Consider the following 71,301-nt stretch of genomic DNA (forward strand, 5'->3'; position numbering starts at 1 on the left):
TCATATGTGACAGATCTGTGGCTTGACCTCTTTCAGTCCCACCAGGGAACTGGCCATCAGTAGCACTTCATAAAGTCTAGACCAGGGGTAATGAAGCTGCTCTTGATGCTTGCTTTTTCTAAATGTCATGAGGACCCAAGTCTCCCTCTTCACATGGGATCAGTTGGACCGTCTGTGTAGGCCCCTATGCAAGAAAGACAACTGGCAAGGTCTGTGTCCAAGCCAAAGTGGCTTCCAGACAAACGGAAGTGTATCTGTTTTTAAGAGTATCTGTTTTTCACTGTGAAAAAAGTGTGCAAATTAATCAACTTAGAAGATGAAAGGTTTTATTTTGGAGATAAATTTCAGATATCTTAGCCCCTTATTGTCAGGAACTGCTGCTTTGGGCCTGTAGCTAGCAGCACACTATGTCACAGCAGAAGTGTGTGGGAGAGGGGACCTGTTCACTTCATGATGACCAGAAAACAAAAAGACAGGGACAGGTAAACGTCCCAACATCTCCTTTTAAATAACTAAATTCCTATGGCCTCACCTCCTTCCACTAGGCCCCACTCAGAAGGTTCTTGTCACACTGGAAGCTGGCAACCAAGGTGTCAACTCACAGGTCTTTAAACCCAAACAGAGATTGTGACTCATCTCTTGCCAGTGGATTGAAGTCACCAAGAAGCATGTAATTCCTGATGGAACCCTGAGCCACCAAATGCTTCTTGACTTCATTTTTGCCACAAAGGCTCCACCATTACCACTTTGACACAGTCTGGACTGTGTATGGTTTTTAAAGTTTCAGAAACCCTTATAGACTGACAGAACAAAGCTTTTACCCAACCATAGCATCCACAAATACTATTAAGTACATAAAATCACCAATGGCTCTGGGCCAAATATATAGCTCACCAGCTAAGAACATTACCATTCTTCTGAAGCTCCTGAGTTTAGTTCCCAGAGGTCATGTACAAGAAAAGGAGCAAGTAGAAGTTCAATAGCATTTTTAATATGTTGTTTCAGTGGCTATGGCCTCAAACTTGCAATTCTCAGTGTGGCATAAATGTAAATGTTTATGTGGTCTTCCTTTTTCTCCCATCCCATTTGCTCATGTCTTAAAAGGTTTCTTTAGTTTGTCTCAGCTTAGAGGCACAAGTCTGTTCAGGTCGTTGTAAGATGTTCATTCATCTGGATCAGGGGGCACTCTGACATAATTTTCAGTAAATCTCATTCCAGCAGTTGCACAGTGCATGCAGCACCTGTGGGAAATGTTTTTGTTTTTTTTTTTTTTTAAGATTTATTTATTTATTATTATGTATACAGCGCTCTGCCTGCACATACACCTATAGGCCAGAAGAGGGCATCACATCACATTAGAGACGGTTGTGAGCCACCATGTGGTTGCTGGGAATTAAACTCAGGACCCCTGGAAGAGCAGCCAGTGCTCTTAACCTCTGAGCTATCTCTCCAGCCCGAGAAATGATTCTTTTAGTGTGATTTCTCCTTTGTCAGTCTAAGAAATAAGAGAACAATTTTTGTGTGTGTGTGTGTGTGTAGTTTTCCCTGAATCGCTCTGTCTCTCCAGAAATCTTGGGACGCTTATGCTCAAAATTCAGTAGTTGACCTTATGTCTGTGAGAAAATCCAACAGGGTCTCTCATCATCCTGGTCACCAGGGCTGCAAGAAGGACGCTCTGACCGGAACAATGGGGTAGGAGTAAGCTCCAGAACCCATTCTTGATTACTAAAATTAACCCCCACATTTGGACACTCATTCATTGTCCACCCTCTTCACGAATCCTACCTAGGGCCAGATATATAGCTCACCAGCTAAGAACACTTACCACTCTTCTGGAGCTCCTGAGTTTAGTTCCCAGAGCTACCACATCAGGTGGCTCCCCAACACCTGTAACCCCAGCTCCAGGGGATCAGATGCCCTCTTCTGACCTCCACAGGCATATACACTCATGTGTACAGACATACAACTACGTGTACACATAACATGATTAAAAGTAAAATGAAATAACTTTTTTTTTTTTTAAAAAAAGAGGTTTATGTATTTAAGGACATCCTTTTTCCCCCCTTTTTCTTTAATAGTTTTTGTGCTTCCTAAAGGTGCACTGGAAGGTGCACTGTGGATGTAGGGTGCCACATCCAATTTTGGAAATTAGAGCGGGGCTTCCTATCTTAGGTCTGGCTGTGGCAAGTCAAAGAATGGTGTTTGAAGCCACGTACCTGTTAATTTCCTCGGTTGATGTTCCTTTCTTTCTTAGAAAGCCCTTGCTACTGAAAATGTTACAGGGCAATTTTTGCCAGTAGAGGCACTCCCAGGCTTCCACCTACCTCTTGCTTCTTCTTTTGTCTATTTGGGGTACTCTGGTCAATTGCAGCTAACTTTGGTTGTCAACATGACACAACTGAGAAGAGGAACCCTCAGCTGAAGAGCTGCCTCCATCAAGCTGGCCGCTGGATGTGCCTGTGGAGTGTTGTCTTGATTTCTGATTGATGGGGAAGGACCCAGAGCATTGTGGGAGGTACCATCCCTTGGGCAGGTGGGCCTGGCTTGTTAAAAGAAAGTTAGTTGAGCAAGCCAGGAAGAGGTGCTCACCACGGTCTCTGAGTCAGCGCCCAGGTGCCTGCTTTCAGCTCCTCACTTGGCTGCCCTTGCTGAGGGACTACAGCCTGCAACCCAAAGTTGTTTTGGATTCACGTTCATCACAGTAACAAAAACAATGAAAGGCAGCTTTGTCATGTCAACATTTCTGTTGTCTCTGAATCAATAACCATGTATGCTCTCTTGGTTTCAAAAGTTCAAAGAATTCTATGGAGTCCCCACTATGTTTTTATTTAGATCTCTTTGTTTGTTTAAGTTGCTTTGCCTTGCGATCTGTATTAGTTGCTTTTCTGGTGCTGTAATAAAAAGCCATAACTATCAGATGTAGTGTTGCACGCCTTTAATCCCAGTCCTGGGGTGACAGGGGCAAGCGGATCTTTGTGAGTTCGAGGCCAGCTTCGTCTACATAGTGAATTCCAGGACAGCAAAAAACTACATAGTGAGACCCTGTCTGAAAAATAAATAAATAAGTAAGCAAACAAAAAACCAGGACAAAGGCAAATTATTAAAGGGGGTGGGTTATTTGGGCTTACAATTCCCAAGGGAAAAGAGTCCACAATGGCAGAGTAGAAGCATGGCAACAGGAGTTTAGGCAGCGGGCATAGCAGCAGGAACAGAAAGTGAGAATTCACATCTTGAACCACAAGCAGGAAGGAGAGAAAACCTCAGTTGAGAAAAACTTGAGTAATACCTTCCAGTATTAAAGCTGTTTATTCTTTAGAGTCTGTATTTCTGTGTCCTGGAAAGTGGCTGACAGATGTAGGTGACATATGTGGGGAATGCACACTAATAAGGAAATTCATTGTAGTATTATTTATAGCAGTGAGACACCCGGAAGAAATTAAATTGCTTCTTTTCAGAGTCTGGCAATGGGGCCATTACATGCAAATTATAGTGGTCAAGGGAACTGGAGAGTAAACTGTCCTTATATACACACTGCTGACCTCGTGGAAAACCATAAGAACCAAGAAGGCCAATGATTTCTTTTTTTACCCCCAAGACAAAATAACAGAGTGGATTCCAAAACAATATTTCCTATTTCTTTGGAGCAATTAGAGATAAGCATGCAAGCTCCTACCCTTCTCACCCACACTGTGCAGCCATCTTCTCACCAGTTCCAATTGCATTCTGATCCTGGGAAAGGAGGGGTTTTTATGTTTAAAATATGATAAGGAAAACATTCCAGCCAAAACAACGAAGACCGTATTGAATTTTCTATGTAACTTGAAACAACTCATTATTAGGTACTAACGAAGCATTTGACTTTTGAATCTAATTAGAAGAGTTGCTTGGTACGAAGCTGTTTGGTATCTGGACCATCAGTTTCCCTCAGGATGGGGCAAGCTGAATGGACTCGTCAAGCCAGTGAGAAAACTTACAATTGAAGAGCACAATGACAGGTGTTGAATGATTTTTAATATTTAATAATTATTTTAGTGAAATTGGTGATTACTCCTTTAACCAGCTTTATACCTAAATAACCACGTAGAGAGAGCAGGATCTATTTAGCAGCCGACAGCACAATGCTGCACAAGCATTACTCCATCCTGAGCCTCCGTGCTAGTCTAGTTTCCTCCCATTGTGATTTCCCACTTTATACTTGCTCTTAAATCATCTCCTACGTGCAGCTCGTTCCTTTTGGTGTCTCCCGGTCTTCTCCTTATGGCTCCAACTTCCCTTCCATCCCTTTCTCCTCCCCTCACTGGATCAGGATCTTCCACCCTAATCTCTGTTATTGCTCAGCATTGGCTAGCTTATTTTTATTGGCAACACGGAGAGCCAATGATGACGTGTTTACACAAACTTGAAACAGGAGAAGTTTAGAATACGCATCACAATCTAATGTCTGGATTGATCCAGAGAGTGGGGTGGAGAAATCAATATTTGAACGAACAAGGGTAAACTGCACACAGTCCACATGAGCATTATGCCAACAGACAGGAATTACATTATAGTGGACCTAACATTCTTACATTGGGAAGGATTCTGATATGGATGTTTATTCTTGGGATCCGAGTCACTTACTCACTTCAGAAAAAGAGACAAAGCCTTTTCTATGCAATTTTCTTAGTGTTTCCCAAGGAAATCATTGTGGATAATAGCATAGTAATCAAGCCATCTCAGCATCCCATTGGTATACAGCTTTATTTCATACACAAATCTGTAGTTTGGACAAGGACTGGCCGATTTATAATGGGCTCAGCTGGGAAGGGCCTCTCTTGCAATTGGTGGTCAACTTCCCATGGCTAAGCAAAGTCTCCCGGCCAGACTCAAGAGTCCTAGTGTAGGGAGTTGCATCTTGCCCCCAGAGAGAGGCATGATTAAGGACTGAATGAAAATTAAGGCTGTATATGCCCTAAATCACAGTTGATATCGTGTCACTATTTGCACAAGACCTGAAATATTCATGACTTCTCCTGTACATTTTCCAATTTCTTGCCTACTGTTCTTCTGTGCTCTGTTTCTCCATTGAGTAAAGGCTTTGACGCCCAGAAGTTTGCAGACCACAACATTGAATTCAGCAAAGATAGCACATAAGCACACATAGCTACCAAAGTCAGAACTTCTTACATAAGGGGCAGGGGCCTCAGAGAGGAGCAACATCTGCCCCCTTCCTAGGAGTCTGGATAGGTGTGTATATATCCTGGGCATATGTCCATATATATATTCATATTCATAGCATTTCTGCTTCTTGGACCTGGCACAATGCGTTTAGCCTGTTTGGTCATTTTAAATGACATCAGGATGAGACTAGAGTAGGGATCTGTGAAATGTTTGAGGAGAAAGCCTGCCCAGTTTTCCTTAAGGGTTATCCAGCTGCCTTCCAGAGAGGTAAAAAGGATAGGAGGAGTTTCTTTGGGGTTAGGGAGTAAATCGTAGCAAATCTACATTGGAAAAAGTCAGGTTAGTTCAATCTGACCCAGGACCTCCCTGACTACCTGTTTACCAATTTAATAATTAGCTATCTCCTATCTTCTCTTAATTTGATCCTCAGTAACTGAGAGCATCATTTTTATTTAGCAAAAACAGGATGAGAAGGGAAAAGCTACTTAACAAAGATTGCATAGCTCACAAATAATTGATGCAGAGACCTGTTAGATTTATTCAACAAGTTTTAAGTGCTATAACTGGGAAGATATCCATCTGTTCTAACCTGTCTACACTGGCCATGGCCTACTTCTCAGCCACATGTCCCATCACCTGCCATCTTAGTCTTGCCCTGGCTGCTTCTGCTCTCTCTTTGTCCTCATGGAGACTCCTTCATGCTGACCTCCTTATGGCTGTCTCTCTCTCTCTCTCTCTCTCTCTCTCTCTCTCTCTCTCTCTCTCTCTCTCTTTCTCACCTGGGACCCCCATCTTCTATAGGCTGTTCAGCTTCTTTATTAACCAATCAGGGATAATGGAGAACAGTTTCTACACAACATTGAGACAGGAGATTCTTTATAGAAATGCCAGTGCCCATGCCAGGGCTGCACCCAGATCTCAGGGCACAGAAATCAGCATCTGAATACACAGTGCATAAGACCCTCCCCCAACAGCTCGCTCAATTGGACTTTGGTGGTATGCTCACTTTGGTCTCTTCTTGGTTCCCTGTCTGAGGGTGAATAAATATTTGTTCATGTCTTCCCAGGAATAATGGCACACAACACAAAGTTATGTTAATAATTGCTTAAAATGTTAAAGAATGTCCTTCCAAGATACATGAATTTATTTATTTACAAATAATAATCACACTGCTATACAAATAAACACATTTTGAATTAAAAGTTCCAACACATAAATATTTAAACAATTCAAAAATTAATCTACTTAAAATTTTTTATTATTAATTTGTTCACTTTGTATGCCAATAGTAGCCCCAGCTCTTGTCACCTCCCAGTCCCATCCTCCCTTTCTCATGCCCTCCTTCCTCCTACACTAGACCTCAGAAAAGGGGAGCCCTTTTCCCTTATCATTTGACCTCAGCCTATCAAGTCTCATCTGGACTGCGTGCATCCTCTTCCTCTGTGTCCTGGCAAGGCTGTCCCACCAGGGAAAAGTGATCACCAAGTGGGCACCAGAGTCCATGTCCGAAGTAGCCCCTAGTCCCCATATTATGGGACCCACATGGAGACTGAGCTGCCTATCTACTGCATCTGAGCAGAGGGTCTAGGTCCTCACCATGCACAGTCTTTGGTTGGTGCATCTGTCTCTGAAGCAATTAATCTTTTAATGATGTCACCCATCACTTTATTTGTGAAAATAATTTTATTTTAATGGCATTTTAAGAAAAAGGATTCATCACACAGAAACATAGAGAATAAATTCATAGGGAGAAAATGGTCATTAACCAAAAAAAATTTTTTTGAGAAAGGGTTTCTCTGTGTAGCCTTGGCTGTCCTGGAACTCACTCTGTAGACCAGGCTGGCCTCAAACTCACATAGATCTGCCCACTTCTGCTTCTTGAGTGCTGAGATTAATGGCATGTGCCGGCACCACCCAGACATGAATAGAATTTGATACATGTATTTCAAATGGTCCTTGGTAGTGCTGACTGGAAGAAAAGCATCATTCGTTCCCTCCCCATGCAACCCACCTTCAACTCCCACCTGGATTAAATTGTTGAATCCTATTGTTTCCCTTTGACAAATACTTTTCTAAGACATTATCATGCTGTACTCTGGCTGCCTCTGTTCCCCCTGGCTCATTACCAGTGCCTACCCATCTGCAGCACTCAGCGTTAGGACTGCTTGCTATACCAAATATATATTGTGCAATGTCCCTTCTTCTAGCACAAGCCCTGTTCATCCTGGCCTTGCTCATGTGCTGCTTCCTCTAAGAGACCCAGGAAGACATGCCCCCAACTTGATTCACCCAACCACGGTGCCATATTTGTAGCACTTTTATCCCCACACACCCTCTGCCTTGTATTGCACTAATATGTTATACGCTGCATGTTTCTGTCTCATTATCATCAAGCAACCAAGCCCTTAAAAGACAGAGACTGTCACACTCATCTTAGCATGACTTTACATGCAGTGGTAGTTCATTAAATGGTTTTGCATTTAATAACAGAACTAATATATGACAAGCGTCAAACCCATTCTTTGCAACTGTATTCAGCATCAAGTTTGTTACTCCTTACCAAGGCACTGGGATCCATTGATTTCTTCCAAGGCACATTTTTTATCCCAGCATCCTTATAATAGCTCAACTGATTGTGTTTCCAGAACCTGTCATCCATTAGTGACACTGCTTCTAGTCCTTCGAATGAAGCTGCAAATAGTAGGACATAATACCGTCACCATGCAGATGGAGACGTTCATGCTTCGTGAGGGTAACTTGCCCAAAGTACCCAAAACTGGGGTTAAAGGTCAGATTTGTCTGACTCATTCAACTGCCAGCCCATGCCCTCGCCTGGCTGTGGTCTGGTCTTGTCCTTCACTTGCTGACAAATGCTTTCATTTGTTATTCCCTGTTCACAGCGCATGCCTGCATCAGATCAGCCTAAGGAGGATCTGATAGAGCAGAAATGCTTACTGGAAAAATACACACACCGCTCTTGTAACAAAGTCTTCTGCCAGCCGTGGCAGAAGTGTATCGATGGAACCTGTGTCTGCAAACTCCCTTACCAGTGCCCAAGGAAGGGTGCCCCAGTGTGCGCCACTAACGGAAGGAGCTACCCGACGTACTGTCACCAGAAGAGTTTTGAATGTCTTAACCCAGGGACAAAGTTTTCAAACAATGGAACGTGCACATCGGAAGGTAGGAAATATGTGTGTAACCAATCTGTTCTAATAAGAGGGCAGTGATATGTCATCCTTTCAGTCACAAAATGCTTTTGCTGGGAAATATTCTAATGACAACTTAACATTTGTTAGGCTCGGGCTTCTTAAGCTTTTTTCCATTCACGATCCCCTTTTCACTCAGGAATTTTTAAAGTGACTCTGAGTATATAAATATATGAAATGGCTGTGTAAACCAAATATTAGATGATGATTATAAGAAGTTGATTTAAAATAATTATTTGATATGTGTATAATTTTATCAATTATTAAACATGAAAGAAAATTTGCATTCTAATGCGATGGATGTGCATATTTTTACATGGGTTGAATCTTGCCTAAATATTTGACACCGTAGGACTTAATCTTTAACGTTTTTCAGAGTTGATCAATATTTTGATTTTTTTTTATCTATCAATGCCGACAACCTTGCTTCATATAAATACAAAGCGGCAGGAGGATGTTTAGGGCCACTTCAGAAATTGTTGGAAATTCTGTCTAGATCCCAAGCGAAAATACAGTTAATTGTGTTTAAAAACAACAACAACAAAAACTACTGAAGTTAGCAACTCAAACAGTAATTAAAAAAAAAAGCAAACATTCTGTTCCAATCCAATCCTAAGCTGTACACTAATATGAGGCCCGTGTGCTGAGGAATGATGGTAGGAAAATATTAGAAATCTTTGTTTTCTGTAATTAAGCCATTATACTTCTATATGAGCAAAAGGCTTTGTATGAACAGTTTTTTTAAAACTACAACAGTCTTCAGCCTGAGCCAAGGCATTTCTGACAACATTCATCGCATTGTGTGACATGATGCATGCTCAGTGAAAAGTGTGTTCGGAACCCACGCTGCAGTGAAATCACGTGAAGCAACATGATCATGCACTGCCAGGAACAGCTCAGATTCAGCACAGTTTTGATTTCTTTCTTTCTTTCTTTCTTTCTTTCTTTCTTTCTTTCTTTCTTTCTTCCTTCCTTCCTTTCTTCCCTTCTTCCCTCCCTTCCTTCCTTTTCTTCCTTCTTTTCTTTCCTTCCTTCCTTCTTTTGTTCACTCTTTCTTCTTTTGAGACAGAGTCTCTCTGTGTAGCCCTGGCTGCCCTGGAACTTGCTCTGTAGACCAGGCTGGCCTGGAACAAACTGAGATCCGCCTGCCTCTGCCTCCTGAGTGCTGGGATTAAAGGCGTGCATCACCACCGGCCAGCTACACGTTTGATTTTTAATTAACGTTTGGTTTGAGCTTTCAGGAACCTTTTGCCAACATTTGCCACCTGCACTCAATTAAGCAGCCCCACATGGGGCCATGGCCCACCATCTATAAGCTGTTTTAGAGAAAAGCGATAACTAGAAAAACAGAGGTCTCAGAAGACAGCCTTTCCTTGAGTCCCCATGGCTTTGAGATGGCACTCTTTGCTGGCCAGCCTTTCAGGATCTCCAAACTTTGCCCTCTGCTTGGTTCAAGAGATGAGTCATGGAGCCATCCAATTATTTGAGAATTCAGTGAGAAGGTCTTCCTAGGAGGAGGCTGAAGTCATGGCTCAGCAGTTAGGAGAGCTCCTTGTTTTTCTAGAGCACCATAATTTGGACCCCAGCATCCATGTTGGGTGGCTTACAATTGTCTGTAATTCCAGCTGCAGGAGATCCAAAGCCTTCCTCTGGCCTCGGCGCTCTTTCTCTCTCTCTCTCTCTCTCTCTCTCTCTCTCTCTCTCTCTCTCTCTCTCTCTCTCTCTCTCTCTCCTGGAACCCCACACACACCTAGCATAATCAAACACATAAACAATAAATCCTTAGGCCGTCTTAGCGTAGGATTGGTACTGATACAGCTTGCTCTGGTCTCAGACATCTACCTTCAGTAATGTCTCCTAATATGTCACCTCAACACTGTCATCTCCCTTCTCCAGACCGAACCCATTGAGACACTGCTGCCCTGGAACAATTCAGCACTTCAGGCAGGAGCTTGTCTTCACTCAGTCCAGGGGCCTGATGGGATGAGGGAACTAGACCCATAGTATGCAGGTTAGAAACGATACAATTCAAAAGATTAGTGTAGCACATATATTTTTTTAAATCTATTTTAATGTTGGTTTCTTATATCTCTTTCTCCCTTCTCTACTCCAATCCCTTCCAACACCCCAACACTAGTAGGAAAGAAAGAAGTTTAGTAGGGAGATGGGGTAGAGTTGTCCTTAGCTGCTTTCTGCTGTTTAGGGTCGTTGAGTTCTTTGCGGCAATACCAATCTCTGTTTGAGGATATTTCCAACGTCTTCTCGTCAAACTATATCAATGGCAACCAGGAACAGCAGCATTTTTCTTCCTTCTTTGAGTGCCAGACCCTATAACCCCCCCTACCCCCACCACCACCCCCGTGCCTGTCTCTCTCTGGGCTCTGGCATTTATCCCCTCTGCAGAGTCTTCAGAATTAAACTAACTGCAGCTGTCAAAGACCATGCCCTTCACAGAGCTGCATGAGTAAATATTCTGCTGCTGTGGACAATCCCAATTCCCAAACCTGAGATTAAAACAAAACATGTTTTTATAACAGAACTCAGAAACCAAAACTTCCATAACAGATTAGGGACCCCATTGCCAGTCAAGTTTAACTTCAAGTTCCTGTAAGTTTACCCAGCTGTTAAGTGACCTTTGGGACCACTCCAGGCCCCAGTTCCATCACTGGCAAAGTATGGATAGTACAAGTTTGTAAGCTGTAAGACTCTTGTGGGAACTAGATAAAACACAAGGCTCTTTGCAAAGTCTGCACAGGGGAAGACTCAGTATAGTTTAGCTGTCAGAGCAAAACCCAGACTTTGTCTTCAGATACAAAGTTATCTCTCTCTCACACACACACACACACACACACTGCATTCTACAGGAATGCTTAAGACATCCCTCTTAAAGGTACAATGACACTGGCCAGCTCACGTAGTTTAGTGGTTCAGTGGTACTAGGTGAAAAAGGTGAGGAACTGTGCAAAAGACGAACGAGGCTCCCCGTTTGGTCAGAGTCTACTACCTGCTCACAGGCAGACAGGAAGGCAGCACTGACACGCTCAGCATCACTTTTCTTCTCCTGAAGCACTAAATACTTTACTCTTGTAGGAGCCCTCATCTGCTTTCTTTCATTGTTTGGTTTACTTCAAAGAGAGTGGCTGTTGGAGCGAGGTTAGGGAAGGACAGTGTCTTAGTTACTTTTCTATTGCTGTAAAGAGACACCATGACCAAGGCAACTTATAAAGAAAACATTTCATTGAAGACTTGCTTACAGTTTCAGAGGGTGAGTCCATGACCATCATGGCAGCATGGTGCTGGAGCAGTAGCTGAGAGCACACATCTTATCTGCAAGTTGGAGGTAGAGGGGGGGGTGGGCAACTCATCCCTTCAGTGGCACACTTCCTTCAACAAGGTCAAGGTCACACATCCTTCCTAAACAGTTCTACCAACTAGGGATCAGCCATTCTCATGCATGAGCCTATGGGCGTGGGAGGGCCTTCACATTCAAACCACCACAGCAAATCCCAATTCCCAGCTTCACCACTTGGGTGAGTAAGTGCTATCTTCAGTTTAAGATAAGTGAAACAATCTTTAAGGGTTGGTATGAGAATTTAGTACTTTTGCCACTGACCAGCATGGCCACTAGCACGTGATTAACACAAAATAATTAGATTATCATTTGTTAAAATCATTGTGATGCTCAAAGTTAGTTTGAAATTAGGTATTTTAATAGACAAGTTAAAGAGGGAGAAAAACAAATACTGAAATATTGTCCACCCTTTTGGGGGTTTGTTTGTTTTTGTTTGTTTGTTTTTAAGGAAATTTTAATGTTTCCTTACATTATGGAAGCACAACTACAGAGGGAATTGTTCAAGTCAAACTTGTGGACCAAGACAAGAATATGTTCATATGTAAAAACAGCTGGGGAATAACAGAAGCCAACGTGGTCTGCTTTGACCTTGGAGTTCCACAGTGAGTTACCTCACAATTCATTTCGTTGTTCCAATTGTTTTCTTTCTGGCTGCTTCATCTCTCCGTGCTGCCACAGCCTTGCATGTAACCCAGCAAGGTAACTAGCATCTCACAGCACTGTGACTGAAGGGTTCAGCTTTGCCCAGCACTCAGAGCCATGCTGAGCACAGCGCAGCTGTCAGTCTGAGCTTCTGGGACGGCATCCGGAGGAGATGTTTACACCCTCACATACCTTTCTGACGGTCTGGTTTTATGCATCTAGAATGACGTCCACTTTTTTCAGCTCTCGCATCACTCATTTCTGCCCTTTCTCTTTTTTATCCTTTGTCGGCCTTGCAGAGATGTGTTTGGGTACCCTCATTGTTGTACTCGTAAACGCTCTTATTTATTTCTGCATTCTTACTCTTTGCTGTTATCTTTAAGCTGTGCCCTTTCCTTCTGCTTACCTTCCCTCTTTTGTGATTATTATCCTCCACTGAAGAGGACAGTCCTGGGGATCTAGGCTAAGGCTTCATGCCCGTGAAGCAATACAGCCCCAGCCCTCCTCTTGATTTGTTTTCTAGTCCCTTGGGGGTGAATACTTAACTAAACCATTTGCAGATTCTCTTAGTTCACTAACAGACGTATTTAAGGTACATTTCCCTCTGGGAATGCTTTGTCTGTACTCTATGCGTGTCCATAAGTGACATTCACTGGAGCGTGAACAACTTACTAGTGGCCACACCTTCAAAGAAAAATGACTCTCCCTTACCCAGTACCTCCTCAGCTCGGGGCCAGGCCACCATGAGTCCCTCCTCCAAGCAGTCTGGATTTTTTGTACTGCCTTGATCTTGCATAGGTGTTGTGCAGAAACCGAGCAGTAGCACCTCAGGGTGAGCTCATGAGCGGGCCTTTTATGATTCAAGTGAGCCACAGCATATTTCTGATTTTTTGTAGCTATGACCTGCAACCTATCATTTCCACCTAGTAGTGAACTCTTGGTCTTTAAACTTCTTGGCATTTTTATTTTTTTCCACAAATTACCTAAGTTCATCTGACTCAAGACTTCTCGGATTTCAGCCAGTGAGTTGTTGGCATTTACTATATCTCCTTTGCTTTGTTTTGGAGGCGGAGCCTCATGTAGCCCAGGCTAGCTTCAGGTTTACCATGGAGCCAGGGATGATCTGCAACTTCTCTGCCTCCTGCCTCCACTTCCAAAGATGCTAGGATTCTAGGCTTGCACCAGAACACCCAGTTACTATAGTGTTGGAAATGAAACCCAGTGCTCTGTGCATTTGGCTCTGTTTCTGTTTGTTTGCTATGGCTTTTCTGTATCTTCACTATGGACTCAGAGAAACTAGAAATACCCTCTTTGTTCTCTTTTTTTGCCTTTCATTCTGATTAATCTGTTACTTATATTGCAATTAGCATTTTATTTACATTTCCATTTCTGATGCATCTTTGCTCAGCTTTCAATTTTAACCCATTTTCCCCTAACAAGAAGCTGGAAAAAACTGCGTAGCCAAGAACATCAGCAGTTCGCCGTGAGTCATCATCGCTGGGCTGCTGGGTAATGAGAAAAGTTCTCTTCACATATTTTGAGCAAACGGAGAAGTCAAAGAATAGAATTATATTGGTTACTTTTTGCATTGCATTGACAAAAACATGTAAGAGAGAAACTTAACAACAGAAAATACCTATTTTGTCTCTCAGTCAGAGCGTTCCGTCCATCATGCCCAGATTCCTTGTTTCTAGGTCTGTGGTGAGGCAGATTATGATGGTGGTAGAAATGTGTAGCAAAGGTTTCTCATGGCAGACAGGAAACAACCAGTCCAGACGGGGCCACAGACAAGATATGGCCCCCAAGTATATGTCCCCACTGATCTTCTTCCTCTAGTGAGACTCCACCCATTTTTCACCACAAATACGGTTACGAACACAGCAAGGGCTTAATCATCCACTAAGTCAGAGCCTTCATGAACTTGTTCTCTCTGGGATCATTTCTTCTCACAGACACAGCCAGCAGTGCGCTTTCCTAAAGCGAATGTCAAAATCAACAACCAAAATTCATCTCCAAAGAGACGCCAAAACACCACCTTCCTACTATCAAGGGTCAATCAAAGGTTTAGTTTATTGTGAAAAAATAAATGAAACTTATTGTTCAAGTAAGTTGATCTCCCAAGTATTAAGCAATAAATAATGAGATCAGCCAGGCAAGGCTTCCGAAACGGGGGCAGATGTGAAGACTCCTCCAAAGAAAAGATGAAAATATCTGTGCTGACATTTACAATGTATGCTTCCAGATTCCTCTCATCAAGGCAACTTTCTGTCTTTTATGAAGAAAACATAACAAGATGACTAGGAGAAGTCACGAATGACCTCCTCCAATCAGAAGGAACCATCAAATGAAAACTTCCTCCTTAACAAACTCGGAAAACTGAGTGTTTGCTGAGTTTCCAAGCCTGACTGCTGGTTGAAATTGATGATTTTAGTTAATCTTTACAAACCCCAAGAGACCTAATGGCTAGTGTGAAGGCTTTAAGGCAAAGAGAAGGCGAGTGTTAGTGTCTTCGACAAGCTGTAAATCATTCTGGGGAAAACTTTGCTGTAGCGTCTCACTTCCTACTATAAGGTTAGACACACAAAGTTGGATTGTTCCCCGACCAGATTTCATGTCTTGTACTCACAGGGGTGCTCTTGGCATACAAAGAAGGTTTATCATACCCGGAGACCTCCGTATAAACACCACCGAGTGCCTGCACGTACGTTGCCGAGGAGACGAGACCAGCTTGGCAGAGTGTACCTTTACCAAAGGAAGAACTACCAGTTACCGGGCCTTAGCAGGTGTGGTGTGTTACACAGAGGACGCAGGTTAGTTCATAAATGGATGAGCAGTTGTCAGCCAAGGAGACATGGATACCATTAAGTTTGGGGTTTAGAACTTATATTTGTGACCTCCATTCTTTTTGCTACTCAAATCCTGCCATTGAAGTTCCTGTGTAGAAGCAAAATTATCTGCCTTCTCTTTGCTGCCTTGAATATGAAGACTCAAATAAACAAGTTGATGAAACAAATACACCTTGACACCTCTTTTGAGCATTAAATCCTACATAAATTAGATATGTTTCTTGAAAATGCTTAAGTGACCATCTTGTTGCCTCAGTTTCCCCAGAAATCAAAGCCACATTGCTCCTCTACCCTAACTTAGGAATATTTTTGCATATGTATAGGGCCAATGGCCAGAGCCACACCCTTTCCTGGGTTAATAAAAACAAAATACTAGAACCTGTAAATGTCTGGCCCATGTATGTCCAAAGCCTGGAGGCTGGGTTAGTGCCAGAGTAAAACAGTAAAGGGTGAAGGGTGAACAGTAGTTTCCCCACGTCAGGTGATGCTCTGGGTTCCTGAGTCCTGTCCTAGCAACGTATACATTTAATGATTTGTTCTATTTTTTTTTATTTTTAGATTATTTCTGTTAGTTTTTGGTTTTAATAATCATACAACACATATATTACAATATATTGCGATTAAATTCCCCCCTAATATTCTCTCTTATTCCCTCTTTCCCTATGAGCCCTTTCTTCTTGCCCCATTGCTTTTGTTACTTTTTTTTTTTTTTTTTTTTTGAGAGAGAGAGAGAGAGACAGAGAGAGAGAAGAGAGAGACAGGGTCTCACTATGCAGCCCTAGCCGTCCTAGAGCTCTCTTTGTAGGCCTTAGGGCTGGGCTTTAACACACAGACACCTGCCTGCCTCTGCCTCTGCCTTCCGAGTGCTGGGGTTAAAGACAAGTACATACCTACCACCACACCCAGCTGTGCGCCACACCCAGCTGTGCGCCACACCCAGCTGTACTTCACCCCAGTGACTTTGGTTAGGGTTGCTTGTATAATACAAGTAAGGAGCTATTTTTTGAAGCATGAGCAACTCACCAGTGCCCATACCACATAAGAAACACACACACACACACACACACACACACACACACACACACACACTCATGCACACACAGAGCCAGTAGTTCCTCAGAGAGGGAGTGGGGTCTGTGGACACCTCCCTGACCTGGATGAACTGCAGAAGGACGCAGCCGTGTTCAGGCCTTGCGCAGGGATGCGTAGCTGCTGTGTTTTGAAGACGGTAGTGTTTCACAACACTCCTCCTCACTCTCCATCTCTAAGACTCTTCCCATCGCTTCTTCTGCAATGGTCCCTGGGCCTTCAGCGGAATGATGTAGATGTCCTGTTTATGGCTGAGCACTCAGTAGTCACTTTTGTTCTCAACACCCTGACCAGATATAGCTGTGTGCATCAACCTTCATCCTCTCAAAAAGAAGCATCTCTGCCCCAAGGCAGACTCACACTAGTCTATGGATATAAACACAAATATTTTGAAGACAGTTGGACAATATGACCATTTAGCAAACAACGGCAGTAATGTCTTAGTCACTGGTTTTATTGCTCTGAAGAGACACCATGACCAAGGAAACTCTTATTTTAAAATTTTGCTTACAGTTCAGGGGTTTAGTCCATTATCATGACAGCAGGGAACACGGCAGTGTGCAGGCATGGTACTAGAGAAGTAGCTGAGAGAAATATTCTGATCTGCAGAGAGAGAGGGAGAGACAGACAGACAGACAGACAGACAGACAGACGGATGGATGTGGACCGACAGACACAGAGACACAGAGACAGACAAACAGGCAAGCAGACAGAGAGACACTGGGCTGCCTTGAGCTTTTGAAACCTTAAAGTCTACCCCCGCTGGGCAGGGTGGTGCATGCTTTTGATCCCAGAACTCAGGAGGCAGAGGCAGGGGGATTTCTGTGGGTTTGAGGCCAGCCTGATCTACACATGAAGTCCAGGACAGCCAAGGCTACACAGAGAAACCCTGTCTTGAAAAACAAAAGAAGCAAAGCCTACCCCCAATGACAGACACTTCCTTCAACAAGGCCACACCCAATCCTTCTAATTCTTTCAAACAGCTCTATTCCCTGTTGACCAAGCATTCAAATGTACGAGCCTAGAAGGGACATTCTTATTCAAGCCATCGTAAGTAGGTTTTCCCCTAGGGTCCATGGCTGCCCTAGTCATAGAAATTTCACTGGGCTTACAATACCAGGCATACAGCCCCTCCCACAATGTAGGCCTCAAATCCAATCAGAAAATTGTTCGATTATCCCCAAAACAGCCAGGCTACTATTACATCAGTGTCACATCTGGCCTGGAAGATTGGTACTGCGGCGTGCAGGGCCCCTACTAGGTAAGACACTGATAAGTTGTCTCCCCCGGCAGCATACACAGCACCTTCTGGTACGATGCAAGCTAACCATCAAGGAGGAAGCTTACAGCTGCCTTCCAGCTTGATTTCTCTGTCCTGCAAACAAAGTATCTTTAGCAGTAGGGTCTTACAATCTAGTTATGATAGACAGCCAAGAATAATGGCAGTAGCAGTTACTATTTTGGGAGTTCATTGGGACTAACTAAAAAAACTCACAGGGAAGCATCCCACACCCAGTATGGGTATTTTCATGAAAAAAAAAAAATCTCACCAATCTGGGAGCAGCACTATCCACGTACGTATGATATCTTCTTTCAACTTCTTAAAATTATTATAATTAGCTTATAAGTAGGTTTCTACATGGCTTTTTCACAATCCTTTGAATTTTCAATCCTCACCCCATCCTCATGCCTCCTTATGTTCCTATCCCCATGCATGTATAACCCTGTCCATTCCCCTGCAGCCCCTCCTCTCTCCCATATCCCACGTGGTCTACAATCGTTTCCTCTTATTGCCTTCACCCTCCCATGGGGCCTTTCTTGCTTCTTGGCTCTCACTGCCACCCACTCCAATCTAAACACAGAAACCCTATAGACTCAAAGCTAAAACCCACACCGGAGAAAGGAAATATAGTATTTGTCTTTCTGAGCCTAGATCACCTCATTTAGCATAAAAATGTCCAGTTCCATTCATTTACCTGCAAATGTTATTTCTATGATTGAGTAAAATTCCACTGTGTGTGTGTGTGTGCACCACTTCATCCACCATCAGCACACGGACAACTAAACTGATTTCACTTCCTAACTGTTGTGAATACACCAGCAAAGAACATAGCTGTCATGAGGTATAGAGCTGTTTTAGATATATGTGTGGGAGTGACATTAGCAGGGTCATATGAAAATTCTACTTTTAGCTTTTTTAAAAGAACCTCCACACTGATTTTCGTAAGGGCGGCGCCAGCTTACATTCCCACCAGTAGTGAGCAGGGGCTGCTGCTCTTTCCTCATATCGTCCCCAGCACTTGTTGTCACCTGGCTTTGCTCTAATAGCCATCCTGCTGGGGTGCGATAGAATCTCAAGAGTTTTAGTTTGCATCTGCCATGGCTAGTGAGGTTTAACCATCTCTAAAGTGACTATTAGCCATTTGCATTTCTTCTCCTGAGAATGCTCTATTCATTCCATAACCAATTTTCTGATTGTGTTGCTTTCTTTCTTGATTCTTGACACAGTCCTTGCATATTAATCTCTTGTCATATGTATGGCTGGCAAACATTTTTTCCATTCTTTAGGCTGCTTCTTCATTTGGTTGATTTAATTTTCATTAATATATTAGCTTATTTTCGTTTCAGGGATGAGATCTTAGTGTCTTGTTCAGGTTGACCTCAGGTGTGCAGTGACCCCTCTGATTCAGCCTCTGGGATGCTGGGATTAGAGGAATGCACACCACGCCCACTTGAAGTGACATCATTCTTGAAGTCATATTTTTATCTTAGTTACCCCTGTATCCATATGTTAAGGATGCTATACCACAAATCCATAAATAAATTTCACAAAGATGATTCCCGCTTTGCAGATTCTCCAACCAGCCAGTCTTTCCAGTGCGTGAATGGGAAGCACATTCCTCAGGGGAAAGCCTGCAATGGCGTCAATGATTGTGGAGATCAAAGTGACGAGCTGTGTTGCAAAGGTCCGGTGAATCCACCTTCCAAATCCCCTCCACTCATTATCATGGCCAACAATGTCAAAACAGCTCCATTACTAAACATAAGGTCTCGTTTCATATGTGTGCATGCATGTGGTGTGTGTGTGTGTGTGTGTGAGTGTTGTGTGTGTATACAGGTGTGCTGGGGATTGAACCCAGGACCCTTCCCATGCTATACAGACACAGTACCACTGAGCTGCTGACTCAGCCCCCATCTCTCTCAATGGTGAAGAGTAGAAATAACTTCTATTTGTGTTTACGCAGGTTGCCAAGGTAAAGCTTTCTTTTGTAAGTCCGGAGTTTGTATTCCAAACCAATATAAGTGCAATGGTGAAGTGGACTGCATTACCGGAGAAGATGAGAGTGGCTGCGGAGGTAATCCCAAATTCTGTGTCATTCTGTCTCCTTATTGAAGCCTGAAGTGTGAAGCTTCTCTTTAGGTGATTCATAACCTTAAGTGGCCATAGGTAAGAGCATCAGGAGGACTGTTGCTGGGCAGGCGTTTGAAGAACGTGGTTCTCTCTTCATACCAACTTGTTATCACAGCACAGATTATCATATATAAAAAAGATGAACTATTAGCACAATCCCTTGGGAAACGTCTTCCAAAAGTGACAGCATCATGCTTGCTAGCCATCCTTATTCTGTCTTCCAGCTTGTTTGTTGGCAGTATTTATAAAGCTTCAGATATCATGTCACTTAATTTATATACCTCTCATGATAAGAACAATAGCTTTTAAACTACTCTCTCATACGTATTCCTGAAAATAATAATATTTCTTAGCATCATTTAATAACAGCCATGCTCAAATTTTCCTAACTCAAAAAAACATTTGAGTTAGTATGTTCAAACCAAGGCACCCAGGAACATGCATGCTATATTTGATTATTAACTTTTAAGAATAGCTTTTATTATTTGTACCCCAGCCTTTTCACTCCGTTTTTATATTGTTATATCATTAAGCTTTGTTGTTTTCCGATAGAATGGCTCCTTAATCTAGATTCATAGACTTGGTTAGATGCATGGCTGGATATTTCAGGCATGAATTCTTGATGAGGTGCTAGAGTAAAGTCTTTTTGCTTCATCATCTCACTTCTGCTAATGTTAAGATTCGTCTCTGGGTAAGTTTGATGTCTGCATTGAAAACTCCACCACCATAATTCATCTATCGTTTTACCAGACTTGAAATTGTTGTCTTCATCTGTTATTTCAGCAAGAGGCTATACAATGTTGATTTCTCATTGTATCATTGTTTCTGTATGTATGAGCTAAAATCATACAGGAATAAACTTTCTTTCATTGCTTTGTTTTCATGGAATATAATTCACAGTAGAAATACACAATAATGTGTAACGCTTTCTTGTTTTTCTTGTTATTTACCAAGTCTCAATGGATCAATGTTCTGGACAACTCCAAATGGTTTTTCTTTTCTTTCTTTACTTTTTCTTTCTTTTTTTTTTTTTTTTTTAAGATTTATTTATTATGTATACAGTGCGCATTAGATCACATTATAGATGGTTGTAAGCCACCATGTGGTTGCTGGGGATTGAACTCAGGGCCCCTGGAAGAGCAGACAGTGCTCTTATCCACTGAGCCATCTCTCCAGCCCCTCCAAATGGTTTTTAAAAAGTTAATATATACATATTCTGTTCCACACTGACTTTTTGTTCTCATTCATGAAGTTCTGAAGGGAAAATATAAGTATTACATTTCTTCCTTCCTAAGTGAGTATGTGTTGTTTATGTCCCTGGCCCTGTTCTAGATATCGGGGTCCCAACTGTGTATACCATTTAAAAATCCCTAGATGACCAGGCATAAAATCTCAGCAACCAGGAAGCAGAGGCCGGAGGATGGCTGTAAATTTGAGGTCAGTGTGTCTATTTAGCAAGCTCTTGAACAGTAATGGCTACACAGCAAAACCTTGTCTCAAAAATAAATAATTATGTCTATTTTTTTTTAGATTTTAAGTCTCAGTAGGGGAAGAAAAACAGCAAATAAGATAAAAAAAATAAACATTAAGTGAAATCAAAAGGTAGGAGAGGGCCAGTGAGATTGCACAGTGGGTAAAGGTATTGGCTTCTGAGCCTGATGACCTGAGTTCAGCGCACAGGTTGTCCTCTCTAAACATCCACTGTGGCACGTGCCTCTCCTGTCTTAGTCAATGTTCCATTGCTGTAAAGAGCCACAGCAACTCTTCTAAAGGAAAACATTTAACTGAGGCTGGCTTACAGCTCAGAGGTTCAGTCCATTGTCATCATGTCAGGAAGCGTGGCAGCACACGGGAAGACATGGTGCTGGAGAGGTAGCTGAGAGTTCTACATCCAGATCCACAGGCAACAGGCAGAGAGAGACACTGAGCCTGGCTGGAGCATTTGAAACCCCAAAGCCCACACCCAGTGACACAGTTCCTCCAACAAGGCCACACCCACTTCCTGATCCCGGTCAAGCAGCTCCACTCCCCAATGACCAAGCATTCAAATGGGGGGTTTTCCTATTTCAACCAGCACATCTATATCACACACACACACACACACACACACACACACACACACACACACACACACACACACTAAATAAATAGCAACTTTTAAGTGTTGTGAAGAAAAGTAAAGCAAGGACGGGGAACTAACTGTAAGTGGATATAAGTGTTGGAACTTTAGATGTGGTGACCCTGGGATTCCTTCCAGATGATGACCTGAGGCAGCCAGTGTCCCAGGCCACCAGCCAGTGTCTCAGGCCACCAGCCAGTGTCCCAGGCCACCAGCCAGTGCAGCATCCCTGGCACAGGAACGTTCCAACATGCTTGGGGAACAAGCAGCCGGGCAGGCTAGGCGGAAGCAGTGAGGACTGCTCAAACAAAGCCTGTTAGTAAAATAAGAAGCCACCGCATGACTTTGAGAAAAGACACGTGACCTGACTGACATTCTAAATCCGTGAATGCGTTTGCTATTAGGTGAGGAATATGCTTTATTGAGGTGAGAGGAGATACAGGGACCCAGCTCGGAACCCATCGCAGTAATCTAGGGAAGAGATTGAGGAGCCTGGGACAGGTTGCTAGGAAAGGAAGTGATGAGAGCAATCGTGTCTATGTGTGTATTTAGTTTGACTTAAAAATTAAATGTATGGAACAGTGAGATAGCTCAGTGGGTAAAAGGTGCTTGTTGCCAAGCACGGTGACCTGAACTCAAACTCCAAGACCCACATGATGCGAGAGGAGACCTGTTAAGCTGTCCATTGGCTTTCACATGTACATCACATGTATGTCATAACACAACCTTTCATGTAAATAAATACGTGTAGTGCATTTAAAAAGTTAAATTCAATTAATTGTATTAGTTAGAATCCAAAATGCTAAGTTTCACAGTGACATTTTCAAACATAAATACCATGGTATTTTGTAGTGAGAATTCTGGAATTTTGGTTTCTTTTAAAAAAGTACCACAGAAATATTATAAGAATATGTTTTCATTTTAGTCCCAGGTGTGGGAATATGGGGCTGCTTCACAGCGGCTGACTATGGTTTGCCTCGTGCTCTAGCAGAGGCGTGGTTTTGTGAGCTACAGATAGTTTCTGCAATTGTGTGATATTTGGAATCCTGGGAACTTTTCAGAGGGTACATAAATGCTAGAGCCCCCAACAGGTAGGGCTGAAGGTTGTTGGTCATTTGCGGGGGGGGGGGGGGGATTGTGGTTTATTAGTAGCTGTGCTCAAAGAAGAAACAAAAACAAAAACAAAGACATTAGATTCAAGGATCTCTGTCTCTTTCCCCCTCTAACCTTCTTTCTCTCCTTTCTAGTGAAAGGGGGGTGAAGCAGGGGGATAAAGAAGAACCCACAAAGTAGCTAGGTCCAGCTTACACTTACCCCTCCCCCCGATAGATTCTGGATATATTTCAAGGGCACAACCAGCAAGGTTTGACACAGGTTGGAAAGATTGGAAGCAAATGAGCAGTGAGAGGTGACTTGCAAGAGTGCTACATGAGAGGTGAAGGATGGCAGGGTGAGGAAAGCCATGGGAGGAACAGGACACCCTCCCTATTTAGAGAACTTCTCCAGCACTGAGCTTGTAAATGTTTACCATGGGCTTTAGGGAGGAAGAAGGAAAACATGATGTGTGGCTTTTCCCATGTTTATGCTCACCAGGGGGATTCCAGGCTGTTGCCATGTTGTCATGGTACATGAGCTAGGAAACCAGTAGAAAACTCTAAAATGGAGCCAGGCAGCTTCAGCATCCTCTGAAGTACTTAAAACAGTTTCCCATAGTTTTTATGCTTAGGTTTATGTTTTCAGTATAATCAATCTGTTTTCATATTCCAATGTCCTAGGACAAGTTTCTTGTGAGTAAGGAGTAAACAAATGTTGAACATATGTGAGTGGACTGACATTAAATTTGCTTGGACATTATTTGATCCAGTACTGGACTTCCTGGACTTCTAACTTTCCATTAATGTCAGTGTGACAGTTTTATTTGTCAGCATGACATAGTCTAGAATCACTTGGGGAAAAACTCTCAGGGAAGAATTGTCTAGATAGGGTTGGTTTGTGGACATGTCTGTGGGGGGTTATCATGGCCACAGTGAATGGGAGGGGGTAACCTGTCCACCGTGGGTGGCAGCATTCCTTAGGCAGGCAGTGGTGAACTGTGTAAGAGTTCCTGATTGTAGATCAGAGGTGGCCAGTTCCTTCAAGTCACCAGCAACTGTGAGCTAAAATTAACCCTTTCAGCCACAACTTGCTTTTGTCTGGGATTTATCACTACAAGCAGGAAGGAAACTGAGACAAACATTTCTTAAATCATATTCTCTCTCTCTCTCTCTCTCTCTCTCTCTCTCTCTCTCTCTCTCTCTCTCTCTCTCGCGCGCGCGCGCGCGCGCGTGCGCTGTGTGTGTGTGTGTGTGTGTGTGTGTGTGTGTGTGTGTATTTAAATTCAGGTTTGGTTTTTTTTTTTTTTTTTTTTTTTTTCTGGTTTTTTCCTGAAGAGAGAGAGAAAAAAAATGGGGATGGAGTTGGGTGGGCAAGGAGGATCTTGGACAAGTTTGGAGAGGAAACCATGATCAGAAATATTTTAAAACATTTTTAAGGATATCAGCTTAAACCATTTCTTTTAAAGACCATCTGAGCAGCCGAGGTAAAGTACCTTTATTTTTTATTAAATTTAGTTCAGTTCCTAGTAAAGAGAGGAAGAAAGGCAAAGGCTGCAGGTAGAATGGTAAGCCTGGCTGCCATTGAAGCTACAATCTCTGGCCTTTCCCCACCACTTCCTTTTATTTTCTTTTCTCTCTTACTTAAAATAATAAACATTAAGGTCAAGGGACAACATTTGTTAGTTTTCAGGGACAAACATCTGCAATAGATTACATATGACACAAGCTTAATTTCCTACAAATTTCTTGTACATAATCGAATATATATGTATAAATAGTGAAATATTACTTTAAACTCCCTGCTTTAGGATGAATGACACCTTTAGTATTGCTTTCCTTATCAAGAAAGAGGAAGTCAGAGCAGAGATATGAAATTAATGTGCTCACTGACTGTCTTAGTTAGGGTTCTATTGCTGTGAAGAGACACCATGACCATGGCAACTCTTATAAAGGAAAACATTTGATTGGGGCTATATTACAGTTCAGAGGTTTAGTCTATTATCATTATGGTGAGAAGTATGGCAGCACACAGGCTGATATGGTGCTGGAGCAGCAGCTGGGAGTTCTACATCTTGACCCACAGGCAGCAGAAGGAGAATGCATGCCACACTAGACATAGCTTGAGTGCAGGAGACCTCAAAGCCTGCCTCCACAGCACCACACTTCCTCCAACAAGGCCACACCTCCTAATAGTGCCACTCCCCATGGGCCAAGCATCCACATACATGAGTCTATGGGGGCCATACCTACTCAAACCACTGAACTGACTATTAAGTGGCCAGATCAAAATCACTAAATCAAAGTGTTTGTATCATCTCTTGATTGCATTAACCTCTTAGAAGTTTTCCATCATAGTTGGGTTTCTATTGCTGTGATAAAACACGATGACTAAAAAACAACTTGAGAAAGAAAAAATTTATTCTATCCCACTCTCGGGTCACACCTCATCACTGAGAAAAGTCAAGACAGGAACCCGAAGGCAGGAACTAAAGCGAAGCCCCTGGGAATGCTCTTTAGTGGCTTTCTCAGCCTGCTTTCATACAACCCAGAACCACGTTGCCCAGGCGTGGCACTGACTCCAGTGGGCTGGGCCTTCCCACACCAATCATCAATCAAGAAAACGCCCAAGGCGTGCCTACAGGCCAATCTCCTGGAGGCATTTTCTCTACTAAGATTCCCTCCTCCCAAATAGTCCAGGTTTGTGTCAAGTTGAAAAAGACCAACCAGGATACTCCGTTTGTTAGTGTAGGTAAAAAATAGTTATAATTTCATATAATTGTGTAGTAACCTTGTTTTTGAGAATGTTTGCAGATGTATCTAAATAACCAAGCTCTTTTTAAACTCAAAATAAGTCCCTTCAAAGTGTGAACTTGTTATGTGTTTAAATCCAAGATAAAAAAATTCTTATTAGAATTAACATTAAGAGAAGATGACACACTATTTGGGTTCATTTTTGTTTTGTTTTGTTTTGTTTGTGTTCATTTTTAACCCTTGTTACTATTAATTTTAAGTTGGTCTCCAGCTTCTGCAATATTAATGATATGCATGTATTTATTTAAATAAAACAATATTAATGCTTTGTTTCCTTTTGATTTTAGAAGGCAGACGTCCTAAAATTCATAAAGGTAAGTCCATTTTTAATACAAATTTTATACTTCTAGTTTAGGGCATATGTGTAATAACACAATGTGGGTTTTATTTTTCCCAGCTAAAAGTTATTCTTCACCATGGTAAAACTCTGCTTTTGTGTTTTTTCTTTCTTCAGGCCTTGGACGTTCAGATCCAGGTAAACTTTTATTAAAATCTTGGGATTTTATTTTTAAAAAATAGATTATATTTTTGATCCGAGTATGACATAAGCACGTACAAGCAAGACCCCAGTTTTCTCGTTCCTAACCCTGTCTAGCTGGCAGAGCTTTTCTCCAGGGGAGGGGGATGTCAGTCATACCCATGAGAAAACCACCCATAGGGGGCGCTGCCCTGCACCTACTACCTTTGCACAATACATTTCTTCTTGTCTTCTTTATTTTTCCTGCTGAAAAACAAAGCTTTTTAGTAATCTGAATAAATTAATGAAATTAAAATTAAATTAAAAAAGAAAACCAAAGCTTTTAAAGAAATTGACACCAGAGGAAATATAGCACATTTCATATTTTGATATTTATTTTATAAGCTGGGTATCCCCAAATCCTCCAGGTCTTTGAAGCTACCTTTTAAAAAAATTAGCATAAAAAGTATTAGTGCCCTGAACACATGAGCTGCACTGGACTTTCCCTATTTGCCTTTGTTGAGCATTTAATGTTACTTTTTGAGTAATCTCTGATCCATACATGTACTTACATGGGATATATAGACTCCTACAGGCCTGTTCCAAAGAGAACTTGAGAAGTCCAGAAACACAATCCAAGACTGCTGTGTCAAAGTTAAGTTGCTAGGCCTATTCTTTCCCCAGCAATATCTTCATCCCAGACAAAGCATTATGTTGGTAGTATTACGCCCGTGGAGAGACCTCACATTAACCATTTGGGTTTTCTGTTGTTTTTTCACAGGAGGGGAAACTGAAGAAATAGAAGTCTTGACTCCTGATATGGACTCAGGTGAATTTATTTATTTATTTATTTTTACTGGTAGTTCACTGGTTTCAGCTAGCATCTTTAATACCAAGTATGTACATATCATGTGTATAATATGCATACATACTATGTAATATGTATGCATGTATTGCGTATGTAATCAATTCAAGCAAAACTTAATTTTGATACAGGTTTAAGTTTAAAACGATGTTAACATTTTCTTTCTCTTTTCCCATTGCTTTTAAGAAAAGCAAGCTCAGGCTGGAGAGATGGCTCAGTGGTTAAGAGCACCGCCTGCTCTTCCAAAAGGACCCGGGTTCAATTCCCAGCACCCACATGGCAGCTCACAACTGTCTGTAACTCCAAGATCTGACACTCCCACATGAATGGACATAAATTAAAATTAAATAAAATATTAAAAAAAAAGAAAAGAAAAGCAAGCTCATATTATTTTTGAGAGTTGCTTTTCAAGCCATGTTAGTTAAGATGACCAGTTCTGAAGTGACAAAATTCCATATTAGTTAAAATGACCAGTTCTGAAGTAACATATTTCCATAGATGCACACAAAGTTTTTCCTAACAGGTAAGAGGTTTGTCAGTTTGTTTGTCAAAAATAACCAGATTTCAAACATCTCCTGAAACAAATAATAATCTATATTAGTTGAGTGGACCTGTCCTTTCTCAGGGCTATAAATCATCGTAACAGGGAGCCTCAAAACTCTGTGTCCTGGGCAGTTGAGCACCAAGAGCCAAACTATGTTAGATATGAGCTCCTGAGATGGCAGGGGTTTATTAAAGGGAGCGAGCCTGACTTGTGACCTTGCCTCCATCGTTTTCACTGACTATTTAACTTTATCACCTTAGATTATATACCAATTTGTTTTGGGAGATTCTAAAATGAAACCAACATGATTTTAACTTCTAATTTTCAGGGCCTCAAATTAGTTAACAACTTTCTAAATAAGCCACCGAGTACAGTATTCTTATTTCCAATCTATAGATGTCAGGCAAGAAGGATTTTCATACACGCTCCATTTTTATTTACTGAGGAAACATTTGTTTTCATATTCCATCCATCCTGGTTTCACAGGCTTCCATGAATGAGGTTGGCTCTCTTATTGTAAGTGTCTAAACAAGAGCAAAACAAACCTCTCCATATTCATTTGCAACTTCTCTTCCTTGGGACTCTACCCCATGTTGATATGCCCAAAATAATCATTAGTAACATCGTGCCCTCCTCGTTTGAGGAAACTAACTTCTTGACATTTTTCACAAGAAGGCAAATACAGAGAGAGAATAAAGACCCCATCCTACAGTCTCGTTGTCTTTCCGTATGGACTCTCTTGCAACTTTATGCTTTTGAGCCTTGTTCTACTACAGTTTCTTGTTGACAAATACATCACACATACACGCTCACCTAGGAGGCCTGCTGAGCCAATTATCCAGGGTCCCTGGCAAGTGACTTCTCCAAATTAATACATGTGGTGACAAATTATTAATTATGGTAATATAATGAGACATATATATATATACATATATATATATATATAATTTAGTATGGACCCAAACACAAAGTACTCACTATCATAATACTAGTATTAATGATTTTTAAAAGAGAATTTCTTCCAGAAAATGAAAATCACACCAATGAAAGGTGCATTGCTCTAAATCATAAGCTTATTCTGAAGAGTTCAAAATGTGACACATGCCGCACCCTGAGTTCTCATTGTAGTAATGCCTGGACATGTGGCATCTCTCATCTACCAGAGGTTGGTAAATGTTTAGCCTCTCGGCCAGCTTTCCACTCCAAGTCCACTTTTAGTCAGAACTTCAGAAAATCAAGTCAACTTCCCAATAAGGTAAACAGGACTGTTTAATCCCCCGAACTACGTACTAATGAGTGTGGCCTACTTGACACTCACTATATAACATGTGTGCATGTATTACATATATAATCCATTCACAAGTAGGAGGACCTGAGCTTAGATCCCAGCACCCATATAAAAAGCCCGGGCTGGGGCATGTCTGTAATGCCAGTGTTAAGACGAAGAACAGGGAGCAGATCATTGGAGCTCATTGGACAGCCAGCCTAGCCAATTAGTGATTTCCAGGTTTAGTGAGAGACCACCTCAAAAAATGAGGTGGAAAGAGATTGAGGAAGGCATCTTGATGGTTGACTTCTGGTTTTTGATAGACATGTCCATGCACCTGCATAAACATATCACACACACACACACACACACACACACACACACACACACACACACACACACACACACACACACACCCTGAGATAGATAGATAGATAGATAGCTAGATGGATGAATATAAATAGAACCAGGAAGTCTCCATCCACAAGATAATGGCTTCAAGAAATAATAATAATTCACTTTCTTACTTTTCTTGAAGAAAGAAAACGGATAAAGTCCTTATTACCTAAACTATCCTGTGGAGTCAAAAGAAACACACACACTCGAAGAAAGAGAGTGATTGGAGGGCAGCCAGCGAAGGTGGTAAGCCTGCATGAAAATCCCAATACCTCCGAGGGTCAGCCGGACTCAGAAAAAAATGAGGGGACAGTGGGCTCACAGGACACCGAGACCTTACTTGGGAATGTTCCAGGGCTGCCTGTTTGTGACACCATCCGGTAGTAGGGCAGTAACCACACAAATGTCTCTTACAGGGAGACTACCCATGGCAGGTGGCAATTAAGGATGGCGAAAAAATCACCTGTGGGGGAGTTTATATCGGTAGCTGTTGGGTTCTGACCGCTGCACATTGTGTCAGGTAAAACACGTCTACAGTGCGTTTTAGGTTTCTTGAGACATGAGAAATAAATAATAGAGATGATGGTAGATGATAGATAAACGCTTGCATGAGAAATTGATTTCTACTCTGTTATCTGTTAAATGCCTTCTGGTATTCACGACCTGGATGGCAGGGCCAGTCCCTCAGAACCTACTGTGCTTTCCAAGAGCAGGGTGCTAAACTCCTGCAAGGGTGGAGCTTAGATATAGGGTGAGTTTATTTGTCTCATTGTGCTAGGACACAACTGTCTGAAAGCCTTCCAGACTGAGCATTTCTGAAGGAGTAATGCTAACTTGGCATTCCCTCTGGTCTTTCCATGACAAGGACATTTAAAGAGCTAGTTTTACTCCACAAGCACAGATCACTTTTCAAATCCACATACCCTTACACACATTTAATGTGTGTCCAATGCTCAATGCTCGATGCTATTCAAGGCTCACTCTTTTGAGTGTGGGTAAATTATTTACATGTGCCCATGACTCAAAGCTGCTTTGAAGGCGAGAGGCATTGTACCAGGGAGGGGTACTGCTTGTGTTCTATTGGGAAGATCTCTGAAGTGCGGCAGGCTGCTTCTGACAGTCTTTGAACCTCTAAAGAGCTGGTGGACAGAGTCAGAGGAAAGCCAACGGCTGAAGACCGATCATGCGGTGTACCCCTTTGACAGGCTTTTGAAATGGTCAGGTCAGAGAAACTCGGCAGGCCTAATGTGGACTCAGCTTTGGAATGTGACAGATGAAAAACACAAGTCTGACACATGTCCAACAAGGAGCATTACATATGGCTATATTACTTTGCTGACAAATACCACAGACTGGGTGGCTTTAAAAGCACAGATTTATTTTCTCATATCCTGAAGGCTGGAAGCCCAAGATCCATGTGCAGCATCAGTTTTTCCTGGAGTCCATCTTGGCTTGCATGAGCTCCCTTCTTACTGACTCCTTCAGTGGCCTTTCCTCTAGGCACATGTTGCTCTGAGATTTCTCTTTATCCCCATGAACCCCTCTGCCTTACTGGATTAAAACCCAACCCTTATGGCCACCATTTAACCTTCATTACCTGATTAAAAGAAACATCTCCAAATTCAGTCGCATTGGAGTTCAGGACATCTTCCGTGCATCAAATAAAATTCAGCCCAAAATAGTGATGGGATAGCCATCCTCCAAAGGTATTGATTGATTGACGAATCAAGGTCAATTTGCAAAAGGATTCCGGCCTCAGTTTGGACTTCAGAGTGAATGCAGTGTCATTCAGTGAGCACTTCTGACAGACTGGATCCTAGGTCAGGCACCTTCACATGTTATCTTGTTTAGTATTCTCGCAGTCCTAAGGGGTATCTAGGATTCCCCGCACTGTGCAGATAAGCATACTGAACCAAGAAGTGCTAAATAAATGGCTTAGCTGAAGCTATATAACCAGTCAGGTGGTAGAGCCAGGATGTCATCAGCATTTGGTTGCAATGAAGACAAATGCCGCCATTAACACATTTTTCAGGCGGCCTAACTTTCTGAGTGGCGGCATTTACACTGAACGATGAAGTGTGTGTCCAATGACACCTGGGAAAGTCCTCGTGGGTTGGAACAGCCAGCCTTCTACCTCCCTTCGTAAAGATGTTTCAGTGGCCCAGCATCCCTCCTGGCTTCTTCTTCCCCCTCTGCCTGGACCTCCTCTGCTGTGTTTGCCTCACAGAGCCTCTGAACAGTTGGAGTTCCTCAGTGTCCCGCCTGGCTTCCTCTTCTCCTCTTGCTCATTCTTCCTAAAGTTCTCTGTGGTTCCAACATCCCACTCTAAGGTGACTAAATGGTAGCCACAGTAGAGCCTTTTCTCCAACCACAGGCTTACAGTCAACATCCATCCACAGTTCCCAGCTATATAAAAATTACATTGAGAGCTGGAGAGATGGTTCAGTTGGCTAATTGCTTGCTATACAAACATGAAGACCTGATTTTGCGCTGCAGGACTGACATTACAAATTCTTAGGCTCAGTGTGGTGGCATGTGCTTGTAACACCAGCCACTGAGGGAGCTCCTTGGGGCTTGCTGGCCAGCCAGCCAGAACAATGAGATCTTGCTACAAAAAAGTGGGAAATGTATGAGGAACAATACCCAAGATTTAATTCTGGTCTTTACATGCACACACATGCATGTGTACCTGCAAACATATTTGCCTCCTTACACATATAAGCACACATGAACATAAACACACACACACACGTGCACACATACATACATACACACACGTGCACACACATACATACATACACACACACAGAGACACACACACAGACACACACACAGAGTGAGAAAAAGCATTGAATTCCCAATGTCCAAGGCCTAACTTATATGCCAGTCCTCTTAAATAAGGTCCTGTTGCAGTGTTTCCTGTCTTAACAAACACCATTTATGTGGTTAACACAGGTAGAAATCTATGAATCATTGTATCTCACTCTTTCAACCTCCCTACAGCCCAGGCATTCTTGCTTAGTGTTTAATTTTTCACCACTTGCTTCTCAACCCTTATCTCCTTTATACTATCACCTGCTTCTTCTTGTCATCTGGATTACAGAACTTGGCCTCTAATTGCCTTACCTACATGCTCCCTGTCTAACCACTGCCCTACCTGCCTGTTCTCCATGGTGTAGCCATAGGCAATTCAAAGAGCTTGCAGTTCTCTTCAGCCAAGTATCAAAACCAAAATGTCAGCACATATAAATCACAGAAGGCCTTATATGATTTGCTCTTCCTCTCCTTCACCAGTCTCATCCCACCCCACAGCATCACTTTCTGCCCGTTGATCCGCCCACTCTGGGCTTCTTCAGATACTCAAAAGCAATTGCTCCTCCTGCAAAGGGGCCCTTGTGCATTCTTACTCTATCTGTTTGACATGAGCTTCCTTACCTAGCTAATGTTTCTCTTTACTGAGATCTCAACCCAGCCCTTAACTTCCCATGGAATCTTCCCCCAGGGCTTTCAATCAAAGCCCTCCTGCTAAGTTCTTAAGAGCCTTTCTCCTGCCCTCTGCTCTCACTTCTCACGGAATATGTCTCTTCACCGTTGGGACCACCCATTTAGTGATAGGTGTTTTCTATTCTTGACGCTTTCTGGTTTTGCTAACTTCTTCACCCCATAGCCTGGTTCAACACCTTGTCTGTATAGTTGGTCAACACTAATCCGTGATCAGTAAGCCATATAAGCAGAGTTACCCTTCAAGAAACACTTATGATCCCTGAGCCTATAATATAACCCAAATCAACATGGATGACACCATTCTTGGACCACGTAAGTATAAATAAAAACATCCAAACATCATATTATCTCCTAGGACACTGCTGCTGAACTGTACTGTGATTGTCTGAGCCATTATTAAGGAAAAAGAAATTCTGTTCAGTTTATGCTATTTGATGGAAAAACAAGATTACAGATAATTTAAATGATATACACAGAATATAGGAACATATTTTAACTGTTCAAGTTTTATGCTTATGGACAATCCATTTTGTGACATCCTTCATTATTTGGAAAGGATAATGACATCATAGGAACACCTGGGGAATCATTACTTTTTCTACTTACCACTCAGCTAATGCTGCCCTAAATAACTCAATTTTATAGCTTCATATCACCAACAATACAAACATTCAGAGACTGAAAATTATCCTTTAATGAGTGAGCATCAGAGTCCATGTCAGAGGCAGGGACCCACAAGAAGACTGTGCTGCTTATCAACTATATCTGAACAGGGGATCTAGGTCTTCATCACGCATGGTGCATGGTCATTGCAGGGGCCCCTGGTCCCAGATTTATTGGCTCTCTAGGTCTCCTTGTGGAGCTCCTGTCCCCTCTATGCCCCAACTCTCCCATAAGACTCACTGTGCTCCACCCCAAAGTTTGACTGAGTCTCAGCATTTGCTTTGGTTCCCCTTTGGGTAGAGTCTTTCAGAGGACTTCTGTGGTAGGCGCAGTCCTGCTCCTTCTCTTCAGCCACTTCCAGTGTCTATCCTATTTGCCCTTCTGAATGAGAATTAAGCATCTTCCCTAGGGTCCTCCTTGTTACTTAGCTTCTTTAGGTCTGTGCGTTGTAGCATGGTTATCCTGTATTATGTGGCTAATATCCGCTTATCACTGAGGACGTACCATGCGTGTCATTCTGGATCTGGATTACCTCACTCAGGATGATCTTCTCTAGTTCCATCCATTTGCCTGCAAATTTCAAGATTTCTTTGTTGTTTAATAGCTGAGTAGTATTCCATTGTGTAAATGTACCATATTTTCTGTATCAATTCTTTGGTTGAGGGACATCTAGGTTGTTTCCAGATTCTAGCTATGCAAGCCACAGAGAAAGAGGATGCAGGCAGTCTAGATGAGACTTGATAGACTGGGATCAGATAATAGAGGAGGAGGGCTCCCCCTTTCTGAGGACTAGGGGAGGTGAGGATGAGGAAGATGGGGCTGAGAGGAGACAAGGGAGGTGGCTGAGTTAAAAATAAAAAATATAGTCAGGTGTGGTGGCTCATGCCTTTAATTCCAGCACTTGGGAGGCAGAGGCTTGTTGTGAGTTCAAGGCCAGCCTGGTCTACAAGCGAGTCCAGGACAGCCAAAGCTACACAGAGAAACCCTGCCTTGTGGGGGGGGGGGGAGAAAAAAGAAAAAGAAAAGAAAGACTATAAAGAAGTATCAAACTCCATATCATTTCCTCGATATACATTTCCCTCTCCTTTCTCTTACAGACCTAGTAAATTTCACCAATACCAAGTATGGACGGCATTATTAGACTGGCTAAAACCCAACTCTGAGTTGGAAGTTCAGACAGTGCAGAGAGTTATTGTTCACGAAAAGTACAATGGATCTACCTACCAAAACGACATCGCTTTGATTGAACTGAAAAAATCTGTGGGCAAGAAAGACTGTGAGCTCTCCAAGTCTATCCCTGCCTGTGTCCCATGGTCTCCATATCTATTCCAACCGAATGACACATGCATCATCTCCGGGTGGGGTCGAGAGAAGGGTATGTGCTTGACCTCTGGGGTTGAACATTAGACTAGAAATGCATGGGGACCACTGTAGTACCTAGAGAAATAGCACGTACAGAAACCTGTTCACTCACCCAATAGGGCTTGCCTACCGGGACTCACAACCTGAGTGGCTGCTCAGAACCCATTGTCAGAGACCACGAGAAACTAGAGATGCAGCTTAGTGCTAGAGTGTTTGCCTAGCACGTGCTAGTTCCTGGGTTTGATCTCCAGAACTGAAACCAAGTGACCAAATGTGCTCTCTGATGCTACATGTCTATAAGCCTCCCAGAAGCAGGAGGGTCAGGAGTTCAAGACCATCCTTGAGGCCGATAAGATTTGCACCATTTTTGACCTAGAGAAACGCTAGTTTAAGCTTTCTTTCAAATGGACCTCTTGAGAGAGCAGAAGCAGAGAGGAGCTCACGGCTCCACGTACCATGTTGCTCAACACAGTGCTAAGCTGTGGGTAGGGAGAGTGATTTGGCAGAAGACATTTGAAAGGTATGCAACTCAGTTACTGCCATTTCATGCAGTCACTAGTTACACTCAATATTTATGAAGCAACTGCTTTGTGCAGGAAGATTCTAGATGTTGGTGAGGAGTGAGGCAGGCCTAGCCCCTGGAACTGTACATAGTGAGTGAGCAGTCACTGAACAGAAAACTGCATCATAAACCGGCTGTGAGCTGGCAAATGGCAGAGGAAACACACGACAAGGTCTGGCTCCTCACCCCATACACCTCCCCTGTGCATCTCCAAGGCTGTTTTCTAATAGTCATTTCAAGGAAATGAGTAGCTGTAAGAAAAGACATCAAAGATACACATATGAGAAGCCCTGTCACTGGCCCCCTATGCAATTCCCCTGATGAGCACAGCAGCAGGAGAGGGTTACACTCCAGTCACACAGAAGTGAGCTCTTTACTAAAATTCTGTGACTTCAAGCCAGCTCGTCAATAACCTTCCTTCACCACTCATTTAAATTTAGAAAGATAGTTCTAGAAACTATATGAAGAGACTATGATTTTAAATGTGTCAAAGAAATGTTCTCAATAATTAATATATGTAGTAATTAGTAATGTACATTCATTTATCTTCTTGGTGGTTCACTAAGTTATGACAACTTTTTATTTGGATTTCTCATTTGTGGCTTCTAAATGTCTTTTTTCTCACTTTGTATAGATAACCAAAAGGTGTACTCGCTTAGGTGGGGCAAAGTTAAGCTACTAGACAACTGCTCTCAGTTTTACTCGAATCGCTACTATGAAAAGGAAATGCTGTGTGCAGGTGAGTGCCCAGTGGTCAGCCTGGGACACGCATTGCATCAGTCTGCTTTTGAACCCCCCCCCCCCCCAGGTTCTATCCGCATCCCCTTACCCAGTGCTGTAAAGTACAAAGACAAGCAGGAAGATGATGCTAACTTAGGGAAACAAGCAGAAGGTATGCAAATGACCTCCTATGCTGCATCTCAGTCCACAATCCCAACGGGGACCCATGGGCAGCCCTACCAGGCAAAGTTCAAAACAGTGCAAGTCTTTCCAGAAGGCAGGAAAGCAGTCCGGTGCCCCTGACAGATGGAAGGAAATGTGGTTTTTCTCTCTCTCAGGTACTGACGATGGGTCCATCGATGCCTGCAAAGGAGATTCTGGAGGCCCTTTGGTCTGCGAGGACATCAACAATGTGACTTACATTTGGGGCATCGTGAGCTGGGGCGAGAACTGTGGGAGGCCAGAGTTCCCAGGGGTTTACACCAGAGTGGCCAATTACTTTGACTGGATCAGCTATCACGTGGGAAGGTCCCTTATTTCCCAACACAATGTCTGAAGTGATGACCTCCTCCTCCTCCTCCTTCTCCTCCTCCTCCTTCTCCTCCTCTTTTCCACACTTAATCAATCCTTCAGGAGTCACATCATAATTGAAACGAAACCGTGTAATTAGTTCTTCTCGGAGCTGGCAAGACGCAAATCTTACTGGCTAGTTCTAAAGTTTCTTGGAAGTTTATGCCATTTTTCAAATAAATATTCTGGTTAAGCATACAAGGTATTGTTTGTTTGTTTGTTTGTTTGTTTCAGCACTTAACACCACTCAGCTATACCCTCCACATACAAATTTTATTTACAGAAAGTGTGACTGGATTAGCTATTTGGGAAGGAATGATGTTTTGATGATAGTTTAACGACTTTGTAATTACACAAGACTATGTTCAAGCCACAAATCTGTCACCTACTATATTAAACCTTCAGTCATCTGTAATTTTCTTTTCTTTTTGTTTGTTTTGAGATAGGGGTTCTCTATGTAGCCTTGGCTATCCTGGACTTGTTTTGTAGACCAGGCTGGCCTTGAACTCACAGCAATCCACCTGCCTCTGCCTCCCAAGTGCTGGGATTATAGGCGTGTGCCACCACCACCCGGCCAATTTTGTTTGTGTCTTGTTTTCTACCTCTGTTTTCCGGTTTTCCCTGGGGAGACATGAACCAAGATTCATTCATCCCAGATGGGGCACCAACTGCAGACCGAATAAATTATTCCACCCAGGTCTAGCTGGTGAACGCATTCTTATATTGGGGTTCCTTACAGGAACATGGAGGAGCAGCTCAAGCACCTTAATAAACTTACCCAAGTATGGGTGACAACTAAGACAAGTTGCATCTCTGTGGCTCCCGACCCAGTTTGTAGGCAATTTCATGGCGCACAGTCTCCTCTCCCAGCCACTGCTTCCTGCTGACACTACTTGGAGAAAGGCCTAGTGAATCTTATACCTTTCTGAGCTTCCAGAGTCTAGTCTTTAGTTTCCTAGCCTTTATGACCCTTCTCCCTCCTTAAGGAAGAGGAGAAGCTACAGGACAGTCCACAACAAGGATGGGATGAAAATGAAGCCTGTGTATACGTAAAATGTCGGGCGTGGTGTCTGTCCCAGGGCAGTGACACCGCCCAGCTCTTGTCTCAATCTTCTGCTTCTTTAAGTACTAACACGTTTTCCTCAAGTTTGTCTTTGCCCCTGATGTCACAGACTCTCCTCCACCCTTTCTGGAAAGCTCTCCATAGCCCTCCATGCTGTCAGCAGCATCAGACTCTCTCGGGCTCCTTGATCTTAGCTTCTTTGCCCACCATGTGTCCTTCTGCTTGCCTCTTGTACTTCGCTCTTTCTCTGGTGTTCTGTATCTTGACTCAGTTTTCAGTTCCACTCAGTCCAAGGACTCACAAACTCACAGCTCCTGCCTTGACCTTCCCTAGGATGGCAGACTAACTAAATGCACCACGAAGTACTTGCCATTTCAGGTGTGACATGGCCAACCTTGTATTTCCGGAATGTGGCCCTCCCTCCCCCTCCTGCCTCTGCATGGGCTACAGCAAACGCTCTACCTCCGTCACACTGACCCATTTTAACCTCAGAACAGCACTTGCTGTTCTCCCAGGATTATTTCTATTGGTTTCCAACTTATCCAACTGCCACCCCAAGCACAATGTAAGGCAGAGGAGAGTCCTTATCTGTCTTCCTCTTGGCTGTACCTCTTGCTCTTAATTCAGAGATGCTCGGTGAATCAGCATGAACTGGCTTTAGGATTTGTTTTCAACTCAATGCTGTCATTATGAAGCGGTGAGTGGAGACACCCATCTCCAACTGGGTTCTTGTCTCGCCCTCCTCCCAAGAGCTGCCTTGCTCAGGCAATGAGGAATACAAAAAGGAGGCACTTTATTGTTGGTTTGGAGTTAATGACTTTAAACAATTTGCCACGGGCTCACAGTAGCAACCAGAAGCTCATGGAGAGACTTTATAGCTCCAAGAAGTGTCATAACTCCAGGACAATGTGTGGAAGATATTTCAGAAGATACCCATGCGTGGAAATTTAAAAGTGGTAAAGGCTGCAGGCGCAGAAGCCCATTCTGCCCAGTGACTTGAGACCTACAAAGACAAACAAACAAAAAACACAGAATGGACTACAGTCAGGTTCCCAAGGGCCATGAAGTCAGCTGTCCAAAGTGGCTCCGTGTAACAAAAGACCAGGCACAGTGGGAGTGGGATGGTCTGACTTCAGGGTTTTATCAGTTCACAGGGCTCTCTCAGGACTCTGAATTACAGACAACAGAATCCAATGGGATGGACTTAATGCAAACATAGGTTCAATCAGACTGGCCGGAAGACAAGGCAGTGGGGCATTTTCTTGATTAATGATAAATGTGGGGGAGCTGCTGCGACTGGGGGCAGCGACACCCGTGGGCGGGTGATCCTGGGAAAGCAAAGCAAGTAAGTCAAGAGGAGCAGGCCAGTAAGGGGTGTTCCTCCATGGTCTCTGTTTCAGGTCTTGCCTCCAGGTTCCTGCTCTGACTTCTTGCCCTCCCTTTTCCCCAGTGATGAACTGTTACCCAGAACTGTAAGAAAACATAAACCCTGTCAAGTTACCTCGCATCGTGATCTTTATCACAGTAACAGAAATAAAACTAAACAGGCTCTACTGTCTCTTCATACTGGCTTTTACAACAAGCTAAGTTGAAAGTAAGGATGGCAGGAAAGCCCTCACCTACCTTAGGAAAGAGAGCCCAGGCCAATCTGAAGACAAAGAGCTGCTTGTTGGTGAGGTATGAGAACCAAGAGAGCTCAAAGTAATTCCTAGCCCTTGAGACACCTGCAAGCTATGGGGGACAGTAACATCCACCAAGTGGCTAGCAGCCAGCAGCCAGTCAATGTCAACGCTAACAGGCCTAGAGTCAGAGATGGACAAAGCTGGGCTTCAGCTACCCACTCCTTGGGTGGGCAGCACATGACACACCATCACCTCTCTGGTTGGAAAATGGGGACACAGATAGAGCACGAGGACCCTCCTCTGGTGCAGCTCATCAGAACTCAGAGAATTAATCAATCTCATGGCAAGCCCAGCTTTTGTCCAGTCTCTGTCAAAGCCCTCTCACTTTTCCTTAATTCCTAGTTTTTCTGTTTTTTAAGAAGCCATAGCCTACAGTTGCTCATGCTTTTTTAAAACGAGCTATTTATTTATTTATTTATTTATACAATGTTCTGCCTGCATGTACACCTACACAGCAGAAGAGGACGCCACATCTCCTTATAGATGGTTGTGAGCCACCATGTGGTTGCTGGGAATTGAACTCAGGACCTTTGGAAGAGCGGCCAGCACACTTAACCTCTGAGCCACCTCTTTCTGTGTAGGCCTGGTTGTCCTGGAACTCACTCGGTAGACCAGGCTGGCCTTGGACTCAGAGATCCGCTACTCTCTGCCTCCCAAGTGCTGATATTAAAGGTGTGTGCCACCACCGCCAGCCACTGTTCATATCTTTAGCCTTCACTGCCATGAGACAATATGCTCTGAGCCACTGGTCCAGGCCAATCTTGATGACCATGTCTGGTACCCTTGGGCCAGATATAACTGAGTTGTGAACAGTCTATCGTAATCAAGATGTTTTATGTCCTATGGGGCTAACTAGAAAATAAAGTATGAAGTTGCACTTTGCAGGAACAATGGTAAGAAAACTCAATGGAGATCAGCCTGAGGTACCAAAGAGGGCTTCCCCAGAGGGGAGCTTAAACTGATTTACAGAATGTGATGGTTATTGTTAATTGCCAACTTGCCAGAATCTAGAATAACTTAGGAGACAGGCCTCTGGGCCTGTGCAGAATATTTTGAGTTCCTTAACTGATATGAAAAGACCTAGCTCAGTAGTGGGCAGGATTATTTCCCAGATAAGGGAACCTAGACCTTATGTATAAAGTATATAAAGTGTTTTATTTGTTGCTTTCTTATTTCCAACTGTGAGGGGACCCACTGCTTGAAGCTCCTTGACCTCCTCAAGTGATCAACTGGATCCTGGGACTGGACAAGAAAAACAAACAAACAAACAAGTCTTTTCCCTTAGGTGGTCTTCTTCTTCTTCTTCTTCTTCTTCTTCTTCTTCTTCTTCTTCTTCTTTCTTCTTCCTTCTTCTTTTCTTCTTCTTCTTCTTTCTTCTTCTCCTTCTTCTTCTTCTTTCTTTTCTTCTTCTTCTTCTTTTCTTCTTCTTCTTCTTCTTTCTTCTTCTTCTTCTTCTTCTTCTCTTCTTCTTCTTCTCTTCTTCTCTTCTCTCTCTCTCTCTCTCTCTCTCTCTCTCTCTCTCTCTCTCTCTGTGTGTGTGTGTGTGTGTGTTTAGTGCATGTAGAGGTCAGAAGACAACTTTGGGGGCTCTCTTCTCTCCTTCCACCATGGGTTCCAGGGACCAACAGGTTATGAGGCTGAGGCAGCAAATGCTGAGCCAATGCACTGGCTCTCAACTTTTGTCAGAGTGCTTTCTCACAGCAACAGGGAAGAAAACTACGGAAAGGAAGAGCCTTGCAGCTGGAAGCACCAGCCAGACAAAGGATGGAGCAGCTCAGTGTCCCTGGTGCACCAGACACTTCAGAGACAAGGACAAACTGGGTGTGACCACGTGCCCAAGAGATAAACCATTCAAGAATTCTAGAAAGTCTAAACAGGAGGCAGGGAGGAAGATGGGAGAGTGCAGGCTAGAAGGCTGAAATGAGATATAGGAAACAGGAGAATCCTAGACTAGTCCGTGGGAAATTGAAGAAGGTAGAAGCCAAGTTGGGGAAGGAGAGAGTGGTGCTGACTTTAGATAGGTTAAGGAGAGAAAACACAGGATCTGGGGACAAAACAGATGGCAGGGTACCAGGGACAGGGATTTGAGTCTACGGCAATTGTGAGATGTTTCTCTTAACTATGAGGTGACTGATGTGGTCATGGATGGCAGACTAAAAAGAATAGTTAGGAACTAAATCAGGTTTAGCCAGTGGGATTATTTTGGATTTGTGGTGTCATATGGGAGGTCAGTGAGACTGCACAGTGTACAAGAGCAGAAAAAAAAAAGGTGCCAACAAACCTGGCACTTGAGAATACAATCCCGAGAGAGAGAGAGAGAGAGAGAGAGAGAGAGAGAGAGAGAGAGAGAGAGAGAGAGAGAGAGAGAGAGAGAAAGAAGAAGAAGGAGGGGGGAGGGAGGGAAGGAGGGGGAGGGAGAGAGAGAGAACAAATGAACTCCGTCCTCGGAGCACAGGCTACTACTGTTCACCAAGATGTAAATGTGTACAGAAATGGAAAAGGGGGTGGCTCAGAGGCAAGACTTGGTAGCCTGTGTAGGAGGGTAGTGTGTTCAAGGCAAGCTGGAGGACAGCCTGGGCTACAGGCCAAGACCCTGGCTCAGAAAAATAAATAAAAAGGGCTTTGGGCTTTAACTGAGGGCTGGTCCCACGTAACCTTACTGCATTTGTCCTGATTTGGAAGACATATTCCTGGCCCAGAACAATTTTTCTGGTAGAACTAAATGAGCCGCGCTTTGCTTTAAAATTCTGGTGGTAAAATTGAGTAAGACCTCAGAGATCTCCGGTGTCTCCGCCTCCCTCCCTTCTATCTAATCTGTGGTTATCAGTTCACTACCATATTTGGAATTTTAGGGAGGGGTAACTGTGAACTTTCCCTTCCTTAAAATTAGACCCAGGCACTGGAGGAGGTGCTCTGGCTCACTGAGGAAGGGGTCCATCCTCAAGACCCTCAGGTGCGATAACGCCGCTGCAGTGCTAGGATTGCAGCAGGTCATGAGGTCCCCACAGGGACCCAGGAGGCAAATCCTGGTTTCTGTAGGGTGCGAGGCTGCTCCTGCAGTCCCGTGTTCAAGCAAACCCCTACACTGAATCCCTGACCACATCCAGACTGCTGAGCCCAAGTCAGGCTGGGGTCGGTACAAGAGAGCTTTAAAAACCAAACCAAAAAACCCCTCACTACAGGCCCGTGGTGGAATTCGAAGCCAGCCTGATTTACAGAGTTCCAGGGCAGCCAAGGCTACACAGGGAAAGCCTGTCTTGAAAACAAAAAAACAAAACAAAACTTACTACGGTGCCGAACCAAAACAATGCATAGGTCTAGGGCATGGGCGCTTTTTATAACTTTACAAAGGCGGGACCGAAAGCTACCTTACTGATCCAAAGACCACGAGGGTGAGGAAGTCTCTACCTCACTCTCCAGGCTCCCACACTCCGGCGCAGGCGCACTGTTCAGGACGCGCCGCCCCCGCTAGAGAGCGGCGCGCGCGCCCGCGCCGGGCCGCCTTTCGGCGCAGCGCTGTGACGAGGCGCGAGCCCGTGAGCGCGGAGGAGGCCTGGGCCCGAGCGGGAGCGCGCGCCGCAACCCAGCCCAGCCGCCCCGGCGGAGCAGATGGTGGCCCCGCGGCCGGCGCCCGTCCTGGGCCCCGCGCTCCTCCTCCTGTTCCTGCTGGCCACGGCGCGCGGCCAGGAGCAGGATCAGACCACCGACTGGAGGGCTACCCTCAAGACCATCCGCAACGGCATCCACAAGATCGACACGTACCTCAACGCCGCGCTAGACCTACTGGGCGGCGAGGACGGGCTCTGCCTCTACAAGTGCAGCGACGGTGAGAGTTGGGGGGCGGGGCGGGCGGAGAGAGGGACAGGATGTGGCAGGTGGATGGCGGGACAGGTACGGTGCAGGGGCTTGGAGGGACGGGCATGGGACTGGGGGATGGAGGGACAGGTGCTGGTGTGGGAGGTTGTGGGGACAGGTACAGGGAAGGGGGATGGAGGGACGAGTGAGGGACAGGAGGATGGGGGGAACAGGTGCCAGGCAGACCTTGACTGCGTCCTCGGGTGTGGAAAGAATGAGCGCGGCGTTGGGAGCGTGCTGTCCTTGGGATTGAGCAAACTGGGAACAAATGTGAGAGGTCAGCTGAGTGCGGGCTCTGCTCTCCTTTGCTTCCGAGTTCCTCGCCCTCGCTCCCAGCAGTTGCACAAAGTTGCCTAAGAACTTACTGATGTATGAATCCTGGTAGTGGAATGAAACTGACTGGAAACTGACCGATTTTAGTACTCAGGGACACACGCACACATACACACACACACATCCTTTGTCATTGAGTCAGCTAGACATACAAAGCCAAAGGAGACTTTTCAAGCCATCAGTTGATAAATTAAGTGGTGTTTTGTTTGTTTTCCTGCAAAGCTAAGTAAGATAAATTGTGGCTTTTGTATAGATTTCTGGTGTACTTAAGTTTTTGAAGACAGTGTACTTTATTGAAAGAGTTCCACCAACTTCTAGAAGACAATCGATTGTCGTTTTGTTTTTGATTTTTGAGACAAGGTCTCAGGTGGCATACATACATACTTGGTATGTAGCAGAGGCTGGCTTTGAACTCTTGTTCCCCCTGCCGCAGCCTCCCAGGTCCTTGGATGACAGATGCAAGCCACTTTGCCCTCCGTGTAGTTTTCTTTCCTTGGATGTCAGCGCCCCTCTTCCTTATCCTAACACTATTCTAGTTTTTCTGCTTACTCCTTTCATTGTTTTAAAACTTGCTGTTTGAATCTGAGAACTTGCTTAATGCAGTGTGGATGGTAATACAATCAGCACCTGCAAAAGTGATTTCAGTGCTTTATCCCCTCCTCGAAGTTTTTTTAGCATTTGTTTTATTTGTTTTGTGGGGGGTGTGGCTTCTGTTTAGCAATTCAAAAACGTTAGGATAGAACTTGTAAAATGAAGTTTCCTATGAGATTAGTCAAGGCTACTAGCTAAAACTAACAGGGAAACCCATGACTCTAGTAAGAAAGCCTGACTGCAGAGCTGGTGAACTTAATAAAAACCTCTCTCCTGTAAAACTGTGTGGTGCCACCTGCAGCTTCTGAGTCTACAGATGGCTTCCGCCTTTATGTTAATATAAAGAACTTCCCATTGCTTCTAACAATCTTCCTTTGCTTCTATGATCTATGCCTAAAAATTTCTACCAGTGTGCACCAAGAAGACTTATTTTTTTCTTGTACAACATTTCGTTTCTGTAAACTGTATTAGGGAGACTTTGTGGGTAACGAGGACTAAAATATAACTTAATTCATGATCGTTATGTAAATACTAGTTGATGACACGCCAGTGCTTGAAAGACTAGGGACCCATCAGTGACAGATAAAATCCCTGTCCCTGGAGCTTGTGTTGTCAGAGAAGCAGCCAGTGACTGACTAGTCAAGAGAGCTGCGTTGTCACTGCCTGCAGGTCGGCTGTGGGCTCCTGCCTTGATAACAATAACCATTCTCAACATGAGGGGAGACTGCCACAGTGGTGCCTGGGAGTGCTGGAAGTCTTCGCCCCTTATATGGGATGTCCCAGGACAGAAGAAGATCTCAGAATTGGAAAGTAATAGGAGTGCTCTGTTGTGATTAGGGAAAGAGCATTCCAGGCCAGAGGGAAACAGGGAGTATGCAGTTCCCCAGGGTACAGGATCACAAGAAAGCCAGTCAATGTGGCTCCTGAGGATTCCCACCTGTGGCAGTGAAACTATGCAGCTATTATTTACAGGGACAAGGATGACTCGCAAGGTGCAGTATTCATAAACAGCCGTGAGTCTGGGCTATAGAGCCGATTACATTGAGATAGTCTCAGACCAATGCTATTCCTGGGAAAGGGTTGCCTTCAACTTCCCTTTTGCTTGTTGTCATTTCCTACAAGCCTCACAAAATTTGCCGCCCAGCTCTTCAGTAAGCAAGACCTGCTGAACACAATGCGTGCGCACTTCCATATTCCCTCCCCTAAGAGCTTGGTGTTCTAGAGACTTGTTCTTCTTCATTTTTCGTCATCTTCCTTCAGATGGGAAAAAAAGGCTTTTGAGAGAGTAATGTGAACTTTTATGGGAACAGATTTTTATATTTTCCCTCTCTCTCTCTCTCTCCTCTCTCTTCTTCTCTCTCTTCCTCTCTCTCCCCTCTCTCTCCTCTCTCTCTCTCTCTCCCTCTCCCCGCCCCTATAAAATTCTCCATCTATCCCACCCCCTTGTCTTTGACCTCTCTAACCTCTCTATAGGAGAAAACATCCGATCTCCTCCCCTTCTTCCCTCTTCTTTTTCTCTCTCTCCCTCTCTCTCTCCTCTCTCCTCTCTCTCTCTCCTCTCTCTGTCCTCCCTCGCTCTTTTCCCCTCTCTCCCCTCTCTCTCCTCTCTCTCCTCCTCCGTCTCCTCTCTCTCCCCCCTCTCCCCTCTCTCTCCCCCTCCCCTCTCTTTCTTCTCTCTCTCCCTCTCTCTCTCCTCTCTCCTCTCTCTCCTCTCTCCTCTCTCTCTCTCCTCTCTTCCCCCTCTCTCTCCCTCTCCTCTTTCTCTCCCTCTCCTCTCTCCCTCCTCTCTTTCTCTCTTCTTCCCCCCCCCCCCGCCCACTCCTGCTCTGCCCTCTGGTGTGTATAAGGTGCATACATGTGGATGTTTGGGTTGTGGGCCCATGCGCACACATAGGGAGGCCAAGAGAGAATGTTGAGTGACTTTTCTGTGACTCTCTACTCCCTTAAGATAGTGTCTCTCTCTGAAAGTGAAGCTCACAAATATGACTCGGCTCTGCCTGTCTCTACTGCCTCTCAATGTTGGGGTTATAAGCACATGCTTATCTACCAGCTATTTACCTGGGTGCTGGGGATTTAAACTCAGGTTAATGTCGAATAACAATCACCATTACCCATGTGAGCCAGCTTCCCAGCCCGTAGCTCTTTTTCTCCCTGACCTCAAAGGAAATTAAGGGAGAAAAGTTTTTCATTTCTATTGAAAAGTAGAGGAAAAACAGCTTCTAAAGTTAGAATTTTGAATAAGTTGTTCGTTCCTCTAGTGATGTAGATGCTAGCAGGGGCGTCTGCTGTTCTGAGACCTAGGCGGCACTGGAGGCCGGGGAGGCAGAATGGAGAAAGGCTGCTGTGTCCAGACAAATGGTGGCAGGAATTATGTCTTAAATTGGCAGGAGTTGGGGTGACGAGAGAGGAGTGAATCTGAGATATACTTTGAAGGAAGAACCTAAAGGATTTGTTGATGGCTGGCAGTAATTTAATTAAGGCTGTAAAAGTAAGTTTATTCTCCTGGCTCAGTTGTTGTCTGGGAGGCTTACTGCCTCCTCCTGCTAACGTGGGCCCCGTCCTGGAAGCTTCTAGCTTCCGAACAATCTAACCTAGGCTTAGAATGTTTTCTGCCTCTGAGACTTACTGCTTAATGAGCTCACCCTTACTACTACTTTCTGAGCTCTGGACTGGCTGGTTCAACTCAGCTGTTCTGGCTCAAACTCTTCTCTCAGCTGACGTATTTAATCCGGCTTCTCTCTCAGCCTGGAATTGCTCTGCTTGGCCTCAAACTAACTCAGCAATCTGCTCTAATCTTCTGGCTTCTTCCCTGAGTTCTTCACCTGAGTTCTTTCCCTGCCATCCATCGCTCTAGTACTGTCCTGGTTTAAAAAAAGCTGCCTCCTCTCTGTAAAACTGCCTCTTAAGTAGCTTCCCTTTCCTCTCTCTTCTCCTGAGGGTTGAGCCTACCTTGTTCTGTCAAATCTTCTCTGATTTGTCACCTTTTCTGCCACTCAACTAGACATCACTTTCAAACATGGATGCTTCCTTCTACAAACTAACTTTACTTTAGTTTTGGATTAAAGACATGTATCGTCGCGCCTGGATCTAAGCTTTTCTTTACTGGATACTTGCTCTGTACTAGGCCGGCCTTGAAATCAGATCTGTTTGCTTCTGTCTCCTGGATTAAAGGTGTGTTTGTATTCCAGCTGGATGACGCAGACCTAGAAGGTCTTTGGATGTGATCTCGTGCCAGAACAGCCATGCTCTAGATTTCCTCTGCGAAAGCTGAGAAAGATAGCAGAGGTGACAGAGAAAGACTGAGGAAGATAGCAGAGGGGGCCACTTGAGAAGTGTGGTGTGAGTGTGTAAAAGGAGAGGCTGGCCAGGAGCAGGCAGTGCACTCCTGTTTATAGGGTGGAGGTGGGATGTGGGCACAGACGTTAGGTGAGTGAGTTCTGATTGACTATTTTTCAATGAAGAAGGAATGAAGCCATTGATGTCTAGAAAGCCTAAGAATGAAGATGTGAGATCTGAGGAAAATAAGAAAGGAAAGGCCTAGAGCAGTGATTCTCAACCTGTGGGTCGGGACCCACCCCAGGGGGTTGGGGAGGAGGGGACGGCGTGGTGTTGCATATCAGATACCCTGTGTATCAGATGTTTACGTTATGATTTATAACAGTAGCAACAAAGATAATTTTATAGTTAGTGGTCACCACAACATGAGGATCACAGCATTAGGAAGGTCGAGAACCACTGGTCTAAGGGGAAAAAGTTATTCTCTGAGCCACGTGGAGATAAAAGGCTTAAGTCTCAAGTGATGTGGGCCAGAAGTCACCACTGTATGCCCTCCGTACACAGTAGTAAAGTCTTTGTGTGACACAATTGCTGTCCTCCAAAATTCTCACCTGCTTCATTTCCTTCCTGGAGAAATGAGTGAGTCTGTTTGAGAGTATTTATAACAGAGTTGGAAAAAATAATGTCCGGGGTGGGGGAGGGGCGAGGGGAAGAAAGAGTGATAATTAGTATCTCACTCCCTGCAGACACTTAGGTTTGACTGCCTAGGGAGATGAGAAAACATTAAGAAGCCACCTCTTATGTCACTGCTTCTCAGCCTTCCTAGTGCTGCCACCCTCGTGTTGTGCTGACCCCAAACACAGAACGACTTTTGTTGGGGCTACATAACCGTACTTTTGCTATTGTTATGAATCCTAATGTATGCAGGATGGTCTTAGGTGACCCCTGTGAAGGGTCACTTGAGCCCTTATAGGAGTCGCAACCCACAAACTGAAAACTGCTGACTTATGTCAAAAAGTACGATTGATGAGTAGCTCCCCCATGCGGCTGTACCCCTGGATTTAGTTTGTCCTTAGCTCTTCCTCCCATTTCCTTCTTTTATTTTCCTATATCTGCTTATGAAATTTGGGCAGTCGCAGTCCAGTACATAACGATGATGCTGTGGTTGGACTCTAGCGTGGCTTCCTCTACTGATGAGCTTCTGATGGCTTTTTAAAAGTTGGTAACAGTCAAAATATTAAAAGCTTTAATGTTCAGCGTCTCTTAACACTACTTATAACAATATTTTAAATAACATTAGTACATAACTTGGCACCTGAATCAGCTAAATATTTACTTCATGTGTGACTGTTTTGCCTGCGTGTGTGTATGTTCACCACATGTATATAGGGCACTCAGGGAGCAGAAGAAGCCACCAGCCCTGGAGCTGGGGTTACAGACTGCTCTGAGCCTCTCTATGGGTGCCAGGAACAAAACCTGGGTTCTCTGCAAGAGAGGCAAGTGTGCTTAACTGCTGAGCCAACTCTCCAGACCTCGTAAATCAATTCAACTTTTTCATAAGCAGTTTTATGTATAATTTGTTCTAAGTGCTTGTTTTAAATTTAATCGTATTTATTGGGTGTATGTCCATGTATTTAACTTTATTTGAGTGGGGGCAGAGAGAGGGAGATGGGGAGCATGCACATATGAACATGCTAGGAACACATGTGTAGGTCAGAGGGTGGCTTTACTTTTTTTTTTTAGTATAGTCATAAATTATATTTTTTATTAATTATTCCTTTTACATCCTGGTCATAGCCCCTTCCCTCTCCTTGTTTCTGAAGCTGGACATGAAAACCTAGAGATTCAGCTACATTTCATCAGCTTCTAGAATTTCCCTAAGGTTTTCTTCTTAATAATTTTTCTCAGCTCCTCTGTCTGATGCTTACTAATAACACTTATTAATGATCTAACTGTGCATCTAAGTAAAAAAGTTCTATAAAAGATTTATTTTTCCCCCGTTTTCCCCAGGGAACTACCATTAGTTTTATTCTTATTAACACCAGCTTTTGTGACGTCATCCCAGCTCTAGCTTTCCATGACAGGCCTATAACAAACAGTAAGGAATATTAAGTACAAGCAAAAGATGTGTAATACATTTCCACCAAGGGCAACAAAGAGTTGTCATAAGGTGCCTTCAGGATGCTTGGCATCGCCAAGCCAGCCTTGAAATGAAATTTCAGTATACAGGTGAACGCAATTGTTGCAACGAAGAAGTCACCTCTAATGTTTGTGGTAGGCTTATCTGTTCATTCTGTGGAAAAAGAACACTTCAAGTTTGGCAGAGTATTTCTTACTTTTCTCATCTAGTAATTTCTTGGGCATCCATTGCATGCTAGGCATCTTCTAGGAAAGGAAGACAAAACCTGTTCTCATAGAAACTGTTATGCTAACTTAGCTCATGAACATTGGAATGAAAAGCAGCCATCCTTGGTGTCCACAGTGGTTACAGAAGGGAAGATAGTTTTAGATGGGGCAAGCTGTTTGAGAGAAATGGCATCAGCTGTTCTAAAGAAACCCCAAACTAGGCAAACACCCGTGCATGGGCCCCTCAGTCCCCAGCCTCCCCTCGCTCGGCTGTCCACTGGCTCGTGTGCAGCAGGTATGGATCTTTATAACTCAGGGTCATCACCTCCCTCTGCAGGAAGCACTTGCATCTTCACCTTCTCATTCTGCCCCTGAGCTTCCCTGCCATCCTTGCTCCCCACCCACTCCCCTGCTTCTCCAGAGTGGGCCTGTTTTCTTGGTGTTTCTTTCTCACTCCATTTGCTTGGGAGCATTCTCTTGCTCAACGGTAATTATCTCTTCTGAAGAAAGTGTCCACACGTATTAGTGGCATGCTTGCACTCCTGTGTCTACCACCACAGTCATTAAGATGTCAAGAAGCATTTCCGCAGATTGGGATAAAGGAAAATTAACTAAGGGACAAAGAGAAGGAAAGACTGAAGAATTATTGCATGACTAGGAAAGCAAATACATTCCTAGTTCTAAAAGAAAAGAAAAAAGACAGTTAAGAGGCTGCTAGAAGCACACATACCTTCGAATTTCTTGCTCATATCATCTGTCTGAGGCTGGTGATGTTTAGGTAGGAGCGTGTCAGAAGTCTGTAGACTTGTAGGTGGCAAGGAATGCACATGCAGCTAAGCAAGTAAGAACGTAGGGCAAGCTGTCACTTTCAAATCTGAACCCCAGCCTTTCCCGTCAGCTCCCTGACAGTTGTTTAGGTGTCGTGCTTCTGAATTTAAAACGGTTGTTAACTTGAAAAAAAAAATATATATAAATACATATACATATATATATATATACATACATACACATATATATATATATATATATATTTTTTTTTTTTACATGCCCTCTTCCCACATTTCAACATGCACTGTAGTGTATTTGTAGTGTTTTTTTGAAAAGATCATCAATAGTCTGGCTCAGTGATTCCTGTATATATGCCTAGAGCAGTGGGTCTTAACCTCTGTAATGCTCTGACCCTTTACTACAGTTCCTCATGTTGTGGTGAATCCCAAACCGTAAAATGTTTTCATTGCTACTTCATAACTGCTACAGTTATGAATTGTAATGTAAATATCTGATTGCAGGAGATCTGTTCTGTGACCCCTATGAAAAGGTCATTCAGCTCGAATGGGGTCTTGACCCACAGGTTGAGAACTGCTGCTCTGGGTGTTTGTAAGCATTTGAAGCCAAGATAAAGCTTTACACTCGTGTTTAAGGGACTGCAGTGTGGTTCCCAAGAACACTTTGCCAATTTAGCCTTTCTTCCTGCTATGGTTTGAGTATGGCTTGTTCCCTCCAAAACTGAAATGTCATCTCCCTTAAAAAAAAATTCAGTAATAAGAGGTGAAATCCTTAAGAGATGCAGAGGACTCTGCCCTCCTGAATTGATCAGTCCCGGTCTACTTCATGGACCAATGGGGTTATCTTGTGACCGAGTGTGTAGTAAAAGCCTGTTTGGCTGGTTTCTCCCACTCTGGTTTCTAGTCATGTGATGCTTGGCTCTTTTCAGAGGATGAAGTCAGCAAGACCATAGCCAGATGCAATTCCGGGACTTTGGACCTGAAGTGTGAGCCAAAATAAATCTTTTAAAAGATTACCTTGGCTCTTGTGATAGATATTAGGGCAGGAAATAGCCTGGGCTGGAGGTATAGCCCAGTGTTAGGACACTGGCCTCACATTCGCAAGGCCCTGAGTTCAGTCAATCCCCAGCACCACAAGAAAGAAAAGGAAGTGAACTAAGGCATCTGCCTTCTAAGCAGAGCCTGAACATAGATAGAGTTTCTCATGACAGTCTGTGGGAACGGTGAACTAGCTAACAATTCACTTAAGTAAAGTCACAGCTGGCTGAGCGGTCTCCCAAGGGGCTGGGTTAGTAACATCGTAGAGGGGACTCATCTATAAAAAGGTGCTGCTCGCTTCAGTCCACACTGATATTTGTGGCTCCAGTGTGTGTGACTCCAGATAATGCTACACAAATAGCTCTGGATGCAAAACTTACTAAACAATGGTAGACAATAAAGTAAAGCCAACGAAACAGAATTCAATAATCCTATAGCAGGTCTAAAAAGTTACAGAAATGCTGAAATTCTACAAGTAGGTATTTATTTATTTATGGCTTTGTTTTGTTTTGTTTTTTTAGACAGGGTCTCTCTATGTAGCCCTGCCTGTCCTGGAACTCACTATGTAGACCAGGCTGGCCTTGAACTTAGAGAAACCCACCTGCCTCTGCCTCCTGAGTGCTGAGATTAAAGGCCTGCACTACCATGCCCAGCTTGGAGTAGAAATTATAATAGCTCAATTTTAGGAAGCACTTTTTTTAATTGCTACCATGTGATAGTTTAGCCCTGAGATACAGCTTCTATAAGCGGTATTAAGATGAATATTCTATCACCTAAAAAGGGCCCATCATATATAATGACATATTTATGTTGCCACATTTTACAGTTTCTATTTATTTATTCATGTGTGTATGATGTATGTTATGCATATTTCACAGTGTGCATGTAGAAGTCAAGAGGACAATCTGTTCTCTAGCATGTGGGTTGTGGGGGGATTGAACTCAGGGAGTTAAGCTTGATAGCACATACTTCCTCAGCTAACCATCCTGATGGCCCCTGGCTGCCACATTTTAAAGCAAAGTAACAAGCTAGAAATGGTCCATCTTTCGAGGCCAGTAAATGAAGGCCCAGAGACTTTAAAATACTGAAGAGTAAACAGCAGTAGTGTTTGTTAATTTATAACAAATATTGTATACGTCATAGGGATTAGCCTTCTAAGTCTGCCCAATGTTCATTGATTTAACTATTTGTCAACAGTATTCAACAACAAAAAACTATGCTAGGCACGGGGCATGTACAATAGTAGAAGAAGTAGGCAGATTAATGACATGGTGTGCTATGAATCATACAAGTCAAAAGTGTCTCCAGGAAAAGCCTTGCTGAAATGTGAATGTCAGTCTGCTTGGACGGCTATAAGAAAATGGCATAAACTGGGTGGGTTATGAACAGACTTTCTTAGCCGCATTCATGGAACAGTTGGCTGCAAGGAATGGAGCCAGATATATGGTCCTACAGTGCCCTAGAGTGTACTAAAATTATTAGATTGCCATTGTATACCCTCACCTTTCTTAGATTAGGCTTTAACTAAACACCTGCTAGTTGATGGTTATTGAGCTTTTTGTGGAATGGAACATTTGCTGAATAAGAAGATGCAGTGTAGCTGGGCACAGTGGTGCACGCCTGTGATCCCAGCACTCTGGGCAGCAGAGGCAGGTGGATCTTTGTGAGTTCAAGACCAGCCTGGTCTACAAAGTAAGTCAAGGACAGCCAGGGCTACACAGAGAAACCCTGTCTCAGAAAGAAAGAGGAGGAGGAGGAGGAGGAGGAGGAAGAAGAAGATGATACAGTACATGCCTAACAGGTTTTCTCCTAAGAAACTCAAGCTTTAGATGTGCAGGAAAACAGTGTTGATCTTTCGTACATGTGAAGCAGTGGTGTGTGCACCTTTGAAATCTCTAGTGGTCCAGGATAAGCATTTGCATGTTTTTACAGTGTGTGCTTATAAATAGTAGTCACCTTTATGAATGCTGCACATTTGTGTATGTATGTGCACATTTGCAGATCTGCATTCTAAAATTAATTCCATGATCAGGCTTTCTAGTACTGATCAGAATAAATACATCACTATTTATGTTTTATCCAGCTAAATATTAAACGTCTCCAGGGCTAGTTAAGCACATTGTATATCTTTACAAATATTTGTTTTATTTCTTTCATATTTTAAACTAAGTGTGACATCATTTCTATTTTATATAGGATCGAAGCCTGTTCCACGCTATGGATATAAACCGTCCCCACCAAATGGATGCGGCTCTCCATTGTTTGGTGTTCATGTAAATACTTTTTTTTTCCTTTGATAAGTTTTTTTACTCAGTCTAATATTTTTAGTAATACATGACTTAAGTATGTCCTCAGGCTCACAAATAGCCTTGTTTATTGTAATGATTGTGTTTATTATTGCTTTCTGATAAAACATTTAAGATCTAAACATTATTAATGGTTTTTAAATGATGACTTATTTTTATCTTGTATAGATGTCACATAAATGATATTTTCTAATTACCACAAACATAACTTAAAAATTTAAATGCAAAGTAATACTGCTTAGGAAGGAAAAAAGTAGATGAGGTATGTTTTCTATATAAAACAAGGGCTAAGTGAAGGTGGCAGTGTAGTTATTGTAGCAGTTGTTATTAGGTAGACTTGACAGGCTAGTAGCCACAGGTAGAGGGGTCTTTATGAAAACAGCTGCTATCCACAGAGGTTGTATAAGTTAATTAAAACAACTAATGAAGATTATAGATACAAAGTAATGGTATGTCTAAAATGGAAAAATACTTAAAGTTAAAAAAAAAACAAAATACCATTTGAGTTATAGGAGCGTAAGAGTTTGTCAACATTTCACAGAAAGTACATTTATTTGGAGGAAGGGGTCCACAAAGTACTTTGAAATATCCCAAGATCATAATTGTTTAGGCCCTAGAGAAATCTTTTTTTTATTTAAGTAATTTATTCAGATTACATCTCAATTGTTTTTTATCATGCTTTATTTATTTATTTATTTATTAAATTTTTTATTAATTTATTCTTGTTACATCTCAATGGTTATCCCATCCCTTGTATCCTCCCATTCTTCCCTCCCTCCCATTTTCTCCTTATTCCCCTCCCCTATGACTGTTCCTGAGGGGGATTACCTCCCCCGTATATGCTCATAGGGTATCAAGTCTCTTCTTGGTAACCTGCTGTCCTTCCTCTGAGTGCCACCAGGTCTCCCCCTCCAGGGGACATGGTCAAATGTGAGGCACCAGAGTACGTGAGAAAGTCATATCCCACTCTCCACTCAACTGTGGAGAATGTTCTGTCCATTGGCTAGATCTGAGTAGGGGTTTAAAGTTTACCGCTGTATTGTCCTTGGCTGGTGCCTTAGTTTGAGTGGAACCCCTGGGCCCAAATACATCTCAATTGTTATCCTATCACTTGTATCCTCCCATTCCTCCCTCCCTCCCGCTTTCATCCTACTCCCCTCCCCTATGTCTGTGGCTGAGGGGGACCTCCTCCCCCATCATATAGTCGCAGCCTCTCAAGTCTCATCTTGGTGGCCTGCTTATCCTTTCTCTGAGTGCCACCAGGCCTCCTCACCAAGGGGAAGTGGTCAAATATGGGGCACCAGAGTTCATGTCAGAGTCAGTCCCTACTCTTCACTCAACTGTGGAGAATGTCCTGTTCATTGGCTAGATCCGAGTAGGGGTTCGATGTTTACTGCGTGTATTGTCCTTGGTTGGTACAGTAGTTTGAACAGAACCCCACGGCTCTTAAGCTTGTTATTTTTTTTTATTTTTTTTATTTTTTTATTTTATTTTGGTTTTTTGAGACAGGGTTTCTCTGTGTAGCCTTGGCTGTCCTAGACTCGCTTTGTAGACCAGGCTGGCCTCGAACTCACAACGATCCACCTGCCTCTGCCTCCTGAGTGCTGGGATTAAAGGCGTGCGCCGCCACCGCCCGGCAAGCTTGTTATTTTTTAAGTTGTGCTTTGGGTACTACAGAGATCTCTCAGTGAGTGAGCGTGCATCTGTGCAGGCATGAGCACCTGATTTTGAATCCTCGCGTATCCACAGACAAGCCAGGCATGGCCACTTGTACCTGTCACCCTAGTGTTGGGGGATGGAGACAGGTGGATCCTGGGAACTCTCTAGATAATCAGTGTAGCCAAAACAGTGGTCTCCAGACTCAGCGAGAGACCGTGTCAGGGTAGCGAGGCACATGGCAGTAGAGAAGACATCCTCCCCTGGTAGCCCTCCCATGGCTGCTGTTGTGCACGCACGCACGCACGCACGCACGCGTGCACGCACATACACGCAAATGAATAAAGTAAGAAAGGAAGTTAGTTAGTTGTGCACTGTGTTTTGGATAGCTAAAAGTTGTAAAAGTTACTAACAGTTCACTCTAGCAAGCAAAATAGAGGAGTGTGTTGTGGCTGTAGCAGTCACATGGCTGGGAATTGGTCAGGGGAGTGGGGAGGCTATCACAAGGAAGCAGTTGTAGGCAGATGTGGGTTTGGGGGTTGTCTGCAGCGGCCACTTATTTCTATGAAGCTCACTTGAATGTTCTATGAAGTTCACTTACACGCTGGGAGCTTTGCATCACACTGACACTAATCCATGCAAATGCATCTCGCAGCTGAACATTGGCATCCCTTCCCTGACAAAGTGCTGCAATCAACACGACAGGTGCTATGAGACCTGTGGGAAAAGCAAGAACGACTGTGACGAGGGCTTCCAGGACTGCCTCTCCAAGATCTGCCGAGGTGTACAGAAGACGCTAGGGCTCACCGAGAACATTCAGGGTAAGGATGGGCCTGTCGGCCGGGATGCCGGCAGTCTTTCATGTTGCAGTGAGCACGCGTTCAGAATAGAAGCACACGAACAGAGCTCTCACACCTTCATTGGCTGATATGGAACAGCCTCCTCAGTGGCCCGGAGTGAGGGAGTGAGAAGCCTGCTGATCATTTTGTAATCTGAAACTATATACAGCCACCAAAGCAACGTGCCGAGAAACCTTGGAGGAGTATCTGAGGCAGAGAAGGGAAGAGTCCCATCTACCTTGTTGTATATAGATCTAACCATTCAGAAACTAATGTTGAGGCCTTGAAGCAAGGTGTCCTAGTCCATTTGGTTTGCCGTAGTAAAATGTAATAGACCAAGGTTGGTTATAGACAACAGAAATGTATTTCTCAGTTCAGGAGACCGGGGCTACAAGATGAAGGCACAAGCAGTCATCACCTAGCAAGGCCCCTTTACTTGCCTTATAGACCACACCTTCCAATTGTATAATGAGACATGGGGAAGGGGACTAGGCAGCTCTCTGGGCTTCCGCTGTGTTTGCCCGCATGTCTGTTGTGATGCAGTACTGGGGATTCCACTGAGTGTCTTGAATGCTAGGTAAGCTGTTTACTGTCTGAGAGTTAGACTGGTTTTTTTTAGTAAAAATTTATTTTATTATTATGTGTACAGTGCTATGCCTACATGTACACCTGCAGGCCAGAAGAAGGCATCAGATCACATTACAGATGGTTGTGAGCCACCATGTGGTTGCTGGGAATTGAACTCAGGACATCTGGAGGAGTAGTCAGTGCCTTTAACCTCTGAGCCATCTCTCCAGCCCCTAGAGTGTTTTTAATGTGACTTAGCGCATTCATGAGGTTAGTACCCCAATGACATCATCACTTCCCAGAGTCTTTACTACCCTATCTCCTTTACCTTGGAAGTTAAAGACTTCAACAGATAACTTAGAGAAACATAGACATCTAAATAGACTGACAATTGTAGCACCAGTGAATTTTAGAGTGTAGTATGGCTGTTAGATTGGCTCGTGTGCCTCTGTGCATGTATATGTGCACACACATGTGCGAGTGTGTGCTTTTCTGAGCACTGAGTCTCTATGCCTTGACAGTAGATGCTTAGCCTCAGTGTTTGGCCAGTTAGGAGACACAGCAGTAAGCAATAGACACTGTTAAAGTAAGCCTTCCTCCATGACTGAAGCAGACAGCAGCAGAGATATGTGGGCATGAGTAAGAATGAGCATTTAACTGGCAGCTTAGCAAAACAGTAGTAATACTCTCCAAAGTGCAGCCTGCAGTTCCCCCAGGGCTTTACTCTGTCAGAGAGTGAGTTTCCTAGTTTGTAACAGGCCTTAGATCTGATCAGAAAGTAATCCGTTGAACCCATAACAACTGTGCCATCGTGTAACTAACATGGGCACATCTTGCATGGCATGTTGATGGCATCAACACAAAGGGCCATACCCAAGGGGAAGAGTTGGTGACATACTTCCCCTGCAAGCTGTCATCTTCCAGCATTACAAATGTTAGCCATCAGGGAAGAAGCCTCTGTATTGCTCTCAGACTGATGCCATCAGTTCCTGTAATCCTAGCGATAGGAACTGACTGTCCAGTTAGTGACAGAAGCAGTGGTGGCAGAAGTGACTCCGTCCAGGTTAACTTGGTGAGCCAGTAAATGTTTTGGTGCAACTTACAGGGACAGGGACAGGGACATACATGGATGACTGCTGTAAAGCATCTGTCCTACTGAAGGTCCCACCCTAGAGTAGGGATGACTCGTGAGAGCTGAACGCTGGAGCCTCTAGTCAGTCTTGGTGTAAGCTGAACAAAATGTAAGGCACTCTTCAGTATGAGCATTTATAAGGCTTTTCTTCTATAAAAAAAAAAAAAACTGCACTAAGCACTAAGTCAGAAGACAAGTGGCAAAGAGAAAGGCAGGAAGGAAAACTAACATTTTTATGCCTTTTCCTTAAAATATTGTGACAGATAATGTATTCATGTTTTCTTGTGATGCTCACAAAAAACTCTAAGTGCTAGGCAGGATCCATGTATCTTTCAGGTAAGAGTAAGTTGATAGCCTTTTTTTATAGTTTAAATTTTTTTTTTAACCTACCAGAAGAAAGTACTTTTGATTCCCATGAGCATCTATCCCTAAGCCAAATTTTAGAATTGGTCAGAGAAATAGAGTGGGTTGCATTTATTATTAGCATGTCCAATAATTATATGATCAGTTCTTAGAAGCCACTGGTCATAGTGATGCCTTGAGGCTTCAGAGATTTTATTTGCTTGTTCTAAAGTTTTTTTTTGAAAGTATGTGTGTGTATGTGCACATGTACCACAGCATATGTGTGAAGAAGGTCAGAGGTCACAGCTTCTTGGTTCTTTCCTTCACCATGGGATCGAATTCAGGCCATTGTGCTTGGCAGCAGGTGCTTTTGCCCACTGAGCCATTTCTCCTTCCCCACCGCTTTCTAAGAGTGAGAGTATAGCATGTGCTCAGCATGTCAGAGGCCACAGCCTGACCGTCCAGCAACAGCAGCATCAGACCCTCCCTTCCCATGTAAACTTGGCAGTGGCCAGACATCTTAATTGTGATTACACTTGTCAGCTAAGACCCTACTTGTGTTTCATAAAGATTATTATTTGTCTACAAAAAAAATTATTCTGTACAGTTAAGACTAAGCATGCACACGCGTGTGAGCACACACATGTGAGCACACACGTATCTCAGAGAAACGAGACTAAACTGGAATCTGCAGGGTGTGCTGCTGGTGTGAGGGACTGGGATGACTTTGACCTCCTCCATGTTTGAGTAACCACTTCAGGGCGTGGCCTTGTGCTGCCCCTGGTGACCGTGGGGGGAACTGAGTGATGCTTGACACTTGCCCAGTGGTGATAACACATCTTTACTCTGCAGCATGTGAAACAACGGTGGAGCTCCTGTTTGACAGTGTCATACATTTAGGCTGCAAGCCATACCTGGACAGCCAGCGAGCTGCCTGTTGGTGTCGATATGAGGAAAAAACAGATCTGTAAAGAAGACACTGACGGTCGGTGCACCAGCGAGTGTGGAGGACAATCTTTGCCAAAGAACTGATGCTCTCACAGCCTAAAGCTGCCTTATTGGGTGTGATGGGTCATTTTAAGATCTTACTAGACTGTGCTTTGATTTTAAAACCTCAAAGTGAAAAGGTGGGGGCTGGTCAGAGGTAGAGCGAAGAGCATGCTGGGACTGGGAGTAAGTGGAGAGGAGAGTGTGCCTGCCTTCGTGGGCTTCATTGCTTCAGTGGCTCCCGCAAGACAGGAGCAAAAGCTTGAAGCCTATGTGACTTGCTTTTCAAAGTTGTACTTAACAATAAACATGAGAGAAAATATAAAATTCGTCATAAGGACTTTTCAAGCTGATTTTATTTTGAAATATAGTCCAGTCTTCCCTTGTAAGTGTTATTTACTTTGAAATTTCAAATATGTATTTATGCCTGGAGGAACTAACTATTATTTCTCTATTTTAATTATACATAACATGTTGTTTCTCTGGAGCCCACTAAGATAGGAATAAATTGTGTTACTGTTACTAGGTTTCCAAGTGTGCGTCTCTTGTACAGTTGGAACCACAGGCCAGTGGTTCCACAGGCCAGTGGTTCCAGGGACAACCCAGGACATCTATGTATTGTGATGTGAATGATATTCAGAAATACAGCACTTCTGTTTCACAAAGCAGTTATAACAAATGTCATCTTTTGCTATAATTCTAGGAAAGATGGATTTAATGAGACAACCCAGAGCACTGTATGCTGTTTTGTTTGGTGGCTATTTCCTAATTCCTGTTCCTTATCTTATACTCTGGAGATTGTTAAAAGATTGACCTTTTCCTAATGGAGGTCTTTTTTTTTTTTTTTTTAAGATTTATTTATTATTTTACAGTGTTCTCTCCTCATGTGCACCTGCCTGTCACAAGAAGGCACCAGATCTAATTACAGATGGTCATGAGCCACCACGTGGTTGCTGGGAATTGAACTCAGGGCCTTTGGAAGAGCAGTCCGTGCTCTTAACCTCTGAGCCATCTCTCCAACCCCTCCCCCTCCCCAATGGAGGTCTTAATAAAAGTTATTTGTAGGGGATATAAACATGTTTTTGTTTTGATCCCAACTGTGGGATGTGAAACAGACTTGTGTAAGGGTGTGTGGTGTTTTTCCACTGAAAAGAGACTTGTGAGAGAACAGGTCATGTTTGTCCACTGGAAAAGGACATATATATGCCCCAAACAAAAGGCGGGGCTTTTTGGTCTTGGCTGTTCATCACTGCACTTCAGACACTCCTAGAGAGAACCGCTCCAGCGAAGACTTCGAGGCTCCAGGTTCCAGCTGCTGCTCTGTGTTCCAGCGGCTATGGTTGCAGTCACCTTCGCTGAATTGCTAGTTTATTGTTTAACTGGTCTATTGAAATCCTGCCTATTACTCCAGTGGAGTTGTTCCAAGGAACTGAGTATAAAAAAAAGTCTATCTCTTCTGTTTCTACTAACTTCTTTTCTCTCCTATCTAGGGTATGTGGATTGGAAGGTGGGGGGCGTAAGCATTAAAGAACCCCAAATAAAGTAGGTTTGAAAAAGTTCAAAGCCTATAGTTATTCTTAAAAATGTTTTCTTCTTGATTATCTCTTGAAAGTGTTTTCAAGACTTTAATTGTGGAACCAGAGACAATGGGAAGGCAGAGTTAGCACTGTCTTTTGTGGATCTCTCACCTACGCTGAAAATGGACAGGTGTGTAAGCAGATCCTAGGAAGCGTTGGCTGTCTCTTAAAATGTATGGATATTGGTAACGTTTTAATGGCCTCAGAATGTCTAGCTATACTGGCCATTGACCGCTGATTTCCCCTATCCCAGACACCAAGCCATGTGTATCTTTTGAGTAACACATAGCCAGAATTATAAGGTGAACTGCTTGGAATGTCAGAAAAGAACACAAAGGTAAACGTGGTCTCTGTGAGTCATTGCAGGTGGCACTGGGCAGAAGGCAAAGCGTCCTAAAGGCAGGGCTGCAGTCTTGGCTCTGAATATGGATTGCTACTTCCAATCAGATCTCTTCTCTCAAGAGTGAGATGATGGCAGCCACTCTAATAAGAGATGTGTTCTCCATCAGACAAAACAAGGGTGTGTGTGCCTTGTGGCCAAGTGAGCAGACCAGGCTGCAGCAAAACTGCACAGGGCCCTTAATTGATATGGGAGGGGAATAAAACAGGCAAAATGCTTTCTATACATACTGTATTGCATTTGTCAAAAGTCTCAGAAATTAGCTGTAATGTGTATATATGTATGTATGTATATATAATTTTATATATGCATATATATATTCAGGTGATGTATAGTGAGGAGTGAAGTAACTCTATAGTTTGCTGGTTTTCTACACTTTCATCCTGCAAAATCAGCCAGGTCCTTAAGTAACAATGCATTAGTATAGCTAATATGTAGTAAGAAAGAAAAAAAAAAAAAAATAGTAGGTACTTTGCTTAAAAAAAAAAAAAAAAAGCAATAAGGCTGTATAGATGGCTCAGCAGTTGGGAGCACTCACTGATCTTGCATCAGCCCAAGTTCAATTTTCATCATCCACATGACAGTCCACAACCATCTATAAACTCCAGTTCCAGGGGATCCAACTGTTTTGACTTCTGAAGGCACAAGGCATCCAAGTGGTAGGTACACAGACTCTCATAACCATAAAATAAAATTTAAAATGTGTTTTAAATAAAAATTAAAAGTAATAGATACGAATAGTAAGACAGTATCAGTGGATGAAAAAAGAAAAAGGAAGGACACCACGGCTCCTAGTATGGTGGAGAAGGAGGTTTATTGTAGATAAAAGGGAGTGCATAGCCAGAGGCAGGAACAGCTGGGAGAGTCCAGGGTAAACTTGACTCTGAGCCTTGTGGGAAGAGCAGGGATGGAGAGGAAAGAGCCAGGAGAGTAAAGAGTAGGTCAAAGGGCCGGTAACTGGTTGAGTTAGGAAGGAAGGGGCAGCTGGGGTGGGGGACAGGTATGCCAGCCATTTTCTGTAACAGGTGGGGACTGGGGGGTACTGGGAGAACCTGGCAGCCAGGTCTGCTTTGACTTGTTATGTAGGCACCTCAGTTAGCCATTGATTGCGGGCTTGAGACGTAACAATCACTGTTCTCACTTTTGCATGCCAGTTATAGTGATACTGTCCTTAATGATTTTAGATTACATCTTCTTTTCTTTCTTTCTTAAATTTTACTTACTTATTTATGTGAGTGGGAGTTTTGTTTCCATGGCTGGCTGCACCATGTGCATGCCAGCTGCCTGCAGAGGCCAGAAGAGGGTGGCAGTTCCCCAGGAACTGGATGGTGAGTGGCCATGTGGGAATTGAACCCCGGGGGTCCTCTGGCAGAAGATCATCCCATGCTTTTAACCACCAAGTCTCTGGATTATTTATTTCACATTTGTAACGTCTTCCAAAACCTTGATGACAACTTTACTTCTTTTCCTTAACTCCCAGGTTTCCCTCTCCATCATGCCAGCTAACTTTTGGCCTCTATTGTACCTGGCCTTATCTTACCAAATAGCTTTGCTTTTTTGTCCTCTTCCTTCCAACAGCAGGGGCAGGAGCTTACTAAGGTTCTAGCTAGTAACTGTCTAGCAGGATCGTGCATCCAATTCACTGACTGTGGCAAGTGCTTTCTTTAAACGTCTAAAATGATGCATCTGCAATCTTAAAATAAGTTGTTGCAGTTTGGATAGAAAGCACAGGCCGCTGTACCTGAGCACTTGGTCGCTGGCTTGTGGTGGTGTTTGAGCGCTATAACTGGAGGAAGGGAGTCACTCCCTGCAGGCCAAGCCTGTAGCACCTTAGCCCAAGCCTGCTTCTGGCTCAGTCAGTTACTTCCTGACTGCTAGAGCTATAGACAGATGCCTTCGGCTCACAGATAGGAATTGCCTCTGCTTCAGTGCCTTCCTGCAAGGATGCAGGGTATCACCCAAACCAGGGCCACCATAAACCCATCCTCCAGTCCCTTGCTTCTTTTGGGTGCTTTTATCACAGTGATTAGGAAAGTGGCTACTTCTCAGTACTTTATATCTTTAATAATGTTTGGATCTGTAGTGTCCCCAAAGGTCCAGGGGTTGAAAGCTTAGTCACCAGTCCAGGACATTGTCAGGGGGGGATGGGCTTGAAGAGGATACTAGGGCCACTCTTCCCACCCTGTCCGCTTTCTGGAGGCTATGAGGCGAGCAGTCTTCTCTGTCATAGACTCTGCCATGTCGTATGGCTTTGCCTCGGCCCCCAGAGTGATGGGCCACTCAACTGGACTGTTATAGTTAGGGTTCTATGGCTGTGTAGAGACACCATGACCACAGCAACTCTTATAAAGGAAAGCACTCAATTAGGGCTGGCTTACAGTTTCAGAGATTTAGTCCAGTCTCCTCATGGCAGCAAGCATGGCCGTGTGCAAGGAGACATGGTGCTAGAAGAGCAGACAGTTCCAAAGCTTGACCCTCAGGAAGCAGAAGGAGACTGTGTGCCACACTGGCTGTAACTTGAGCATAGGCGACCTCAAAGCCCACCCCCACAGTGATGTACTTCTTCCAACCACACCTACTCCAAAAAGGCCACACCTCCTCATAGTGCCAGTCCCTATAGGCCAAGCATTCAAACATTGAGTCTGGGGGGAAGGAGGCATTCCTATTCAAATCAGCACATGGACTGAAGCCCCTAAAACTGAGCTTTATTTTGCAAGTATTTTTCCTCTTTCAGGTTGATTTATCTCAGGCATTTGTTATAGGAATAGACTGCTGACCTATACAAAATGTACTAAATGCCAGATGAATTCTTACTTTAAAATACTAATTGCAGCTAGAAGTGCTTTGCATCTTAAGCCTCTAGCACCCTGGACACTGAGGCAGGATTGGGGTTTGAGGCCCCATTGAGCTACAAAGGGAGACCCTGTCTCAAAACAAGCAAACAATTAAAATAAAACACCACAAAATAACAAAGTCCCTTTTATTACCTAGACTATAAAAGTAACAGACGCTGGAGAGATGCCTCAGAAGTTAAATGCTTGCTGCTCTTTCAGAGGGCTTGGCCAGGCAGCTCACAGCCACCTGCAACTCCTGCTCTAGGATCCCACACCCTCTTCTGGATTCTGTGGACGCCTGTGCACATGCGCACCGACACGTGGATCTAAGTAAAACAATAGCATGGCAATAGTATAGCCGGTGTGGTTGTACCTTTCTGTAGTCCTAGGACTTGGGAGGCTGAGGCAGGACAGTCACAAGTGCAAGGCCAGCACAAGCTATATAGGGAGATCCTGTGTCCAAAGCGGAAAAGTAATCCGACATTTTGAGATAATAAGGTACCTAGCAAGAAAACCAATCCCTTTTATCTGTTCCTTTCAAATAAGTGGAAGGTCAGCCAGTCAGGGGTCTTGGATTATATAGAGAGATAGAGGTTCACTGTCAGGACACAGACAGTTGTGGAGGACATATCCACAGCACAGGCAGTCCTGGGAGTTGGACAAATCATTCAAACCAGTCGGTCATGAGTACAAATGTTAGCCAGCGCAGTGGCGCATGTCTGTGATCCCAGCACTAGAGAGGCAGAGGCACGCAGATCTCTCTGAGTTCGAGGCCAGCCTGGTCTACAAAGTGAGTCCAGAACAGCCAAGGCTACACAGAGAAACCTTGTCTCAAAAAACAACAGAGAGAGAGAGAGAGAGAGAGAGAGAGAGAGAGAGAGAGAGAGAGAGAGAGAGAATACAAAATGTTGAAACCCTGAACCTCGCTCTGTGCTAGGTATTGGCAGCTGGGCTGGGGACTGAGGAGACTAAAATAAGTAAAAATAAATAAAAATAGGCTATACCTGCTTTCACCAAACAAGAGAAGCTAGCAGTCCAACTTACACCCATTTTCCCCTGAGTAGTTAGTTCTGAGTACAAGGTTAACTCTGTGACAACTGCCACTGGAGGAAGAGCTTGGTGCTATGTGACAGAGGAGATTATTAAGACAACTGAACTAAGCCGACCCTCTGAGACTGGATGCATCTGTGAATCTGCCCTCACATATGTGCACGCGCGCGCGCACGCACACACACACACACACACACACACACACAACTCGCATACATACTTCCTACACATATATACATGATTAAATAGTATAGTAAAAGACCCCTCAGCCAGCTGGTAACACCTTAACATAATCTTTTTAATCATCTGTACTTTTGAAATGATGGGTGGCAGGCACAGCATTCAGTGAACAAGGACACAGGAAAAGCCATGGTCACCATCACCTACAGACAGACCTTTAGAATTTCCGCATACACCGCCAAATCACCTCTACTTTTGAAAGCCAAACTTAAACATTAGGAATTGGTAGAGTGCTTGGCTAGCATGCAAGAATCCTGGGCATGGAGGCACGAGACAGTTATCATAGCACTGAGTGTGGAGGCAGGAGGATCAAGGTCATCATGACCTCAGCCACAAGGAAGAAAGGAGACTGGGAAGGCAGCCCAGGAGTTGCCTGCAGCTTTGTTTGTTTGTCCTAAGCCCCCTCCCCCCCCCCGTCCAAACAAAAAGCATTAAAAATAATTTATTACAATTACCCTCTAAAGTAACTGGCTGTTTTTTTTTTTTTTTTAAACAAAACATAACAAAACTCTCCATACTAAAAGGAACACTAGATGAAGTGGCAAAGGCGGCAACGCTGAGTTCACCAGCCTGGACAGGCGTGAAGTTGCTCCAATTGCTCCCAGCCCCCCGACCCTCCCTCCCCCCCCCCCCCCCCCCCTGCGAGCATGGCTGTGGCGGGCATTAGTGTCCCTTGCCTGTCTCCACACCCCTGCCCGCAAAAGTGTGAGTTCCGCCGAGCCGGAGGAAGGTGCAGTGGCGTCCTGGCGTTGCCGGGGTGACGGCGGGCCCAGAGACTGTTGCTAGAGCATCTGGGGAAGACGGAGGCGGATCCTGGGGCGGGGCACGAGGCGGGGCGGGTCTAGCAGGAAGCAGGGTCTGGCAAGCTGAGGCCGCTGGGCTAGGACACCCGGAGTTCGCCAGCAGGTAAGTGCGAGCACCGGTGCAGGTGTGGGGCGTGGGGCGCGGGGCAGCACTAGGCGGCTGGCCTTCTCCCCTGCCTCCAGAACTGGGGTGACTGGCCGAAGTTGTAGGCTTGCTCGGCGGCGGACGTAGCTGTGTTGTTTGCCCAGGCTAACCTAGCAGAGCGCCTTTGTCCTCCGGTTCCGCAGCCTCCGGCTGTTTAAACTTAAAAGGGCGGCGCTTGCGCTGTGTGGTAGAGAACTTAGCTCTGCAAGTTGAATCCTGTTTTGTTGATCGCTTCTGCCTGAAAAGTGTAGAGAAGTGGCGGTCCAGGGCTCAGGGCACAGGGGTGTGGGAGTCCGGCTTAAGACCCCAGGACCTGGGCGGAGACGTCCGCCCCAGAGCTCCCAGCAGCAAACAAACTTGTTGCTGTCTGGCCACGGGTTCGCCCCAAATAACTTTTCTCCACAGGATGATAAACTGCTACTGCTCGCGGAGGAACAGGCTTCCTGACGCCGAACAAAACCGGCACTGGTTAAAGTTAGAAAATTCAAGCCTGATTGGTCTTTATGGTCGGTCAGAGATGGCCTTTTTTTCAGAACTCTGTCCTTACTCCAGAGTCAAACTGTGAAAGTCACCGTGACCTTCCTTACAAGGGGCAGTGGACCTGTTGGACACAGGGTCTAGTAGCCATCTCCAGTTTAGGATTGAGTGGTGTAGGGTGAGTAACGGGGGGTGGGGGGGGGGGGGAGTTGGAGGGGTCAAGGGGAGGGAAGAGTTTGCACTAGTCTCCTCTCCGTTTTCTTTGATTCCTTTTCTCTCAGGGTTAGGGTTACATTATGTCCTCTCACCATGCCCTTTCCATTTGTGGGTTCAGGGAAAGGTGAGTTAACTTCTTACAGGTTATTAAATAGATGGCTGACAGGGATAATAGGTCGATTCTCGCGATGGCTAGTTTGGAAAGTGGCCGCCGGTAGAATGTCCCTAGTGACAGGTTGTACAGACTTTGCAGTCCACCAGCGCCTGGCTTTCAGTTCCAATTTCTCAGAGCTGCCCTTAGGCAGTCCCGGCCCATGGCCTGTGTTCTTGAGCTTTGGAAGCTGTATGATAAAGTATCTATAGTGTCAAGCAATCAACGAACAGTGGCTGGTAGCTTTATCTGCAAATTGCCATAAAGAGAAAAAGGAGCGAGTGATTTTGCACAAATTAAGGAACTAGCAGGCACTGCTTACTGCGTTGGGGTGGAACAGGAAAAGAGAAGTGAGAAGAAGCCGAGAATCAGGGTTACTGGTCTGCACATTTGTGATGACAACTTCTGAGGTGACTACAACTTTCTGAATCTCATATAGAGTGTCTTATTCTGTGCTACTCAAGAGGCTGAAGTAGGAGAATCTCAGGGTTCAGGCCAGCCTGGATACATCTGGGGGGAGGGGGGAAGGAGGGGAGAGGGGTTGCTGGTCCTGTGATGCTTTGCTGTAACTCAGAAGGCCGAGTCAGAAGGAATGAAAATTGGAGGCCAGCCTGATACACTGCTTTAAAACCCTCACTAACTAAGGCAAGACCCATGTTGGCACTGGGAGTTGTATGTCAACTTGACACAAAGTCTTCTGAGAGGAAGGAACCTCAATGAAGAAAATGCCTCTATAAGGTCAAGCTGTAGGCAAGCCTGTAGGACATTTTCTTAATTAGTGATTGATGTGAGAGGGCCCAGGCCATTGTGGGTGGAGCCATCCCTGGGCTAGTAGTCCTGGGGTCTATAAGACAGCAGGCTGAGCAAGGCAGTGAGCAGCACCCTTCCATGGCCTCTGCATCAGCTCCTGCCTGCAAGTTCCTGATCTGTTTGAGTTCCAGTCTTGACTTCCTTCGGTGATGAACAGTGATATGAAAGTGTAAGCCAAACAAACCCTTTCTTCCCCAGTTTGGCTTTCAGTCATGGTGTTTCATTGAAACACCAGAAACCCCAACTGAGGCTGATAACTTGGATGTCTATTGTAATTTTCCTAAGCATCCCTCCTCTCCCCCCTAATGCCTGTGCTTAAGTCTGAATTAAAACTGTCTGAGCCCAGCTGGAGAGATGGCTCAGCGGTTAAGAGCATTGACTGTTCTTCCCAAAGTCCGAAGTTCAATTCCCAGCGACCATATGGTGGTTCACAACCATCTATTATGTGATCAGATGTCCTCTTCTGGCCTGCCAGTCTGTGGGTCTCTGTGAGCTTGAGGCCAGCCTGGTCTACAAAGGGAATCCAGGATAACTAAGGTTACACAGAGAAACCCTGTCTCAAAAACAAAATAATCAAACAACAACAAAACCTGTTTGAGGCTGGCAAGATGGCTTAGCAGGTGAAGACACTTGCCATTAAGCCTGAGGACCCAGGACCATATTATAGAAGGAGGAAGCCTACTCCTGCAAGCTGTCACCTGACCTCCACAGGGCTGTGGCCTGTGCCTGCCAGCCTCCATGCATACCCAAAATAAATATATGTTTAAAAACTTTACTAACAGATTCCAGGTTAAGCTTAAACACATTCTTACTGAGGTTGTGAATCTGACAGCCTTGAAACTGAATGTCTTATCTAAACGAATAGTTCATCCTGAGCAGCAGCTTAAAGCTAAGTCTGTTTGCCCTGACTGCGTGAGGGAACTATGTGAGCTTCTCCGTTAGTAGGGAGAGCAGAGCTGGTCTCCAGGGCTTCCACCCTCGGGGATGGGGACGAGTCAGGCTGTGACTGGCATTTCGCCACACAGCTCTCGGGTAGACTTTGAGCTGCCTTAGGCAGTGCATTGGGTAGAGGCAAAGCTGAAGGAGGTGACCAGCTGTCTTCTCCAAGACCAGCTGCCTTCCACCTGAGAGTCACCTGGTTCCTGTGCTAGCACTGGCTAGCTCAGCTACCTGAAGGAAAACTTGGGAGAGTGGAGGCTGAGGTAAAGAAACTTCTGCAGACCCTTCAACTTCTTAGAAAAATTTACCTCCTTACAAAGACAGATAGACTGCCAGTCCCTTCCCAGATTCTGCCTCTTTAAGGCTCAGTTACAACCCAGACCCAGGAGTCTACACCCTAAAACTGAGGAAACCCGATTAGCACCTGGGCAAGGAAATGCCCTACTGGACTCCTCATTGATAAATGGAACTGTCTGAGCAAACTCCAAGAGGAGTAGGCTAAAGGGATCCTGGGCCACTTCCCCACCCCCTCTCACTGCCAGGGAAGTAGCGTTTTTTTGTTTTAGTGGCATGAGGTTGGAACAGTCAGATGCCAGGGAGGGACACTGTTTAAGGACAGAGGGTAATAATCCATGCTGCCTCAAAAGACGTGTCCCGTTGGCGCTCCTCTTTGTTCATAACGATCTCCTCCCTTTTCATCTGTTAATGAACCAGCGGAAAACAAGCTTGTTGCTCCACTTTCTGTACGGAAACTGGGCCAGGTGGCCCGCGCTTCTTGCCTGTGCTACCCTGGATGCTGAGCCAGGCGAAACAGCGCATTGGGCCGAGAGTGTGAGGACTTCCTGAACAACATAATGAGACCCCCGCCTCATTGAAAAGATGGAGCTTCTCTGTTGTGCTTGCTACATCTCAGTAGCCAAGGGGGCTAGCACCCAACACAGGGCATTGCATACACTGAGCCATTGCCTCAGCACAGAAAGTTCTGTCAGCTAGCACGTCCCAGAGTAGAAAGGATGCTGGGAAGGGTTGTTTGGAAGATTGTGGGGGCGTGGTATGTGGTGAGCACTGGGGTTCCTTACCAGTGCTGTCAGTGGAGAGAAGCCATTCCAAAGACTAAAATTTGAGGCTTTGCAGGCCCTGCCCTCCTCCAGTTAAGCGTGTTAGTGTACTGGTAACATTGTCTACCACAGACTGGATTCAGTTCTCCTGTATGACTCAGCCCCTACTCCCTTCGCAAAAGGATTTCTTATGCACCACAAAGCAGCTGAATTTCCCTCAAACTCTGGAACCACAGAATTGTTTCACTCAAAGCAGATGTGTTTGGATAATGTTTTCTCCACGTCTGCTTAGGATTTTTGTGATTTTTGAAGGCAAGAGCAACACTGTGCTGTTGTCTCTGATCTACTGATCAGATAGTTTCCTTCATTTCCAGGAGTCTTAGGGATGGGGGTGGGGCGGTCTGAGGGGCGGGGGACGTCTGCTGTATTTTAGTTAAAAATAAAAGAAACGAGTGAGACGTGGTGGCGCACACTTTTAATCCCAGCCCTCAGGAGGCAAAGGCAGGTGAGCTCTGTGGGTTCGAGGCCAGCCAGGTTTACACAGGGTTCCAGGGCCTCCAGAGATACATAATGAAATCTTGTCTCAAGAAAATAAAATTAAATTAACAAATAACTTTGTTTCCCTAATAGGTGGAAGTAAACCATGACAGAAACAGATGGTTTCTACAAAAGGTAAGAACACACCCTTTTCCCTTCTTGGTCACATGAGAACAATGCAGTTGTTAGGTTCAGCATTTGGGGAGCTGAGCAGTGGTTCTCAACCTGTGGGTCACGACTCCTTTGAGAGTCAACTGACCCTTTCCCAGGGGTCACCTACGAATCATAACATTAGCAAAATTATAGTTTTGAAGTAGCACGTTATGGTTGAGGGTCACCACGGCATGAGGGACTGTATTAAAGGGTCGCACGCAGCCTTAGGAAGGTTGAGAACCACCGGGTTAGAGGCTACTCCTTGTTGTCAGGGGAACTGGAGTGACGTTCAAATGATAAAATATTGGGTAAGGTGTGGGTTTAGTACTAGAGCTTGGCTCTGGGCCTGGGTGCTCCCCTGCTGCGCCATCACTGGACCTTAGCGACCAGGAGGAAGTATCGTGGCAGCGGGCCTGGGATGGGGCTTGAGGGTGACACGGTGTTGCTTTCTAACACTTAACCTTTCTTCACT

At 44.2% G+C, this 71,301-nt stretch overlaps 3 protein-coding genes across 3 annotated transcripts in view; all 3 read left to right on the forward strand.

Annotated features, from left to right (window-relative positions):
- The first annotated feature begins 8,063 nt into the window (after positions 1–8,063).
- On the forward strand, positions 8,064–36,648 carry Cfi (complement factor I). Its single transcript, XM_051165710.1, has 13 exons — positions 8,064–8,340; positions 12,167–12,320; positions 14,989–15,170; positions 19,148–19,261; positions 19,541–19,651; positions 26,019–26,045; positions 26,186–26,206; positions 26,970–27,017; positions 29,403–29,506; positions 29,677–29,780; positions 34,525–34,802; positions 35,986–36,090; positions 36,410–36,648. The coding sequence occupies exons 1-13, from the start codon at positions 8,064–8,066 to the stop codon at positions 36,625–36,627; spliced, it is 1,743 nt and encodes a 580-aa protein (XP_051021667.1). The 3' UTR covers positions 36,628–36,648.
- Positions 36,649–42,995: 6,347 nt separating this feature from the next.
- Pla2g12a (phospholipase A2 group XIIA) lies at positions 42,996–59,440 on the forward strand. Its single transcript, XM_051165771.1, has 4 exons — positions 42,996–43,212; positions 53,807–53,883; positions 56,228–56,393; positions 59,305–59,440. Exons 1-4 carry the CDS (start codon positions 42,996–42,998, stop codon positions 59,421–59,423), a joined length of 579 nt encoding a protein of 192 aa, XP_051021728.1. The 3' UTR covers positions 59,424–59,440.
- A 6,747-nt stretch (positions 59,441–66,187) lies between these two features.
- The window catches only part of Casp6 (caspase 6), a 12,205-nt gene continuing 7,091 nt past the window's right edge, over positions 66,188–71,301 (forward strand). Inside the window, exons 1-2 of the mRNA XM_051165436.1 lie at positions 66,188–66,297; positions 66,894–66,998. Of these exons, the coding sequence (XP_051021393.1) occupies positions 66,188–66,297; positions 66,894–66,998 (215 nt within the window). The remainder of the gene's footprint in view (positions 66,298–66,893; positions 66,999–71,301) is intronic.

The sequence above is a fragment of the Acomys russatus genome, chromosome 23 (genome assembly GCF_903995435.1).
Source record: "Acomys russatus chromosome 23, mAcoRus1.1, whole genome shotgun sequence".
NCBI lineage: Eukaryota > Metazoa > Chordata > Mammalia > Rodentia > Muridae > Acomys > Acomys russatus.

What these genes read in the sequence shown, in the direction of transcription:
- Cfi (XM_051165710.1), top strand. Translation starts at nt 8,064, where the DNA reads ATGCCTGCATCAGATCAGCCTAAGGAGGATCTGATAGAGCAGAAATGC. An exon ending in GTGTTACACAGAGGACGCAG is followed by an intron (nt 15,171 to 19,147) that starts GTTAGTTCATAA and finishes CCCGCTTTGCAG; the next exon opens with ATTCTCCAACCAGCCAGTCT. An exon ending in ACGTCCTAAAATTCATAAAG is followed by an intron (nt 26,046 to 26,185) that starts GTAAGTCCATTT and finishes TTCTTTCTTCAG; the next exon opens with GCCTTGGACGTTCAGATCCA.
- Pla2g12a (XM_051165771.1), top strand. Translation starts at nt 42,996, where the DNA reads ATGGTGGCCCCGCGGCCGGCGCCCGTCCTGGGCCCCGCGCTCCTCCTC. An exon ending in CTCCATTGTTTGGTGTTCAT is followed by an intron (nt 53,884 to 56,227) that starts GTAAATACTTTT and finishes TGCATCTCGCAG; the next exon opens with CTGAACATTGGCATCCCTTC. An exon ending in GCTCACCGAGAACATTCAGG is followed by an intron (nt 56,394 to 59,304) that starts GTAAGGATGGGC and finishes TTTACTCTGCAG; the next exon opens with CATGTGAAACAACGGTGGAG.